We start from the raw sequence: 71,360 nt of genomic DNA, 5'->3' as shown, positions 1-71,360 counted from the left end.
TTTTTTTTCTTGTGCAGCCAGACCACTTCTTGCTGCACTCTAACCTTTGCTCAGCCTGTCCACACACTCAGCCTGCCCACACACTCAGCCCACTGAAACTGCCCCCACCTGGGTCCTGCACAATTCCTAAAACAAAATATCTAGGGGGAGAGCAGGAAGGGGAATCATGTAAATGTGGAAGAACTCGTCAGGGAGCTACCGGCCCCCGGCCTGACTTCCCCGGCTTTAGAATCGGTCTTTAGAAGTCTGAGGTCTATTTGTGTCGCTGGGTACAGGGAACGCACGGGGGCAGTAAAGGACAGGAAAATACTGCCCCTGCGACACACAGAGATGTTCGCAGAAAAAAACCCAGAGAGACAGAGACAAACGGACACAGAGCAACACACACACACGAAGACGGAGACAGGACATCGCTTTGCTGAAGGAGTTTATGGATCATTTAAGGGAAATGACCCTGGGCTCTTCCAGAGATGATCATATCCTCATGCTGCTGGAGAGGGACAGGACATGGGTGTCAACATTTCCAATCCTAAAAGACAGGGGCAAATGTGACCCTCCCGTGTGTCCACTGGGACATGAGAAAATCCTTATGCCCGTCCCTCTCTCTGCATGCACTGCTCATCTAGGCATACAGAAAGGCAGCCAGGCACTTCTGTCGTACAAGACCCACCAGCTTTTCAGCCACATGGAGCTGGGGACAAAGGCAGCATTAGAAACACACTGGGGGCACTGGGCTGGACTGAGAGGAAAGGGGAAAGCAAGGCAATGCTTAGGAAAGGGGCCTGTGGGGAGCAATAAGGTGCAGGAGCTGCTGTACTCCTGCCCAGAAGCAGTGGGGTCCTGGCTAAGAGGTATAGCTGGGACAGGGGCTGCGTCCTGGGTCGTCCAGGGAGTGCTGGGGTGACAGGGATGAGAATGCCACAGGGGCCCTGAGAAAGGGGGTTCCTGGGAAAACTCCATGAGGCAGAGGTGTTGTCTAGGGTGTCAGTAGGGGTGCAGTGTGCTGTGCTGGGGCAGACTGGGATGGCATGGAGTGTGGTGATGATGCAGGGGTACGGTCTGAAGCCACCAGACATCATGGTACCCACCAGCAGTATTTTCAGAATCTCAACATTGTCTAAATTAATCTTGAGAGAGACCAGGAGATGTCCCCAGCACCAGCCAGGGACTATAGGACCAAACTGCCCCCCAAATCCTAGAGAGGATGCCCTCCAATCCCAGAACCTCACTCACCTCCCAGAGATCATTTTCAGTTCTTTGGAGGAGTGCCTGGAAAGGAGAACAAAAGTTTGGTCTGGATTGGGCCTTGTGGGGCTGTGGGGGAACATGGTTTCAGGGAGCAGGGTGGGGGTGGAGGCAGTGGGATGGGAATTCAGGGCCTCTGTTCTGGTTTGGCCAAATTTAGAAATACATCCTCTGAGAGAAGGCAGGTCACCACCCCTCCCCCACCAGGTTCGGGAAAAAATAAATTTTCCTCAAAGGAAAGTGAAAGAGATAAAAACTATTTCTTTAACAAACACACGGGAAAAGGAAAATAATGCTAAATAATAAAATCTGTCACTGTGGAGAAAAAACCTGGGAAAGTGTTAGAGTCCTCCCTTTGGTCTCCTCGAAGCTGGGGCTTGGTCCAGGGCCAGGCCCTCTGTGCTCGGTGGAAAGTCCTCCCAATGTGCTCTGATGTTGAAGCAGTCCAGTAGAAAAGGGAGAAAATCCGAAATTCCAGGGAAGGAAAAAAGTTCAACTCTCAGTCTCTCTCCGAAGAAAAAGAAACTGAACAACTGGCCAAAAGCTGATCAGGCAGCCGCAAGCTGGGTGCTTCCTCGCTTCCCTGCCGCAGCTGAAAAAAAAGTCGCTATCTCTGTGTGACCTTGAACAAGCTGCAAACTGCTTTGAGAAAGTTTTGCTCAGTTTTTCCTTCCCCGTCTCAGGCTCAGTTTAAAGGCATAGAAGGCACAAGAATTAATTTCTGGGCGTAGGGTAGCGATACGGGATACATATCATAAAGTCACCCCAAGACAGCCTCCAAGGAGGATCAAAGACACTGAACTGGGGTGACTTGCAGAGCCCGAGAGACTGGGCTGGGGGTGTGGAAGGGGCCTTGGTAGGATGCAGGGAAGAAGGAAGGAATTCCAGTGTATGGACATGGAATTGCAAGGGAGAGGCTTGGTGGGGACACAAAAAATAGGACAGATATGGATAAAACCAGCGGGACTGGGAGAGGGTTTGGGAGCAGGGGGTGAGTCTAGGAATAGTATCAGGAGACAGCACTGCAATGGCCAGGGAGAAAGGAAAGGACTGAGGGGAAAAAGGAAAAAACTAATTGGGAAAGGCATTTGGGCAATACAACAAAGAGGAGAACCTGGGGAGGACATGTCTGGGAAGGTCAAAAGGATGGGATGGTGAGGACAGAAAGGGCAGGGTGTGGGCACACCATTGGGCTGGTGCGTCACCTTGGCCTGTGCTGGGGGGCACAGCAGGATGGAGAAGAGCAGGGCCACACTGAGCACAGCCACCTTCATCTTCCTCTCGCACTGGGCAGCGCTGGCTGAGGCTGCACCGGGCCAGGAGCACCTTTATCCCTGCCGGGACTGCTCCCTGCGCCCTCCCCAACAGCCCCCAGGCCAAAGCTCAGCTTGGCACAGCCCCCAGCCCTGGCCACAAGACTGTCCCTGGCACAGAGTCCATCCCACCTGCGGCACGGACCTAATACCTTCCCTGGCATCTCTCTAGGTTCCTGCACTGGGCAGCAGCCCCTGGAAGGGCCCAGGCACCTGTGGGGTCCGAGAGCGGTGGGCAGGGAGCCAAAGGCAGCTGGATCCCTGCTCCAACACAATCCATCCTCTAACGACCCCCCAGAGCCAGATTCCTGCATCTCCCCATGCTCCTCCCCTCCCAGAGCTTTCCCTGCAGGACAGTCCAGAGCTGACTCCACCCCCTAACATGGCATGTGGGAGAATAATGGGGTAATGGGCAATAGGATCAGTTGTGTAACTGTATCTCCAGGCAATGGGGGATGGTGATCACCTGCAGACAAAGCTGAGGCTTGGGGAATGGCTCAGTTGTAGCACTTCCCATGTCCACACCACCCCATTTCCCAGCACTGCAGGCATCAAACTGGTCCAGTCTCCAGCCCCAGAGCAGTGTCCAGAGGGGAATATGTCCTGCCCTGCCTCTCACCCTGTCACACCTGCAGCCACTCTGCCCTCATAAAGCACCTGGGTCCTGCTCTGCTCAGCTGCCCCACACACAGGGTCCAAGAGTCCCCATTCCCAACAAGGCTCCAACTCCACCACTGCCCCAGGATGGGACCTGGACACAGGTCTCCAAGGCCCTTGTCCCAGCAGAGTGTCCCTGAAAAGTCCTGGCCAGCAGAATACCAGGACAGTGGAAATCCAGGTACATGGGGACGCTCACACAGAGCTATAGGTTTGCTGAAGGGGTTTATTGATCATTCAAGAGAAATGTCCCTGGGCTCAAGGGGAAACAGGGGAGTCATTCAGAGATGATCACCTCCTGATGCCTCTGGAGTGGACTGGACATGGATGTTACCAACACTTCCAATCCTAAAACACAGAGCCCAGAACACGACCCACCAGGACCCAATGGGACAGGAGAGGGGCCTTTTCCACACCCCTCTCTCTGCAGGCACTGCTGACCTACCCAAGGAGAGCAAGAGCCAGGCGTTTCTGCTGCAAAGGACCCAACAGCTTTCCAGCCACAGGGGGCTGGGGACAAAAAGCACACGTTAGAGACATGCTGCAGGGCACTGGGCTAGACTGGAAGGAAAGAAGAAAGTTAAGAGGTCCTTGGGGAAGGGGCCTATGGGCAAAAATGGGATCCAGGAGCTGCTGTGCTCCTACCCAGAGGCAGTGGGGTCCTGGCCAAGAGGCACAGCTGGGGCTGCATCCTCGGCCATGCAGGGGGGGCTGGTGTGACAGGAGTGGGATTGCAATGGGAGTCCTGGGCAAGAGGTTCCCTGGGAAAACACCATGAGCCTCCAGCTTTTCATCCAGAGAGGGCTGAGGACAAAGGCAGCGTTAGAGACACACTGGGGGCACTGGGCTGCACTGGGAGGAAAGGGGGAAGCAAAGGGGTCCTTGGGGAAGGGGCCTGCAGAGAGCAATGGGGTGCAGGAGCTGCTGTGCTCCTGCCCAGAGGCAGTGGGGTCCTGGCCAAGAGGCACAGCTGGGGCAGGGGCCGTGGCCTGGACCATTCAGGAGGTGCTGGGGGGACAGGGATGGGAATGCAACAGGGGCCAGGGCAAGGAGTTCCCTAGGAGGATCCATGGGGCAGGAGAAGTGTCTGGGGTGTCAGCAAGGCTGCACTGGGTTGTGCTGGGACAGACTGGGGTGGCCTCGAGTGTGGCCTGGTGCTCATGTGAGGGGAGGGTCTGACACTAGCAGAACTCCTAGTACTCACCAGAGGCATCTTCAGGATCTCGGTGTTGTCTAAATCCACCTGCAGAGAAACCAGGAGACCTCACTGGTCACTGGGATGTCCCCAGTGCCAGCACAGGATGGGGGGGACTAAACTGCAACTCCCATTCCCAGAGAGGATGCCCTCCAATCCCAGCACCCCACTCACCTCCTGGAGATCATTTTCAGTTCCTTCCAGGAGTGCCTGGAAAGGAGAACACACAGTGGGTCTGGATTGGAACCAGATATGTGGCTGTGGGGGGACATGGGTGCAGGGACCAAGGTGGGGATAGAGGCATTAGCATGGGAATTCAGGGCCTCCAAGAGGATTTTGGTGTGGCAGGGGGGACCCAAAGACACTGACCTGGAGCGAACTGGGGAGGCCAACGGACTGGGCTGGGGACGTGGAAGGGGCCATGTGTAAGATGCAGGGGAGGAGAAAGGAATTCAGTGTAGGGACATGGGAGTGCAACAGAGGGGGTTGGAGTGGACAGAAGATAAGGAAAAAATGACAGGACTAGGAGAGGGTTTGGGAGTGGGGGTGAATACAGGAATGATGCCAGGAGACACTGCTGAAGTGGCCAGGGAGAAAGGCAAAGGGCTTAAGGGAAAAAGGGAAAGAAAGGAATTGGAAATGATCAGTGGGAGGGCATTCATAGACCCGGGGTAAGATCCCAGGGAGAAGATGTCTGAAGACACCAATAGGATGGACTGGGAGGTTAAAAAGGGCAGGATGTGGGGACACTGTGACATTGGGGCCTCACCTTGGCCTGTGCCAGGGGGCACAGCAGGATGGAGAAGAGCAGAGCCACACTGAGCACAGCCACCTTCATCTTCCTCTCGCACTGGGCAGTGCTGGCTGAGGCTGCACCGGGCCAGGAGCACCTTTATCCCTGCCGGGACTCCTCCCTGTGCCCTCCCTGACAGCCCTCAGGCCAAAGCTCAGCTTGGCACAGCCCCCAGCCCTGGCACAGAGTCCATCCCACCTCTGTCACAGATCCAACCCCTTCCCTGGCATCTCTCTAGGTTCCTGCACTGGGCAGCAGCCCCTGGAAGGGCCAAGACACCTGTGGGGCCAAGGGGTGTGGGCAGGGAGCCAAAGGCAGCTGGATCCCTACTCCAACACAATCCATCCTCCAACAGCCCCCAAGCGTGCTGAGCGATTGTGATCACCTGAAGACAAGGCTGAGGCTTCGGGAATTAGTCAGGTGTGGCACTTCCCACATCCACACCAGCCCAATTCTCAGCACTTCAGGCATCAAACTGATCCAGTCTCCAGCCCCAGAACAGATTCCATAGGGGATATCCCCTGCCCTGACCCTCAACCTGTCACACCTGCAGCCAGTGTGCTTTCCCAGAGCACCTGGGTTCCACTCTGCACAGCTGCTCTCCATGGGAAGTGCCAGGGATCCCACCCCAACAAGGTTCTCACACCAGCACTGTCCCCGGCTGGGACTTGGCCACAGCTTCCCAAAGGCCCTTGTCCCCACACAGTGTCTCTGCAATGCCCTGGCTCTGGGCCCAGGCCAGCGCTCATCCAGAGCAGGATGTGCCCATCTAGAGGGATGTGGGGGAGTGGGTGTTTGTCCCCAGGCAGCCACTCGAAGCTAAATGGGCAAACAGAGGCGCCCAGTCAGGAGGAGGGATGTTGGTCCCCTGCCAGCATCTCTGATACACCCTGTTTATGCAGGGCCTGAGGCACCAGGAAGACATTCAGCATTCTGGGGCATCCAAAAACTGAAAATCCACTGATGAGTGGTTCCCGAGAGCTGTCCATAGCTGTGATTCCTGTTTGACATTCCGTGGCATTAGTGAAGGGTTCTGCTTCTCTCTTTCCCAGGGACACTGCAGATCCATCCGAGATGTGTTGTGGGCCAGCTGGGAAAATAGCTGCCTTGACAGTTGGCTCTGGAACTTGCCCAAGGAGCTGCAGGACCCAGGAAGATTTTCCTGTGGAGTGCCCCAGGGATGAGAGACCAGAGTCTCCCTGTGGGGGATTCTTGACCACATGGACAAGTCCTGTGACGTCATTAGTGGGCTGATGTGTGTTTGGACAAGAATTGAGGAAGTGTCCACAGGGTCAAATTGGAGAGCAATGGCCAAGGAGAGCTCTAGGCTGCCTTGGCAATGCCAGTTGGGGGGATGGCATTGGATGGCCACTGACCACATGCCAATATCCCGGGAAGAGCAAGCTGGACATGCACAGAGGCTCCCAGTGCAGGCAGTGTGGCCTTGCAGCTTCAGGGACCCCATGGGAATGTCCCTGCCTCGCTCAGGGCTGTGTCTGAGCTATGCAGAAACTGTCCCTACAGCTGTTACCAGCATTTCAGGAATGAGCTTTGATCAACCGGTACTTCTGCGTAAACAATTTCCAACACAGTCCTCAGCACGGGAAAGACTCATACCTCATGGAGCAGTTCCAGAGGAGGCCAAGATGCTCCAAGTGTTGGAGCACATCTGTGACAGAGACAGGATGGGAGAGCCGGGACTCTTCAGCTTAGAGCAGAAAAGGCTGTGGGGACACCCCATTGTGAGCTTTCAGAACTTCAGGGCAACTCGTAGGAGACATGGGGAGAAATGCTTTAGTAGGGCCTGTCCCAACTGGAGAAGGGGAAATGGGTTTAAACCATAAGAAGTTAAGTTCATACTGGAAATAAGAAAGAAATTTTTGATGCTAAGGGTGGTGAAATGATGTCACAGTTTTCCCACAGACCCAGTGGATGCCCCATCCCTGGAAACAATTCTGGCCTGGTTGGGTGGTCTCTGACCAATATGATGGAGCGAAAAATGCCTCTGTTCCCACCCCATAGGAGTCCCTGCCCTGTAGTGTCAGCTCCTGGAGAGGTCGGTGTCTCTTGTAGGATGCAATTTCTCCAGGGAGCAGAGGGAACACTGAGCACCACAGTTGGTGGGAACATCCTCCCATGGAGACAGGAATATTCTGGATCAACAGACTCATGCTGCCCAATTTGGCCTCTTTGTAAATGGACACTAGTGTCAAAAGATGCTGAGAATCCGCAGACTCTACAGTTTCTCAGATTCCTTTTAGTTCCATGAGGCCTCACAGTATCCCAGGGTGCTCTTTGTGCCACAAGGTCCCACAGTGTCCCAGGGTCCCTTTGGTTCCATGACACCTCACAGTGTCACAATCAATCCTCAGTTCTACAAGGCCCCACAATGTCACAAGGATCCCTGGACACCACAAGGCCCTGAGGTATCACAATAGTCCCTTGGTTCCAAAAGGCCCTGCTGTGTCACAGATGCCTCTGGATTCCATGAGACCCCACAGTTTCTCAGGCTACCTTTTTTCTGGGATTCCCCACAGTGTCACAATGGATCCATAGTTCCATGAGGCCCAGCAGTGCCCTAATATCTCCTAAGTTCCATGAAGCCCCGTAGTGTCACAATGATCCCTGGTAGCCATGAGGCCCTGAGGGATCACATTGGATCCTTGGTTCCGTTAGGTCCCACAGTACCACAGTCGTCCCCCTGGTTTCATGAGTCCCAAAGGTTTCAAGAGTGCCAAAGGGCCCTCTAGATTGCACAAGACTCCCCAGCATCAACGGGTTCCTTTGGTTGCATACGTCCCCGCAGTGTCACAATGGCCCCACTGTTTCAAGAGTCCCTGCAGTGTCACAGATGAGCAGCATTGGACTGAGTGCAGCACCAGGGGAGGTTTGGCAGAAGTGATGGAACAGGAGCAGCAGCTGTAGAGCACGTGTGAGGCAGTGCAGGAGCAGTGGAAAAGTGGTGGAGAAGTGATGGAACAGTGGTGGAACAGGCCCTGCAGCCATGGAACACTGGTGGCACATTGCTGGCACAGGCCCCTCAGCCATGGAGCAGCGCCTGGGATGCTGAAGCTACGGGACACAGAGTGGCTCGGAGCTCTGTGTCCTGCAGGAGCCGGCCTCGCACACCAGAGCGATGCCTGTCAGGCTGACCCAGAGCAGGGGGCGGCAGCAGGAATTGCTGCTGGGCTGGGGAAGGTATGGATCCAGAGCATTTAATGGTGACTCAGGGGTTGGATCCTTGTCACTGCAGCCACATTTGGTGGTGCCGGGACCATTCCAGTTCATCTGAAGTCATTAAGTCAGGACAAACACAGGACAAAAGTAATCAAATTGCCTTCCTTACTGCGGGGAAACACATCTTGGTAGAGGTTTAATGATTTCTCATTTAGGAACCAAAGTGGGTCAATTATTGGCCTGTGGTTTTATTCTAAACCAGGGACAATTTCCAAATTACTGCAATTTGGTGTGAGAAATGAGGAACACACCTCAACATCAAAATACTGAACATTGAGTGAAGAGCTCTTTGTGGCTGTTATGATGAAGAAAACAATTGAAATTAATTGTCCTATTTCACTCTTTCTTCCTCTCTCTGGAATGAACCTCCAGCTCTTCCTGCAGTTCTGCTTTCCATAATCTGCTCCTCTGGAGTTGGGATGTGTCAAATGACCAGTGGGAAGAAGGAGGATAAAGGACATTAAAACTGCCAACTTTCTTGTTGTAACATCAGAAAATTCAGGATTTTGGAATTTCTGATTATCAAACTATTTAACCAAATCATAATTTTCTAACTTTTGTCAGGGCAGAAAAACCTCCTGTGGCCATATTTAGAAACTGATCCTCAAAGTTACCTCATTGCAGATGCTTTTTGGTTGGTTTTGCTATGACATGACAGGAATATCATCATAAAGAGGAGGGATGAGGGAAAGGGAGGAAACAATTCCTTTCTCTTGTCTTCCTTATGGAAAGTCTCCTCCAGAGGTTGTGCTGCATCCAGAGACTTCCTGGGCCAAGGGCTGAGAGAAGGGATTCAGCTGAGGCAGTTGAGGCATCTTCTCTGTGGTTTGTAGTCCTGCTGCCCCCCGTGCACTCCACAACCATATGGAATGGGGGATTCTCCCTGCCTCTGCCAGGTGTTCATTATCAGGCACCAGACTGCGAGCACCTCGTCTGAGCTTCCATGGTGCTTCTGGTGGTGGGGACCAGGATGGACGAGTTCAGCGCAAACCTGGGAGGCTCCAGAGGGGTCAGAGATGTGTGCAGGTGACAGTGACAGAGTGATGAGATGTGCAGATGGATACAGGGACAAGACAACACCTCTGGGGGAAACCTCTTGGAGATTTGGGGGAATCTTGTTTGGAAAACACGCACAGACACAGAGTGTAGCTTTACTGAATGGGTTTATTGATTATTCAAGGGAAATGGCCCAGGGCTGCAAGGGGATCAGGGGCATCGTCCAGGGACGATCATCTCCTCATGCTGCTGGAGTGGGACAAGACACAGTTGTCACTACCAGTTCCAATCCTAAAACACAGAGCCCAAAACATGATCCCCCTGTCCACTGAGACATGAGAGGGGCCCTGTCACCCCTAGTTCTGTCTTCAGCACCATGGCTTGAGCATGTGGAAGTGGGATTTGGAACCTCCCTGGTGAGGGCAAGCTTGGGTACTGGAACTGGAAGAAAACCCAAAAGCCCCCAAGCATTTCTGCAGAACTCCTGCTCCAGTGCTTGTGGGGCAGAGCAGAAGGGCTGCTCGGGCTTTCCATCCTGCTCAAGGTACTTCTGCTTGGCAGGAACAAACCCCACAAATCCTTTCCCTGAGCAGAAAGACAGATCTCTGTGTCCATCCCGGCGTCTGAAAGGGACAGTCAGGGCTCCTGAATGGATGGGATCAGTGGCCTGGCACAGCAGCCCCATGGCAGCATCAAGGATATGTCTCTGGTGGACACTGGTGCAGAATGTGCTCGGAAAGCCCCCATTCCAAAGGGGCAGTATCCACCCATCTTTCTGGAGGGATGGCAAGACCCCACAGATTGGCTGTCCTAGAGGCCCAGGAAGGTCTCACTGGGAAGGAGTGGCCAAATCCCCCTCTTGAGACAGGCCTGGAGGCTCTGTTCATCACTGGCAGGGACCACGTCCAGACTGGGTCTGTCAAAGACCCATCCAGGAGCCAGTGGGCTTTGGGCAGAGCTGCCTGGAGGATGGAAAAGATTAAAGAGATGTTTGGATTGCCCAGGACCGTCAGACGATTCCTCCCTTATAGGGTTTCTGTTGGGTCCAGGGACAGCAGGTGCCCAGTGGTGCCCTGACAGGGCAATAACAACAACATCATACTCCCTGTTTCCCTTCCAAGAGCTGGTCAGTGCCTGGAGAGCAAAGGATTGCTCAGAAAAACTCATTCAGCCTTTAATAGTCCCATCTGACCATGGCAAAAATCCAGTGGAGAGTGGAACATTATCTCAGGCCTTGAAAAGCATCTTGGGCCTTTGCTTCTGACTTTCATTCCTTGGGCATTTGTGAAATCTCCTCTGGGGATCTGAGGCTCATGGACTCAGCACCGAATCTCCCATGGGGCTCATTAAAGTGCAGACACCTTGAAGGACTCACGACTCTGCCAAAATAGTCTTCAAGTCTTCAGGAATTGTTTCAGAAGGGAAGTTAAAGAGGAAGATTTCAGTGACCACTAACCTAGAGAGGGACAATTTGATATTCCTTCAGTCAAATTCCAAGTGCATTCCCCAGGGCTGAGCCCACTGCTTGTCAGGAGCTGTCAGACTTGGAGCCCCAGGGATCTCTTGGGAGAGCTGAGGTGGGGCAGGGACAGGGACACTTGGAGCTGACACTTTTCTCCACAGTAGGTCAGGCTCCTGGCACAGGGGGAGCTGAGGGCAGCAGGGCAGTGCTGCCCAGAGACAGCTTTGCCCTGGAGCAGCTGCTGTGCAGAAGCAGCAGGGCTGGGGCACAGCCTACAGGGGACAAGGGCAAAGGAGACAAGGGCAGTGTTGTACAGGTCTCGGAAGTGGGAAGACACCTGAAACCTGACTGTGGCGGGAATCCCCAAATTGGCCCTTAACCTGGGAAGCGGGCAGATGCAGGGAAAGGCACCGGAGGATCCTGGAGGGCTCCTCAAGAGTGGGGACAGCCTCCACTCTCCGCTGGATTTTTGCCATGGTCAGATGGGGCTATTAAAGGATGAATTAATCTTTCTGAGCAATCCTTTGCTCTCCAGGCACTGACCAGCTCTTGGAAGGGAAACAGGGAGTATGATGTTGTTGTTACTGCCCTGTCATGGATGGGATGTGCTTCAGAGGCTCTGCTGGTTCCTGGCTCCAGGGGAACGCAATGTTTTCTGGAGCAGGGGGTCCCTGGCAGAAGCACTAGCGGGACAGGGCAGGACACCTCCCTGCTCCCAAAGAGGGCTGCTGGGTGGGAAGGCAGGGGGTGCTGCCTGGAGTGCCTAGGGCTGTCCCCAGAGCCGTGTCCCTGCAGCCCGGGGCACTATGTGGGATCAGTCACTGCTGGGCTCAGCACTCAGGCTGCCAGAGGGCCATGGGAGAAGAAGGCTGGCCAAACAAGGAGGGACCCCAGCAGGGCAGGGTCCTTCTGCCTGTCCAGGGGGTGCTGTGAGGGTCAGGACTGCTCAGAGATCCTGCTCTGGACGCCTCTGGAAGCCACTTGACATGAGCAGGATCAGGAGAGCCTTTCCTGCTTAACTCTCTTCTTTCCTCAGTCTGTGCTGGGAATTTTCACTTGTTTGCCTCAATGGAAATGGGAACAAGGCTGTCTATGTGAGGAAAGGGCTAAGGCTCCTAATCCACCACACTGTTTATGAGCAAGCAACTCAGCAAATGCCTTGCTCAGGCATCTGTCTGCAGATAGCAGCAGCCCCTTTGCAGCTGCCTCAGGGTCTGTGTCTCATCCTGTCTGTTCCTGCCCACAGCAAGCTTCTCCCCAGCAGTACCCAGCCTTTGGGAGGGACCTGCAAAGCAGAGCTGAGCACCCAGAGGGTGGGCTGGAGTGAGGTGACAGGGAAGAGAAAGAGGAACAGGAAAGCAGCCCCCAGCAAGGGCAGCTCCAGGCAGCAGCCCCAAGGAGGGAGGGAGAGAGGGGTCTGCGAGCAGAAATGCTGAGAGATCAGCAATTCACAGACCTCCCTGCCATCCTCTGCCCTGCAGAAGCCTTTCCCAGACAATTCCCCTGGTCTCGTCGCTCACCAAGCAGAGCTTCTGCCCTCAACACACTGAGTGTTCTGCCAGAGTCTCCTCATTCACACCCCAAATCCTGGGCAGGAGAAGCTGCTGAGTGACCCTCTGTGTGTGCCATCCTTCCCTCTGCACAAGCACAGAGGCATTTGGAGGTGTTTCCCCATCAGTCTCTGCTGTCTTTATTCCCATCTATCCTGTGGGCTCCAAGTACTGCTGGGCTGTGGGGCTGGCACTGAGCACAACATCCCATCTTTGGGACATTCCTCCCTTTGCCTGGGGGTCCTGCTGGGCTGCGTCTGCCTTCAGGCAGGGCACAGCTCCCCCACAGCATCTTGGTGTTATCCAGGAGCCCCAAGGAGAAGCCACCTCTGTGCCCTCTGCACAGTATTTCACTGCAAGGACAGCAGGAATGCAACCCAAATCTACCTTCAAACCACCCCTCTCTCGTGGTGGGGAACTCGAACAAAAGGAACAACACAAACCCTATGGATCTCTGCGCTTGTGGGGGAATTTGGGAGGAACAATGATGAAAAGCTTTCTTCTTTCAGGAGAAGATTTCACCTGAAATACCCCCATGCTACTGTTTTCCAGCTGCTGCAGGACAGAAGTGACTTCTGCAGAGCCCACAAATGCCCAGCTCTCCTGGCAGCCTCAGCTAGTGCAAAGCACAGCTCCAGGGAAAGGGAGCTGCACACAGGAGGGCCTGAGGGCACAGAGTCAGGGTGGGGCATTTCTACAAAGAATGAAGTAGGTTTTCCCCTGAAAAGCCCAGCCTCATGTCTCACTGTCTTTTCCACACATCCCTGTGACAAGAGGCACCAGATGTCCAACAGCAGCTCCAGCTCCCAGTTCCTCCTCCTGGTCTTTGCAGCCACACTAGACTTGCAGCTCCTGCACTTGTGGCTCTTCCTGGGCATCTCCCTGGCTGCCCTCCCAGACAACAGCCTCATCATCCCTGCTGGAGTCTGCTGCCACCACCCGCACACCCCCAGGGACTTCTTCCATCTCAACCTCTCCCTTCTTGACCTGGGCTCCATGCACACCACTCTCCCCAGATCCATGGCTAGTTCCCTCTGGGGCACTAGTGCCACCTCTTATAGGGAATGTGCTACACAGGACATTCTTCTCTTCTTTTTCCTTGAAACAAAATATTCCCTTCTCTCCATCATGTCCGATGACCTCTCTGTGTCCATCTACTAACCCCTGTGGTCACTCCGGGACTCTCCCAAGCAGCAGAGCATGTGCCCACATGGCAGCAGCTGCCGGGGCCAGTGGGTTTCTTGCTGCTCTGCTGCTCACAGCCAAGACATTTTCTGTGCCCCTCTGCCAGGACAATGCCCAGCACCAGTTCTTCTGTGAGGCTTCCCCAGGACAGTGCCAGGGGCAGCAGCTCCTTCAATGATGTAACTGGAGGCAGTGAAAACAACCGAGCCCCTGGTGAACTTCCAGGATGGCTGGTGAAAACTGGTCTAGCCAGGCCATGCCAAAATTGGGCTAAGTCCCACTGGTGCTCACCCTGTGCCTGGACACCATGGTGTTGCTACCCTTCCATCTCTGGGCAGGGCTGGCCGCTGAGCCCATCCTTGGAGCCAGGTAGACCTGGTCTCCCCAGGACACCCTATAGCAGGATAGACCTGGCAACTGAGCACTGCCCCGGAGGACGGCAGGCTTGGCTGCCGAGGAACCCTCCCAGGGCCAGGTTGACATGGCATCCTCCTTCCTTTCTGCATCCAGAGAAATCACACAACTGCATAGCGCCCCGTAGCCAGCTAGATCTGGCAGCCCCATCCAAGCAGGGAACCAAATTTCAACATCAGTAAATATTTTGAGCAAAAATAAACTTTTTTTGAAAAACAAATGTAATTTTTTGGTTGAAAAAAGAAACCTTTTGAAAAAAAAATTGTTGGAAACCTTTGTTTTCATTTTGGGCTCCCACCATCTCTGTCTCAATCACAGCCAGCATCTGCTCTTTGCTCTGCCTGCACACACACTCACCCACTCAAACTGCCACCACTGGACCCCACACAACCCACAACAATCAACCTGGATGGGGGTGGGGAGGGATTGTGTGGCAGGTGGCAGAGCCTGGACATGAAGCCACCAGAGCCCGGCCCAAGTTCCCTTGCTTGCCAGGAGAACAGAAATCCAGACAGAGACAAATATCCACAGAAACACAGGGACATGCAGAGCATACCTTTGCTGAAGGGGTTTATTGATCATTCAAGAGAAATGGTCTTGGGCTCACAGGGCATCAGGGGTCCTCCAAGGATGACCATATGTAAGAGACGGTCCGAAGATCTCTCATCTGCCTCACAACCATCGCCGAAGACAGAGACTGAACACAGGAGTCCTGGCCTGGCTGAGGTGGGATGTCTGCCAAGTGTTGCCTACAGGTGTGCCCACTGGGAACTGGTACGCATTCCTGAGGAAAATTAGTGCAGGTCACAATGGACTGCGCCATTCTTGCTGCCCAGGCGGGAAGGACTGCGCTGAAGCGGAAAGGAATGACCTGTCCTGTACACCTCTCCAGTACACCTGTCTTGTACGTCTGTCCTGTACCTGCTTCCCAAAGCAACGGACCCCATAACAACAGCTGTAGATTTCCCAACCTCTTGGCCAGTTGCCCCTCGCTTCTGAAAAGAACTATAAAGGAACCTTCTGAAATAACCAAGTCGGAGATCTCCCCATGGAAAGAAGACGAATCTATTGGCGGAAGACCACGAGGACTTCGTCTCATCCGTTGGTAGCTATTGCCCCTCTTTTTCCCCCTCTCTACTTTGTTTTTCTCTCTCTCTCTCTCTTACTCTCTTCTATTGCATTACTGTGTTGTGGGCACTTAATAAAGGTGCACTGTTTTGATTGAAACTGAAATCTCTTGTGTCCTTTTACACTCTGAGATCGATAAACGAACCATCACGACCCCCACTTGCATTAGCGGATCATGACACCATATCCTCATGCCATTGGAGAGGGACAGGACATGGGTGTCACCAACATTTCCAATCCAAAAGGCAGAGACAAGAATGTGACCCCCCTGCGCACGCTGAGATAGAACAGGGACCTTGTCCCCACACCTGTCTCTTCAGACTCTAGTCATCCCCACAGGCTGCCACCCCCAGAAAGAGCCCTGAGCCACAAGGAAGGAACAAGATCCCCCTGCCCAGGCCCTGCAGTCAGGGCTTGGCTTTTGTGCCTCATCAACCCAAGCCAGGCTGCAGGCACTGCTGGGCTGTGGGGCTGGCACTGAGCACAACATCCCATCTTTGGGACATTCCTCCCTTTGCCTGGGGGTCCTGCTGGGCTGCATCTGCCCTCAGGCAGGGCACAGCTCCCCCACAGCATCTTGGTGTTATCCAGGAGCCCCAAGGAGAAGCCACCTCTGTGCCCTCTGCGTAATATTTCACTGCAAGGACAGCAGGAATGCAACCCAAATATGCCTTAAACATGGTGGGGTGGGGAATTGCTGCGCCTGTGGGTTTCTCTCTGCTCTGCTGCTCACGGCCAAGACATTTTCCCTGCCCCTTTGCCAGGCCAATGCCCTGTACCACTTGTGCTCTGAGGCTTCTCTGGGACGGTGCCAGCACCAGTGGCTTCTTCAGTGCTGAAACTGGAGTCAGCAAAACCAGCGAGCCCCTGGGGAGCTCCCAGGGCGCCCGGGGACAACTGATTCACCCATCCCACCCTGAAATTCACCCAAGTCCTGGGTGAATGCACCCAGCAGCCAAGAATGACCCCAGAGCCAGGAAGAACCACTTGCGCTTTACTAGGACGCTGCGGTGGCTCTACCCCACCATGGCCAGGCACTACAGGTGACCATGTAGGGTCTCACACACAGGAAACCCCACAGCTCCGTAGTGTCGTGGAGCTGGGTAGACCCAGAAGCCCCATCCTGCCAGGGAACCAAATTTCAAGACCAAGAAATACTTTCAACATACTTTTGACATATTAAGGGTTTTTTTAACAATTACATTCTTTTGAGTAAATAAAGAATTTAGGGGGAAATTTTTTTGTAAGAAAACTTGGTTTAAATTTTTTTTTTTCCTTTTCAACCCAGGCCATTCCCACCACGCTCACAGTGAACTGCAGCCTTTATCACCACCTGGACATGACCCACCCACTCAAACCCTCCCCCCAGACCCTGCACAACTCCCAATACACAATTTATCTGGGGGAGAGCATGGACTCTGTCAAGGAAGCAGATCCCAGCACAGAGCAACTGCACCCGGCCTGACTTCCCCCAGCCACTGGGAGAGAGGAAATCCAGACCCACGGACACGCACGGACACAGAGCGTAGCTTTGCCAAAAGGGTTTATTGATCATTCAGGGGAATTGGCACTGCGCTCAAAGGGTTCAGGGGGTACATCCAGGGATGATCATCTCCTCACTGGAGGGGAACAGGACACCGGTGTCCCCACAACTTCTAATCCTAAAAGAAAAAACTCAGAACATGACCTCTGGTAGCCACTGGAACATGAGAGGCATGTTGTCCCCAGCCCTCCCCCTGCAGGCACTGCTCACCTAGGCATCCAGAGAGGCAGCAAGGTGCTTCTGCTGCAGAAGAGCCTCCAGCTTTTCATCCAGAGAGGGCTGAGGACAAAGGCAGCATTAGAGACACACTGGCAGCACTGGGCTGCACTGGGAGGAAAAGGGAAAGCAAAGGGGTCCTTGGGGAAGGGCCTGCGGGCAGCAATGGGGTGCAGGAACTGCTGTGCTCCTGCCCAGAGGCAGTGGGGTCCTGGCCAAGAGGCACAGCTGGGGCAGGGGCTGCGGCCTGAGCCATGCAGGGGGTGCTGGGGGGACAGGGATGGGAATGCAACAGGGGCCCTGGGCAAGGGGTTCCCTAGGAGGATCCATGGGGCAGGGGAGGTGTCTGGGATGTCAGCAGGGCTGCACTGGGTTGTGCTGGGACAGACTGGGATGGCCTGGAGTGTGGGGGCCATGCAAGGGGAGGGTCTGACACTGGCAGAAGTCCTAGTAGCCACCAGAGGTGTCTTCAGGATCTCAATGTTGTCTACATCCACCTACAGAGAAACCAGGAGACCTTGCTGGTCACTGGGGTGTCCCCAGTGTCAGTAAAGGATGGGGGGACCAAACTGCCCCCAAATTCCCAGATGGGAGTGTCCTGGGGTGATGTTATGAGGACACTTTATTCCTTAACTATCTGCTTCATGCCCAAGGATGCTGTGTCTTTAAGATGGACCCAGGGTGTTGGGCTGGAGCCACAGGACCCAGGTATGGGATGGTTCAATGGCTTGGCCCAACAGCTCTGGCTACAGTGCTCTCTGCCGTGCTCCAGACTGAGTGCACCGGGGGCGTTGCACTGCTTCTTGGTTTTTTTGTGTTCTCACTAGCTGGAGAAAAGGTTTTGTTGGTTCTTTTTTTCCCTTCCCTCCCCTTGACCTCCCTGCCTTCCTTCCCTTCTCTCTGGCCCCAGGAGCCTGTGGGGTGGCCCCAGCAGCCCCACAGGGTGGCTCTGGCTGGTCTGAACCCCAGGGAAGGCCAAGTCATTGAGTGAGGAGATGCAGAGGTCCTCCAGCTTCACTTGCTGCGAGGAGAAGGACTGGCAATGGAGAGGCAGCGGGTTTTTTCCATCTGTTCTCCAGTTTTGCCTGCTGTGGGGAGCAGGACCAGTGCCAGGGAGTCGAGAGGTTTTTTCCATCTGCCCTGCTCCAGGCTGCTGTGTGGACTCCTCTTTCCCCTTCCTGGAGGCTGGGGGGACCAGTTGCAAGCCCGTGTGTTTTTTCCCTCTCCGGGAATTTGTTGTATTTTGAGGGTTTTTTTCTGTCCTGACCTGCTTTGTTCTGTGTTAATGAACAGTTTGGGTTTTTTTCCATTTTCACCTGCTGTTGTCAATTTGTTTCATTGGCGGAGGAAAGGGGGAGGCCCTTCCCCTTTGGAGGAGGTGCACATTCTGGAGCGTTTCCTCCTAAAATTTTGTTTCCAAAAAGCCAAGACAGGGATGCCCTCCAATCCCAGCACCCCACTCACCTCTTGGAGATAATTTTCAGTTCCTTCCAGGATTGCCTGGGAAAGGAGAACAAAGGCTTGGTCTGGATTGGGTCTTGTGGGGTGGAAGGGGCACGGTGTACGGTACAGGGCAGGAGAAAGGATTTGCGGTGTAGGGACATGGGAGTGCAAGAGAGGGATTTGGTGGGGACAGAAGAACAAGGATGGGTGAAGACAAAAGTGACAGGACTGAGAGAGGGTTTGGGAGCAGGGGGTGAGTCCAGGAATGGTATTAGGAGACAGCGCTGCAGTGGCCAGGAGGAAAGGCAAAGGACTGGGAGGAGGGCCTTGGAAGGAAAGGGCTTGGGAATGGTCAGTGGGAGGGCGTTTGGGGAGGCTGGCCAGGACACAGAGGAGAGAGCCAGGAGGAAATACCTGAAGGGACACCAAAAGGGTGGGATGGGAGGCCAGAAAGGAGAGGGTGTGGGGACACCATTGGGCTGGTGCTTCACCTTGGCCTGTGCCGGGAGGCACAGCAGGATGGAGAAGAGCAGGGCCACACTGAGCACAGCCACCTTCATCTTCCTCTCGCACTGGGCAGCGCTGGCTGAGGCTGCGCCGGGCCAGGAGCACCTTTATCCCTGCCGGGACTCCTCCCTGCACCCTCCCCGACAGCCCCCAGGCCAAAGCCTGGCTTGGCACAGCCCCCAGCTCTGGCCACAAGACTGTCCCTGGCACAGAGTCCATCCAGCCTGTGCCACACATCCCACCTTGCCCGGCATCCCTCCAGCTTTCTGCATGGGGCAGCTGCCCCTGGAAGGGCTCCAGAATCTCTGGGGGCCCAGGGGATTGGCAGGGAGTCAAAGGCAGCTGGGGACCCTTTGGGGACACCCCACACTCCAACACAATCCATCCTCCTGCAGCCCCCACAGCCAGATCCCCCATCTCCCGCTGCCCCTTCCCTCCCAGAGCTTTCCCTGTGAGACATCCCAGAGCTGAGCCCAGGCTCAAACCCAACATGTGGGAGAACAACGGGGCCATGGGCAATGCAATCAGCCCCATAACTGGGATCTGCAGTCACTGGAGACAATGGGGAGCACTGGGGAGCACTGGGGGATGGTGATCAGCTGCACCCAAGGCTGAGACTTAGGGAATTACTCAGGTGTGGCAGTTCCTAAATCTATATCACCCCATTTTCCTGCATTGCACACCTCAAACCGGTCCCATCTCCACCCCTGGGGCAGAGTCCAGAGGGGAATGTCCCCTGCCCTGACCCTCACCCTGTCACACCTGCAGCCACTGGGCCCTCCTGGAGCACCTGGGTCCCGCTCTGCACAGCTGACCCACACAGCCCCATCCCCAACAACACCACGACTGCAGCATTGTCCCTGCCTGGGACATGCCCACAGCTCCCCAAAGGCCCTTGTCCCCACACAGTGTCTCTGCAATGCCCTGGCCCTGGGCCCAGGCCAGCGCTGGCCCTGAGCAGGATGTGCCCATCCCCAGGCAGCCACTGGAGTTAACTGGGCAAACAGAGGCACCCTGTGAGGAGGAACGATGTGGGTCCCCTGCCTGCATCTCTGAGAAACCCTTTTTACCCAGGGCATAAGGCATCAGGAAGACACTCAGCAATCTTGTTCTTCCTGGGACTGCCTGATAAGGGGCAATGTGGGCATGGGGGAGGTTCAGGCAGCCTTCAGGCCTGGGCTCCCTGCAGACCTGGCAGTGGGGAGAGTCTGCAGAGACAGGCAGAGATAGGGACACAGGCAGGCAGGAGCTGCTCCAGGAGCACCCTACACCCTTGATGCTCCCTTGCTGCCCTCAGCAAAGGCTGGAGCCCCAATATGGGGACAGTGTCCAAAGCCTTCTGGACTCCAGGCTCACAAAATCCACTCCCCTCATCCATTCAGAGTGTTGTCTGATGGTGCAAGAAATTCCTGTTGGCCAAGCATGATTCCCTTTAGTCAATCTATGCTGACCACTCCTGGTCACCTCCCTGGCATCCTTGTGCTGAGACAGCCTCCAGGATGAGCCGTTCCACACCGAGTGCAGAGGAGGCTGCCTGGCCTGCACTTCCCTGGCTCCCTGCTGCCCTTTGGGAAGAGTGGGATGACACTCGCTTCCTTCCAGCCCTTAGGCCCCGCTCCTGGCTGCCACAGCCTGGCAAAGATTGTCATGAGAGGCCTGGGTGTGGTGTCCCTCAGCTTCCTCAGTGCTCCTGAATGCCTCTGTCAGGGCCCTCGGACTTCAGGATGCCAAGTTTGCCCAGGGGATCTCTGACTGATTTCCCCACAGACCATGGGAATGTCTTTGTTTCACCATTCTTTCTCCCTGCTCTCCTGGGTCAGAGATCCCTGAGGCTGGACTTATCCTTCAAAAAGGGCAACTCCACCACTCCCCTTCCTGTCCTGCTTTTCTGAAACCCCTGGAGCCATTCCCAAGAGCACTGCAACCATGGAGCCATCCCTCCATCTCTTGGAGACATCCAAGTCTCACAACCGCACATCTCTCAGTCTCTGGGTTTTCTTCCCATCCCTTGTGATCTGGGACCCAGGCCCTTCAGCAAGGCATTGGAGAGTGTCTGTATCCCAGGAGGGATGCAAGAGGACACCCCCTTGACCTGTCTTGTGGCCATTTCCTGGGCTGCTTTCCTTTCCTGAATTATCCCCATGGGAGCCTTGTCTTGCTGTCTGGGTGCTCTCTGGAACTCTGCCCTTCCCCTGCCATCCCCAGTTTCAAGCCCTCCTTCCCAGGCTGGACAAGACACAGGTGTCCCATTTGTTGAGAGGGATCTGGTCTCTCCCAACCAGCCCCCGAGCTTCCAACAGGCTCCCACGGTTCCTCTGCAAACTCCTCCTCTGTCTGAGATGTGCCACATTCCTTCCAGCTGTGCTTCCCAGACCCATCCACTTCCAAAACCATCGAGTAGCCCCTGGGACAGGAAAATCCTGCTCTGGTTTAGTGCTCTGCCTACAAGGGTGTGAGGAGAAGTCTTTTGAGGAGACCCAAGCTGCAAATCAAAGGGTGAGTGTGAAAACCTGGTTTGGGTTCTCAAGACCATGGGAAGTTTTCCTGAGCCACGGGGAATTCCAGGTGTCCCTGGTTGTGTTCCCAGGTAGATCCAGATGCCTGTCCCGGCTTCCAAGAAGGAAAAATGCATGGAGAAGTGGTTCCCAAGAGCTGTCCATGGCTGTGGTTTTTGTTTGACTTTCTGGGGCATTAGTGAAGGTTTCTGCTTCTCTCTTTCCACAGGGACCCTGTGGATCCATCAGAGATCTGTTTTGGGCCAGCCGGGAAAACATTTCAGGTGACTGCCTTGCCTGTTTTCTGTGGAACTTGCCCAAGGAAGCCGCAGTCACTGGGAAGCCCAAGACTGCTGAATGTCTTCCTGGTGCCTCAGGCCCTGGGTAAACAGGGTTTATCAGAGATGCTGGAAGGGGACCAACATCCCTCCTCCTGACTGGGCACCTCTGTTTCCTGAATTAGCTCAGAGTGGCTGCCTGAGGACAAGTCCCTGCTTACCCATATCCCTTGGGATGGGCACATCCTGCTCAGGGCCAGCGCTGGCCTGGGCCCAGGGCCAGGGCATTGCAGAGACACTGTGTGGGGACAAGGGCCTTGGGCATGTCTCAGGTGGGGACAGTGCTGGAGTCGTGGTGTTGTTAGGGATGGGGTCCCTGGGCCCCCTGTGTGGGTCAGCTGTGCAGAGCTGGACTCAGGTGCTCTGGGTGCCCAGTGGCTTCCAGTGACCAATCACCCTTTCTGTCAATAAATTCTTTCTAATGTCCAGTCTAAACCTTCCCATGGTGCAGCTTATGACTGTGTCCTCTTGTCCTGTCTCTGGTCGCTGGGAGAGGAGACCGAGCCCCACCTGGCTGCCCCCTCCTGTCAGGGAGTTGTAGAGAGTGAGAAGGTCCCCCCTGAGCCTCCTCTTCTCCAGGATAAACAACCCCAGCTCCCTCAGCTGCTGCTCACGGGACTTGCATTCCACCAGTGTTCCACTGTTGCTCCGTGGCTGCTGCTGCTGCTGCTGTTCCAGCGCAGCTGCAAAACCTCCCCTGGTGCTGCTCCCACTCCAGTGCTGCTCGTCTGTGACACTGCGGGGCCTCCTGGAACCAAGGATCCATTGTGATCCCTCAGGGCCTCATCGATCCCAGGGACCATTGTAGTACTCTGAGGCTTCGTGGAACTGAGGGACACCGTGACACTGTGGCATCTCATGGAATCCAGAGGCCCCTCTGACACTGCGGGGCCTTTTGGAACAAGGGAGACACTTTGATCCCTCAGGGCCTTGTGGTGTCCAGAGATCATTGTGAAACTGTGTGGCCTCCTGCAAATAAAGATCATTGGGACACGGCAGGGCCTCATGGAACCAAGGGGACCCTTTGACAACGTGAGACCTCAGGGCAGAAAGGGGACGCTGTGACAATGTGGGGCCTCGTGGAACCAAGGACCATTGTGACACCATGAGGGCTCATGGAACCAAAGGCACTCTGTGACACCGGGGGACCATGTGGCCCAAAGGAGAAACCTGTGACACTGTGGGGCCTCAAGGAACCAAAGGTAACTCTGAGACACTGTGGGAGCTCCTGGTTCTCAGTCTCTTCTGACACTTGTGTCCATCTACAAAGAGGCCAAACAATGCAGCCTGAGCCACTTGATCCAGAATATTCCTGTCTCCATGGGAGGATGCTCCTGCTCCCAGTGGTGCTGTGTGTTCCCTCTGCTCCCTGGGGAAATTGCATCCTACAAGAGACACCAACCACACCGGTGGCAGCTGACACTACAGGGCAGGGCCTCCTGTGGGGTGGGAACACAGACATCTTTCACTCCATCATGTTGCTCAGAGCCCCACTGAACCTGGTCTTCGATATTTCCAGTGATGGGACATCCACCATCTCTCTGGAAAACCGGTGCCGGTGTTTCACCACCCTCAGCATTGAAATTTTTTGCCTTATCTCTGCTCTGAACCCACTCTCTTTTAGTTGAAAACCATCTACCATTGTCCTATTTGCATAGGCCCTACGAAAACATTTATCCACACATTTCCTTGGAGGTGCCTTGAAGTCCTACAAGGTCAAAATGGGGTGTCCCCATAGCCTTTTCTTCTCCACGCTTAACTGCCCTGACTCTTCCATCCTGTCTCTGTCACAGATGTGCTCCAGCTCTCAGAGCATCTTGGTGGCCTCCTCTGGAACTGCTGCATGAAGTCTGAGCCTTTCCTGTGCTGAGGACCCTGTTGTAAATTGTTTCCACAGAGGAAATGTTGAGAGGGAAACACGCCCTCCCTGAAAGGCTGGCACAAGTGTAGGGACAGTTTCTTCACCGCAGGGACATTCCTATGGGGTTTCCTAGCAATGGGGGGCCAACCTGCCTGCACTGGGAGCTTTTGTGTGTGTCCAGCTCATCCTCCCCGGGCTCTTGGCACATGGTCAGTGGCTGTCCAATGCCATCCCCCTGACTGGCACTGATCTCCAAGGCAGCCTGGAGCCCTCCTCAGCCAATGTTCCACAATTAGGACCCTTCAGGCATTTCCTCAATTCCTTTCCAAAACCACATCAGCACACCAGTGACATCACAGCACTTGTCCATCTGCTCAAGAATCCCCCATGGGAACATTCTGCTCTCTCATCCATGGGCCATAAAGCAGCAACCTTCCCGAGGAAAATCTTCCCCCATGGGCACTGCAGCTCCTTGGGCAAGTTCCAGAGCAAACAGTCAAGGCCTGAAATGTTTTCCCACCTGGCCCACAACACACCTCTCCTAGATCTGCAGCATGCCTGTGGAAAGAGAGAAGCAGAACCCTTCATTACTGCCCTGGAATTTCAAACAGGAATCACAGACATGGACAGCTCTCGGGAACCACTCCTCAGTGGATTTTCTTTCCTGGAAATCCAAGATGTCTGAATGTCTTCCTGGTGCCTTGGGCCCTGGGCAAACAGGGCTTATCAGAGATGCAGGCAGGGGACCAACATCCCTCCTCCTCACAGGTGTCACGATCCGCTAATGCAAGTGGGGGTCGTGATGGTTCGTTTATCAATCTCAGAGTGTAAAAGGACACAAGAGATTTCAGTTTCAATCAAAACAGTGCACCTTTATTAAGTGCCCACAACACAGTAATGCAATAGAAGAGAGTAAGAGAGAGAGAGAGAGAGAAATACAAAGTAGAGAGGGGGGAAAAGAGGGGCAATAGCTACCAACGGATGAGACGAAGTCCTCGTGGTCTTCCGCCAATAGATTCGTCTTCTTTCCGTGGGGAGATCTCCGACTTGGTTATTTCAGAAAGTCCCTTTATAGTTCTTTTCAGAAGCGAGGGGCAACTGGCCAAGAGGTTGGGAAATCTACAGCCATTGTTACGGGGTCCGTTGCTTTGGGAAGCAGGTACAGGACAGACGTACAAGACAGGTGTACAGGAGAGGTGTACAGGACAGGTCATTCAGCGCAGTCCTTTCCGCCTGGGCAGCAAGAACGGCACAGTCCATTGCGACCTGCACTAATTTTCCTCAGGAATGCGTACCAGTTCCCAGTGGGCACACCTGTAGGCAACACTTGGCAGACAGTCCCACCTCAGCCAGGCCAGGACTCCTGTGTTCAGTCTCTGTCTTCAGCGATGATCGTGAGGCAGATGAGGGATCTTCGGACCGTCTCTTACAATAGGGCACCTCTGTTTGCCCAAATAGCCCTCAGTGGCTGCCTGGGAACAGGTCAGGCTTCCCCACATCCCTCGGAATGGGCACATCCTGCTCAGGGCCAGTGCTGGCCCCAGCCCAGGGCATTGCAGAGGCACTGAGTGGGGACAAGGGCCTTTGGGGACCTTCAGCCAATTGCAGCCAGGGACAGTGCTGGAGTGAGAACCTTGTTGGGAATGGGGTCCCTGGCATCCTGCATGTGGAGCAGCTGTTCAGAGAGGAACCCAGGTGCTTTGGGTGGGCATGGTGGCTGTGGGGGGGATAGGGTGAGGGTCAGGGCAGGGGACATTCCCCTCTGGATTCTACTCTGAGGCTGGAGACCTGTGAGGAAAGGAAATGGAGTGGTCTGCTTACGTGAACAAGCACACCTGAGGCATTTCCCAAGCCTCAGCCTTGTCTGCAGGTCATCAACATTGCCCTGTGCTCCCCAGTGTCTCCAGTGACTGCAGATCCCAATCACTTGCCTGCCTTTGACTCAAAGTCCTCCCACATTCCTGTTTTCCCTGATTCCGGGGTCCTGTGTCTCCAGGAAGAGGGGCCAGTGCCCACCCCTGTTTTCTCAAAGTGCCTGAGTGGGAACAGTGGCAATTCTACTTGTACCCAAAAGGTTTTGGGATGGGGTCAGCTCTGGGCTATCCCACAGGGAAAGCTCTGGGAGGGAAGGGGCAGCAGGAGACGGGAGTATCTGGATCTGGGGGCTGCTGGAGGACGGACTGTGTTGGAGTGGGGGTTGTCCCCACTGGGGATCCATCTGCTTTCAGGTCTGCCATGCACAGACCACCCTGAATCAGGCAGTTCCAGAAAGCCCAAGATGTCTGAATGTCTTCCTGGTGCCTCAATCCCTGCGTAAACAGGGCTTATCAGAGATGCTGGCAGGAGACCAACATCCCTCCTCCTGACTAGGCACCTCTATTTGCCCAAATAGCCCTCAGCAGCCACCTGGGGACAGGTTGGGCTTCCCCACATCCTTTGAGATGGGCACATCCTGCTCAGGGCCAGTGCTGGCCTGGGCCCAGGGCCAGGGCATTGCAGAGACACTGTGTGGGGACAAGGGCCTTTGGGGAGCTGTGGGCATGTCCCAGGCAGGGACAGTGCTGCAGTCGTGGTGTTGTTGGGGATGGGGTCCTGGGATCACCCATGTGGGACAGCTGTGCAGAGCGGGACCCAGGTGCTCCAGGAGGGCCCAGTGGCTGCAGGTGTGACAGGGTGAGGGTCAGGGCAGGGGACATTCCCCTCTGGACTCTGCCCTAGGGGTGGAGATGGGACCGGTTTGAGGTGTGCAATGCAGGAAAATGGGGTGATATAGATTTAGGAACTGCCACACCTGAGTAATTCCCTAAGTCTCAGCCTTGGGTGCAGCTGATCACCATCCCCCAGTGCTCCCCAGTGCTCCCCATTGTCTCCAGTGACTGCAGATCCCAGTTATGGGGCTGATTGCATTGCCCATGGCCCCGTTGTTCTCCCACATGTTGGGTTTGAGGTTGGGGCTAGCTCTGGGATGTCCCACAGGGAAAGCTCTGGGAGGGAAGGGGCAGCGGGAGATGGATTGTGTTGGAGTGTGGGGTGTCCCCAAAGGGTCCCCAGCTGCCTTTGACTCCCTGCCAATCCCCTGGGCACCCCCAGGTGCCTGGGCCCTTCCAGGGGCAGCTACCCCATGCAGAAATCTGGAGGGATGCCAGGCAAGGGGGCTGGATGCGTGCCGCAGGCTGGATGGACTCTGTGCCAGGGACAGTCTTGTGGCCAGGGCTGGGGGCTGTGCCAAGCTGGGCTTTGGCCTGAGGGCTGTGCCAAGCTGAGCTTTGGTCTGGTGGCTGTCGGGGAGGGCACAGGGAGGAGTCCCAGTAGGGATAAAGGTGCTCCTGGCCTGGTACAGCCGCAGCCAGCGCTGCCCAGTGTGACAGGAAGATAAAGGATACTGCGCTCAGCGTGGCTCTGCTCTTCTCCATCCTGCTGTGCCCCTGGCAGATGCTAAGGATGAGCACTCAAGGGGCGTGTGTCTTGGTTTGAAAGACAGGTGTCTGCTAAGGAAGGCAGGAGCCTCCCTTGGAATGGAAGATGCAACCCCCCCTTCCCTCCAAATTATTAAAATTTTTAAATCAAGGGGCTTTCAGGCCAAGATATGGGAAATAGGAATAACAGTTCTTTACTAATCTATATATATGTGTGTGTGTGTATATATATATATATATTACTGTATCCCGCAGCCGTAGGGAGGATGAGAGAAATCCAACAGGCAGGAATTGTGCAGCAAGATTGATTTATTTAATTATTTTACAAAGTCTTTTATAGACTTTTTTCTTCATAGTCTAATTGGACAAAGCATCAGCCACCCCTTGGGGTGATTGGCTAAAATCCTAAAACATCCATTGTCAAAGTATTTTTCTACTGTACTATAAACAAAGCTCGGCAAAGTCGCAGGTGTTCATAGTTTATATACTTTGAATGTCTTCTGTGAGAGAGAAAAGTACCCCATGGACTTAGAAAGTAGCAAGAAAAATTCTTGCTAGCAGCATTTTTGTATCCACATATATATATATATATAAAAAACAAGGCAGGGAAAAAGCTGATTTAAACTGACAGAGTCAGATACGATGTGACCCTGTTAGTCAGGGTAGCAGTAGCATGAGGCACAGGGTAGGTCTCCAGCCATCCTGTGGTGGCTTCTACCATTGGAGCACATAGTGCTTACCTTGGTGGGTTTGAGGCAGTGTGATGTAATCAATCTGCCAGGCCTCCCCATACTTGTATTTGGACCACTGCCCACCATACCACAGGGGCTTCACCCGCTTGGCCTGCTTGATCGCAGCGCATGTCTCACAATCATGGATCACCTGGGAGATACTGTCCATGGTTAGATCCACCCCTCGATCTTGTGCCCACTTATAGGTGGCATCTCTGCCTTGATGGCCTGAGGCATCATGGGCCCATCAAGCTAAGAACAACTTGCCTTTATGTTGCCAATCTAAGTCTATATCTGAGACACCTCTATTTTCGCAGCCTGATCTACCTGTTTGTTTTTACGATGTTCCTCATTAGCCCGGCTCTTGGGGACGTAAGCATCTACATGATGGACCTTCACGGATAGGTTCTCTACCTGAGTGGCAGTGCCTTTCCAACTCATCAGCAGCCCAGACTGGTTTTCCTCTGCGCTGCCAGTTTGCCTTCTTCCACCTTTCCAGCCAACCCCACAGAGCATTGGCCACCATCCATGAATCAGTGTAGAGGTAGAGCTTTAGCCACTTCTCTCTTTCAGCTATGTCCAGAGCTAAAAGGATGGCTTTCAGTTCAGCAAGCTGGCTCGATCCACCTTCTCCTTCAGTAGCCTGTGCAACTTGTTGTGGATTTCCATTTCCGGCTAGCGCCTACAATTCGGCAGGAACCATCAGTGAAGAGGGCGTGTTGTCTTTCACTCTCTAGTAGCTCGTTATATGGTGGGCCTTCTTCGGCATGCATCACCTGCTCCTCTTCTTCTTCAGAAGATAACCCAGAAGTCCCATTTTCCAGCCAGTTTGTAATTATTTCCAAGATCCCAGGGCGACTTGGGTTTCCAATTCGGGCACACTGCGTGATGAGGGCGATCCATTTGCTCCAAGTAGCGTTGGTGGTGTGATGCGTGGAAGGAACCTTTCCTTTCAATATCCACCCCAGCACCAGTAGTCAGGGTGCCAGGAGGAGTTGTGCCTCTGTGCCGATTACTTCCGAGGCAGCTTGGACTCCTTCATAAGGTGCCAAGATTTATTTCTCTATTGGAGTGTAGTTGGCTTCAGACCCTCTGTAACTTCAGCTCCAGAATCCCAGTGGTCGGCCCTGAGTCTCCCCAGGCACCTTCTGCCAGAGGCTCCAGGACAGACCCTTGTTCCCGGCTGCAGAGTAGAGCATGTTCTTCACTTCTGGTCCTGTCCTGACTGGGCCAAGGGCTACCGCATGAGCAATTTCCTGCTTGATCTGGGCAAAGGCTTATTGCTGTTCAGGGCCCCAGTGGAAATGGTTCTTCTTGCGGGTAACCAGGTAGAGAGGGCTCACAATCTGGCTGTACTCAGGAATGTGCATTCTCCAGAAACCTATGGGACCTAGGAAAGCTTGTGTTTCTTTCTTGTTGGTCGGTGGAGACATCACAGTGATCTTTTTGATGACCTCAGTGGGAATCTGATGCCATCCATCTCGCCACTTTACTCCCAGGAATTGGATCTCTTGGGCAGGTCCCTTGACTTTGCTCTTCTTGATGGCAAAGCTGGCTTCCAGGAGAATCTGGATGATTTTCTCTCCTTTCCCAAATACCTCTGATGCTGTGTTCCCCCACACAATGATGTCATCAATGTACTGCACATGTTCTTGAGCCTCACCCTTTTCCAGTGCAGCCTAGATCAGTCCATGGCAGATGGTGGGACTGTGCTTCCACCCCTGGGGCAGTCAGTTCCAGGTGTACTGCACACCCCTCCAGGTGAAGGCAAACTTGGGCCTGCACTCTGCTGCCAGAGGAATGGAGAAAAATGCATTGGCAATGTCAATAGTGGAGTACCACTTCGCTGCTTTGGACTCCAGCTCATACTGGAGTTCCAACACGTCCGGCACGGCAGCGCTCAATGGTGGAGTCACTTCATTCAAGGCACGATAGTCCACAGTCAATCTCCATTCCCCGTCAGACTTGCACACAGGCCAGATGGGGCTGTTGAAGGGTGAGTGGGTTTTGCTGACCACCCCTTGGCTCTCTAGCTCACGGATCATCTTGTGGATGGGGATCACAGCATCTCGATTTGTCTGATACTGCCGGCGGTGCACTGTCAAGGTGGCGATTGGCACTGGTTGCTCTTCTACCTTAAGGAGTCAAACTGCAGAAGGATTCTCTGATAGTCCAGGCAGGGTGTTCAATTGCCTAATGCCCTCTGCCTCCACAGCAGCAATCCCAAATGCCCACCTGAGTCCTTTTGGGTCTTTGTAATAGCCGTTCCAGAGGAAGTCTAAGCCCGAAATGCACGGGGCCTCTGGGCCAGTCACAATTGGATGTCTCTGCCACTCCTTCCCAGTCAGGCTCACCTCGGCTTCCAACAGGGTCAACTGCTGTGATCCCCCGGTCACCCAAGCGATGGATACAGGTTCTGCCCCCACATGTCTCGATGGCATTAAAGTACACTGTGCCCCAGTATCAACCAATGTATCATATTTTTGTGGCTCTGATGTGCCAGGCCATTGTATCCACACTGTCCAAAAAACCCATTTCTCCCGTGCCTCTTCCTGGCTAGAGGCAGGGCCCCCCTAGCCCTGGTTATTATTCCCTCCCTGGGAATACATGGTAGAGGTGCCTTCAAGGGGATTTGACGTATCATCTTCCCTCCTGTAATAACTGGCAGCTTGGTCACAGGAGGCTGAGGTTACTTTCACTTTAGCAGAACCCCTGTGGTTAGTGTCTTCCCCTTTCAGTTCACACACCCGTGCTGCCAGGACAGAAGTGGGTTTCCTATCCCACTTTCTCATGTCTTCCCCGTGGTCACACAGAAAATACTACAGATCAGTTTGTGGGGTGTACCCTCTCTCTCTCTGGCTGGGGGACGACGGGCTCTGACTTGGGGGCCTGTGACTCACACTGGTGCCACAGTGATCTTCCTCATCTCCTCCCTCATCTCCTTCTTCTCCTCTTTGAGGTCCTGGACCACAGCAGAGACATGAGCTTTCAGCGGGCCATTGACCATACTGTCATAATTCCTGAGCTTGTTGGCGACAGAGCCCATTGTTTCTTGTTTATTGTCAGCATCAATCGTTGCAATGAAGGTGGTGTATTGCGATGGCCCTAGCTTTGCCAGGTTCTACATCATCTGTCCTGTGCACCTGACCTTGTCAGGGTCATTATCATGCTGTCCATCCTTCCCAAAGAGTACCTCTAATACTGCCACCTCTCTTAGCTGCTGGATCCCTTCCTCAAGTGTCTTCCACTGCATTCTATGATGGTACTCCTGCATTCTTTCTTTGTGAATGAACTTTTCTCTCACACTCATTAAGAGCCGCTCCCAGAGAGAAAGGGGCCCTGGCTCCCTCACAAATGGTCCACACCCGGGTCCTGGATCAAGGAACCCAAATACCTTGCCTCACCACTATCCAGTTGCACGCCTGTACCCATAAGGTCCCAAACCCAAAGCAGCCAGGTTGTATAAGGCGCATGCCCCCTTCACACACTGTCTTTTCGCATACCATGGAGACTGTCGTACGACAGGCACTCAGTGATGATTTCTGGCTCTGGCTCTCCTGCTGGTTGTGAGGGCCCTGGTTGCCCATCATCATTAACTGGTCGTACTGATTTGGTCTTATACTTCCTCCTTTGCACAGGGGCGACTGCTGCTGGCTGTGATTGCCTTTGCGGTTCAGCTGGAACCTGGACGATTGTAACATCCGTGGGTTCCACTGCTGCACCATCAGACTCACCCTCTTTGGGGCAGGGAGAGGGTTTTTCACTAGCTGGGGAGGTGTACTCCCTCAGCACCTGGCATATCTCCTGGCTCATCTGGCCCATCTCCTGGCACACTCCTTGCGCACCTGGCCCATCTCCTGGTGCATCTCCTGCATCCCCTTCATCAGTACCCCCACCCAGTTCAGGTGGTCCATTTCTGGCTATTGGGCAGTATCAGGCCATGGGACAGGATCTCTAGTCTCTGGAGTCGGATCTCTACTCTCTGGGGCCATGTCAGGTTCTGGGGCAGCATCCCTAGACTCTGGGGCAGGTGTCTGAGTAGTTATACAAGTCAATTTCACCCTATTCCTGAGTGTTAAATAGAGTAGAACTATCAACAACACCAGACAGAGTAAAGCTATCAACAACACTTGGCTAGTAGCTAGGGGAAATCTAAACCCTTCGAAAACTAGTGGAGTAGGCCCAAAGAACTGCTGGAAGGGTTGGGAGAAAACTTCCCTCGGGGTTATTTCCTCACAGAAGGTACCATTGTTAACGCAACCCCAAAACCATACCTTTAGTGTGTGATAGCTTTTTATCCATGTGCCCACATTCAAGAGGAAATTAAAAACCCATTAATTCCTCACCTTATCAACCCATAGCACCAACTGGATAGCAGACACAGTAGCCTTAGTCAGAGGATCCATGTTTAGATAAGGAGACACAAAGGGGAGAGATATAGCGATGAACACGTGACACCCGAACCAGGGTAAGCTAGCCCATATGGTGCCGTCTAAAAAGGTTCCGATACCCAGCACACAGAATTAAGTTACCCAGGAACTGTTATTCCTTTTCCTTAATGCCCTCAGGCCGCACGTTGGGCACCAAGATCTGTCTTGGTTTGAAAGACAGGTGTCTGCTAAGGAAAGCAGGAGCCTCCCTTGGAATGGAAGATGCAACCCCTCTTCCCTCCAAATTATTAAAATTTTTAAATCAAGGGGCTTTCAGGCCAAGATATGGGAAATAGGAATAACAGTTCTTTACTTATATATATATGAAACAAGTCAGGGATAAAACTGATTTAAACTGACAGAATCAGATATAACCTGACCCTGTTAGTCAGGGTAGCAGTAGCAATCTGATAAGGTGGTGTCTGCAGTCCTCCTGAAGTGAACAGATGTGGTTCTGTTGAAGCAGTGATCCTGTGTAGAAAGATCTGGTCTTCCTCAGAAAGTCCAGTGGTAGGTATGTAGCTCTTGTCCTGTGGGAATCCAGTGGAAAAGGCTGCCTGTGGTCTTCAAAATTGCAGTTTATATCCAGGATGGGATGCTTGGTTTCTCCCTCTGGCTGGAGCATCTCACAATGGAATGATGAGTCACGAGATAAGGCACGGATGGGCCATTAGCAGGACATAGTCTTGAGGGAGGAGGCAGGGAGCACTGCCCCACCTGGTTTTAACAGCTCATGAAGATGGTGATAAAATACATGCTTGTGGGCAGATCTTACATTGTAACCTAGGACAATGTATCACATTTGTGAAGCTGTGGCACAGCAGTTTGCGCAGCGCTTGCCCATGCAGGACAAGCAGGCAGGGTTGCAGCCACAGTTTTTGTAGTCAGTTGTGTTCGGGTAGTGGTGTTTTTTTTCTCGTTATTTTAGCAATGGTTTTCAGTCAAAAGCTACTGTCAGTAAAAGTATAATAATACAAACAGAGCCCCCAGAGGGGGACATAGCTGTCCAAGCCACTGTCTGCAGGGAATGTCTGAGCCTGGTGGCAGTACCAGAGGGTAGTGCAAAAGATTGTTGCATGTGGTGTGAACAGGTGAATGATCTCCTCTTCCTGATGGCAGAGCTTAAGGAGGAAGTAGAAAGATTTAGAAGTATTAGGGAGAGTGAAAGGGAACTAGACTGGTAGAGTTACATCCTTCCATCTGTTAGAGAAGTCAGCCAGGACTCAGAGGAGTTCCACACCTCTGACCATCAAACAGAAGGAAGAGACCTTATAGATGAGGGGGAATGGAAAAAAGTCCCTGTTTCGGGAGGTAAAAAAATTTCCTCCCAATCCCCCTCATCCTCCCAGTTGCTGCTTCAGAATAGGTACAAGGCCCTGGATCCAGAGGGTCAGGCAGATGGCACAGAAGAAAATAATCTGCTGGGAGACTCTCCCAACTACAATTTGTTTTTGACATGGATCACAAATTCTAGCATGAAAAAGAAAAGAAGGGTAGTGCTAGCAGGTGACTCCCTTCTGAGGGGAACAGAAGACCCTGTATGTTGACCAGACCGGTCACACAGGGAAGTCTGCTGCCTCCCTGGGGCCCAGATTCAAGATATCACTGGGAGATGCCCTGAGCTGATTCAGTCCTCTGATTATTACCCACTGCTGCTTGTCCACGCTGGCAATGATGAGGCTGGCAAGAAGGGCACCAGGGCAATAAAAAAGGACTTCAAGGCTCTGGGTAGATTGGTTGATGGGGCAGGAGCTCAGGTGGTGTTCTGTTTGGTTCCTTTAGTAGCAGAGATGAATGATGAAAGGAACAGGAGAACTCGCAACATGAATAAATGGCTTAAGGGCTGGTGCCATCAGCGGAATTTTGGGTTCTGTGATCACAAGGCAACTTTTATGGCACCAGGCCTGCTTGAGTCAGATGGGCTCTGTCTGTGTGATAAGGGCAAAAGGATTCTAGGACATGAATTGGTGGGGCTGATCGAGAGGGTTTGAAGGGGGAAGGGGATGCAACCAGGGTCTTGAGAGATGAGACCAAGAGAGGTAAGCCAGAGTCAGGAGTAAAATCAGCAGCCCTGCTGAGGTGCATGTACACTAATGCATGCAGCGTGGGTAACAAACAAGAAGAGCTAGAAGCCATGGTACAGCAGCAAAACTGTGATGTAGTCACATACAGAAACATGGTCAGATGACTCACAGGACTGGAACAATGCAGTGGATGGCTATAATCTCTTCAGAAGAGACAGGAGAGGGAGAAGAGGGGGAGGGGTGGCTCTTTATATTAGGGAGGATCTTGACACCATGGAACTTGAGATTGATGACAATATATTTGAGTGCCTGTGGGTAAGAATCAGGGGAAGGCCAACAAGGCCGACATCCTGGTGGGAATCTCTTACCACCCAACCAGGATGAAAAGGTGGACAAACTATTCTATAAGCAATTGGAAAATGTTTCAAGATCACCAGCCCTTGTTCTTGTAGGAGACTGCTGGATATCTGCTGGGAAGTCAACACAGTGGAGAAGAAGCAGTCTAGGAGGTTCTTAGAGTGTATGGAGGACAGCTTTTTGTCTCAGCTGGTGAGTGAGCCTACTGGGGTAAGGCTCTCTTAGACCTGCTGTTTAAGAAGAGAGAAGAGTTGGTGGGAGATGTGGTGGTTGGAGGCCACCCATTTGGGATACAATGATAATGAAATAATAGAATTCTCAATAATTGGTGAAAAAAGGAGGGGCACCAACAAAACTTCCACGCTGAACTTCTGGAGGGCAGACTTTGGCCTTTTCAAGAAGCTGATTTGCAAAGTTCCTTGGGAAACAACCCTTAAAAATAAAGGGGTCCAGGAAGGATGGATGTACTGCAAGAAAGTAATCTTGAAGGCACAGGAGCAGGCTGTCCCTATGTGCTGAAAGACGAGCCATCAGGGAAGACTACCAGCCTAGATGAGCAATGAACTTCTGAAGGAACTAAGGGAGAAAAAGAGAATGTATCACCTTTGGAAAAGAGGGGCAGATAACAGGAAATGTTTAAGGATGTAGCTAGGTCATGTAGGAAAAAAATTAGGGAGGCTTTCTTTGCCTCAATTTTCATCATTAAGACAGGTTGTCCTCAGGACAACTGGCCTGAGCTGATGGATGGGGTCAGGGAGCAATTCAGGAAGAAGCAGTTAGAGACCTGCTGAGCTACATAGATACTGGCAAGTCTATGGGACTGGATGGGGTCCATCCTAGGCTGATGAGGAAAGTGGCAGATGACCTTGCAGAGCTGCTATCCATCATTTACCATCAGTCCTGGCTCACCGGGGAGGTCCCAGATGACTGGAGGCACCAATGTGACCCCATCCACAAGAAGGGCTGGAAGGAGGATCAAGGAAACTCCGGGCCTTTCAGCCTGACATCAGTGCCTGGTAAGATTATGGAACAGATCATCTTGAGTGCCATCACGTGGCATCTACAGGATGGCCAAGATCCAGCCAGCATGGATTTAGGAGGGGCAGGTGCTGCCTGACCAACCTGATCTCCTTCTATGATCAGGTGACCCACCTGGTGGGCACGAGGAAGGCTGTGGACATTGTCTACCTGGACTTTGGCAAAGCTTTTGACAGCATCTCCCACAACATCCTCCTGGAAAAGCTGGCATCCCATGGCTTGGACATGTTCATTCTTTGTTGGGTCAAGAACTGGCTAGACGGCCAGATCCAGAGAGTAGTGATGAATGGTGCTGCATCCAGATGGCAGCCATTCACCAGTGGTAACTCCCAAGGATCTGTGTTGGGCCCTGTCCTGGTTAATATCTTCATTGATGACCTGGATGAGGGGATTGAGTCCTCCATCAGTAAATTTGCAGACAAGACAAAGCTGGGAGTGAGTGTTGATTTTTTGGAGGGCAGGAGGGCTCTGCAGAGGGACCTGGACAGGCTGGATAGATGGGCTGAATCTAATAATATGAGATTTAACAAGTCCAAGTGCCAGGTCCTACACTTTGGCCATAACAACCCCCTGAAGTGCTACAGGCTGGGGACAGTATTACTGCAGGCCTGGGCCCTAGGGTATATCACCGTGTCCTGCAGCCATAGGGATGAGGAGGAGAGAAGGTCCAGCAGGCAGGAATTGTGCAGCAAGACTGATTTATTTAATTATTTTACAAACTCTTTTATAGACATTTTTCTTCATAGTCTAATTGGACAAGGATCAGCCATCCCTTGGGGGTGATTGGCTAAAATCCTAAAACATCCATTGTGGAAATATTTTTCGACTATACCATAAACAAGACTTTTCAAGGTTGCAGGTCGTTTGGTTGTTTACATAACTCTGCTACCTCTTCTTTGTGAGAGAAAAGTCTCTCACGGACTTAGAAAATACCAAGAAAATCCTCACTAGCAGCATTTTTGTATCCACAGGACAGAATGGCTGGATAGGGGCCAGGCAGAAAGGGACCTGGGGATGCTGGTTGACAGCTGATTGAACACGAGCCAGGAGTGTGCCCAGGTGGCCAAGAAGGCCTGGATCAGGAATAGTGTGGCCAGCAGGACCAGGGAAGTGATTCTTCCCCCATACTTGGCACTGGTGAGGCTGCACTTCAAGTGCTGTGTCCAGTTCTGGACCCCTCAGTTTAGGAAGGATGTTGAGATGCTTGAATGTGTGCAGAGAAGGGCAACAAGGCTGATGAAGGGTCTGGAACACAAGCCCTATGAAGAGTGGCTGAGGGAGCTAGGGCTGTTTGGCCTGGAGAAAAGGAGGCTCAGGGGGGACCTTATAAAGCTCTAGAGTTACCTGAAGGGTGGTTGTAGCCAGGCGGGGGTTGGTCTCTTCACCCCGGTGACCAGCAACAGGACGAGAGGACATAGCCTCAAGCTGCACCAGAGGATGTTAAGCCTCTGTGTAAATTCACAGAAAGAGTGGTTTGACATTGGAATGGGCTGCGCAGGGAGGTGGTTGAGTCACCCTGGAGGTGTTTAAACAAAGACTTGATGAGGCACTCAGTGCTATGGTTTAGCTGAGAAGGTAGTGGTTGGTCAAAGGTTGGACTCGAGGATCTCGGAGGTCTTTCCCAACCTAGTTTATTCTGAGATTCTGTAATTCTGTAATTCACTTTATCTGCATGTATCTGTTTTGCCACATTCAACTCCTGTGGGACTGAGTTACTGAAACCAGTGACAGTGTGAGGCTGGGCTTGGATGCAGCCGCCCCAGGCTCCTGTCTGTGAGAAGGAGCTGAGAAAGCCAGGGGTCCCTCTGTGCCCCTCGTGACTCAGTGGCCGTGCTGCTCTAGGAGCCTTTGTCTGAAGCTGCCACTGCAGCAGCGACAGAGATCCCCAAGGAGCTTTTGTCACTGCTGGTGACATCAGAGCTCTTGAGCAGCCCTGAAAGCAGACGGCATAGCACTGGTGTGGAAAAGGGGAATCCGACTGTTTAAAAAAACCCAAAGCTTTTGTGGAGGCCTGAGGTGGGTGTTAATACAATGTGATTTCTGCCCACTGATCTGAATGTCCAAGTGCAGAAATTCAGTGAAACATGGGTAAATGGCAGGAGTAACTATGACTCTCTTAAGACAAGGGCATAGCTACAAACTCAGCATTGCTACGGAGGTCACACCTCCTCGTGGTCCCGCTGGATACCCTGCGAAGGGTAACGAAGCCAACTCCTGCTCCAGCGAGATATCATTGGATTCACCAGTCAACGATATCCAGATAAACAGTGAAACAAATTCAAGGTAGGAGCTGTGGAGCTCTTTTACCCAAATTGTGGCCCACGGGTTCATGCTGGGCAAAGATTGGCAAATGACTGGGGGGTCCACTGCTGATCTAATCCTTCCTCTCCTGAATTCATGACTAGCAAAATCCAGATCTGTAAAATAGGGCTGTTGAGATGCTTATTCCAGGTATTGACCAGCACCCAGACCAGCTCTTTGGACTGGGTTCACCTGGAGCCTAAAAATGTAGGGATATAACCCTTGTCTAATAATTTGGTACACCTGTTGTCTATAAATTTACCATCTGCCCCCACAATTTGGTGGAAAATGAAATTGATCTGGTAACATTGGAGTTTTATAACTCAGGAATGTTTGGCACTAATGAGAGTGTTGATTTTACCACATGGTGGGAGGGTTTGACCAGGCTGCCAGAGGTGTATGAACATCTTACACCTCAGCCGAGCACATGGGAGGGAGCAGCTGCCTCCTGTAGACCCATGGAGTGTTTAACAGTGAGAGCAGCAACAAGAATGTGAGGGACAGCACACCAGGAACATCCCCTCTTGGGCCAGGAAACAGTGCCAATTCAACACCAGAGGACATCCCAACGGTGATGAATCCTGACAAAAATCCACCCTGTCCATGCTGTGGGACCCAGATGGACTTGTATATTTTGGACTTGATTGAACACCTGAAGAGAGTGCATGGGAAAAGGAGGATTTGTTTTCAGTGTGCTAAATGTGGTTAGCAAAACACTAACTGCCACTGTATTGCTTGTCACTATCCCAAATGCAGGGGAGCATCAGAAGTGGCTCCAGCTGGGGAGTGGTTATGTGAGGTATGTAGATGTGATTTCAAAACCAAGATTTGATGCCTTTTCCTGGTCTTAAAATCAAGAATCAAACATGGTTAGAAGGGAAAAAGGGATTTTACCTCTGTATGAGTCAAGGTTCTAAAAGGTTAAAATTTTAGCTAAGAATTAGAAGAAATTTATATTAATTAAGATCTAAAGTAGAAAAACAAAAGATAAGTTAACAATTAGTGGATGCCTAAGCTAGAGCTAAGTGATGCATTATTTGCCATTATATTTTTGTTTTAAGTTTTGTTTCTAAAAAGAAACAGAATAAGTGAACTGTCATCAAAACAAATTGAAACTAATTGAAACCAATAGAACTAACAACAGCACCTGGGTTTCATAGTAATTAATCAAAAGTAGGAGATCTTAGGCTGCGCCAAGAGGTTGTGAAGGCCTGCCAAAGCAAGAAGGTAAAAAGGTCACTGTGAGGAAGACACTCCTGACTTCATCTTTCAGGACCACTGACCCAATTCGAGACCACCAACCCAATTCAAGAGAGATACTGCGCATGCGTGAAAGACTAATGATCTCATTTTAATACAAAACAGAGGATGGGAGGTGCTGGGGTCATACATATGTAGAAGATATAAAACTTTGAGTAATACATAGAGAATGGAAAACCTTGTATTTTGCTGGCGTGTCTTTAGAAGGCTAGTCTCATGCCACCCACCGGTGCCTGAATAAACATACCACTTTCTAACTTTAATTAGTTAGAGGGTCTTTTGTCCGTGGATATCGGGATTTAACGAATCATGTATTTATTTTAAGGACCCTTAGCTGCACCATGTCCAGGTGGAATGCGCCAAAATGCACACGGCAATGCACACACACAATTTATCAGGTATAACATTATAGGTCTTACTAATTAGCATATCTATCAAAGATTCCCCAATGACGGGCTTGAATGAGCCCCCCTCCCCAGGGGACCTTCCCTCTGGATGGTTCCATCTTAGTTTACAAAATGAGTTCTGGAGAGGACCTTGGTATCTGGGGATTCTGATCCCTAACTATGAATATTCTAAGATGTTTGGTCTCCTAGCTTGACAAATAAGTCTAAGAATGTAGGCTAAAAAATCCACTAAGAATACAAAAGTTATAAAAAGGTATATAAAAGGGGTATAGAGGAAAAGGCAAAAAATCATCATGGCATCATACTGGCCTGGGACAACACAAAAGATTGGCACACCCCCTGGTTAGGCATCAGGAAAGAATTGCTGCTTCTTGCCCCGAGGAAAATTCTGCCCAAGGAGCCCACAAGAGATGTTGGACTAAGGAAGAGGAACAAGTGCTGCTAAAACTGTAGGTACAGTTCAGGGGCAGCAAAAGTATCAATAAACTTATTGTAGAACACATTCCATCCAAAACAGCCAAACAAATCAGTGATAAAAGGAGATTGCTGCCCAGGGACCAGCTGTGGGTGTGGGAAAGGAACCTGAGATGAGTCATCAATCAGGTGAGGGTGAGGAACAGCTGGGATACATCGAGCTTCAAGGCAGGGGCAACTGCAGGCTTGTTATCAGAGGACTTTCAGGGAGTGGCCATCAGCATGGAAACTTAACACGATCCATGGGCATTCAGGAAATTGGCTGACAGACAGGACATCACAAAAATAGTGAATGAGTCAGCACAGGACTGCTACGATGCCTGGACATGATGAGCCAGGTAAGAAAAATTACCTGAGATAACAACAAAACGGGGACACAGGAAAGTAACTTGAGAAGACCTTCCCAGAAATGAATGAAAAAGAGAGCCATCAAGAAAGGTAAATATCTATGGTTCCAGCATTTTTTCCACTTAGACGGGGGAAAATCATTAAGATTAAGACAAGAGCTTATTTATGAACTGGACATCGCTGCAGAGGTTGTAGCTTCTCGTGGTCCTGCTGGATACCCTGCAAAGTGTAATGAAGCCGACCTCTGCACCAGTGAAATACCATTGGATTCACCAGCCAACGATATAATTCAAACAGTGAAACAAATTGAAGGTAAGACCTGTGTAGCTTTTTACCCTAAACGTAGCCTACCAGTTTGTGCTGGGCTAGATTGGCAAGGGGTTGAGGGGTCCACTGCTCATTTAATCCTCCCTCTAACTTAATCTTGTCTAAAATTTTCTAGATCCATGAAATGGGGCTGTCGATATATTTACTCCAAGTATCAACAGTCACTGGACTGTCCTTTGGGCTTTATTGACCTGGTGTCCAAAAAGGTGGGCGTAGACCCCTGACCAATAAATTGGTAGACCTGATTTCCAAAAATTTGCAATCTGCCCCCTAACAATTTGGTGGAAAATTGTAGAGAGAGATAAGATGGAATTGAGCTACAGGCTGTGGGATGTGCCTGTAGAATGCTGTGGCAGCACAGAGAAGCTTGTCTCCGCCTGACCTTGGAGGAAAGAAATGCCACATGGCTGATGCGCTATGGAGAGGAGCCTGCCCGAGCCTGCCAGACAAGTAGGCAATGTGTGATCACCCCCATATAGGACATTAAGTGTTGTAACCACTTGACTCTGCCTAGCAGGCTGCAGCTCCCTGTGAGCACAGCGGGGATTACCTAGGGCCATGTGACTAGTCACATCCCCAAGTACATTTCGGACAGCCCCTCAATCTGGCTCCGGCACCTAGCAGTGTGACAACGCAGTGGTGATAAAGGAAGTAGAGAAGGGTCTCCCATGAGAGCGGTAAGATGGCTTTATTCACATCTTGTCCCGTCACCCTCGGAGGCAGAGAGAGAGACCTCGTGGTCTGGGTGCCGGGTGGTTTTGTCAGGGGCCCAAGGGCAGTCCCTGGGCACGGTTGGGGTACAGGAGCCAATAGGGAGAAACCAGGGGAGTAGCCAAGGCTAGGGCAGGGAACATGGCATCACAGAATCAGGGGATTAACAGGCTACCATAATTAAGAAAGTGTGTTGATGATGTGGCAATGTGTGATAGGTCACTTAGTGAAAAATACCATATCAGGAAATACTGTGTCTTAAAAAAGTGTAGAAAACCACCTTGTTTCTTGCAATAAACATCTCAGTATCCCTGCATTGCTCGTTACAAAAAATGAAACAGAACTGGTGAGACTGAAATTTTATAATTTGGTTTTTTTCGTTTGATGAATGAAAATACTCATTTTACTGTGTGGTGGGAGGGTTTTTCCAGGCTGCGGTAGTGTCTTAGGTTACAGTGTAACATGTAACCAAAAGGATGTATTGTATCACCATCTTCACAAGCTGTTAAAACTAGGCGGGGATATGTTCTTTATCTCTTCCATCACATGTCCCTGATAACTCCCTCCAGATCATATGTTCTGTTAATGGGCCATCAAGGCCACACTGCATGACTCATAAAATTACATCAGCCCATTGGGAGATCCTCCGCCCAGGGGGAGGAGCCAAGCATTCCTACCTGGATATAATCTGAGGTTTGGAACATCACAGCCAGCCTTTCCTAGTGGATTCCCAGAGGACAGGAGCTACATAACCACCACTGGACCTTCAGAGAAAGACCAGACCCTTCTACAGGATCACCGCTTCAACAGAACCACATCCATCACTTCAGGAGCACTGCAGCCACCATTGAATTGGACTGCTCCCACCACCCTGACAGGGTATCAGGTTGTGTCCTGACTCTGTCAGTGTTTCTGCACTATTGCATTTATTTTAATTTTCCTATTCAATTGCAGTTCTGACTTGGAGTCTCTCACTGGTTTGCTTTCAAACTAGTACATGGGGGTATATGAAGATCTCTCACCTAAACACAACATGGGAAGGAACAGCTGTCTCCTGGAGATCAGAGAGAACAGCGGCAGAAGAAACGATGAGGAATCAAAGGACGGCACAGCAAGAACGTCCCCACGTGGACCGGCAAACAGCATGGATTCGGCCCCGGAGGACATCCTGACGGTGATGATTCCCGACAAAAATCCATCCTGTCCATGCTGTGGGACCCGGGCGGACCGTGTGTTGGACTTGATTGAACACCTGAAGAGAGCCCACATGAAAAGAAAGATCTGTATTCGGTGTGCTGGCTGCGGTAAGGAGAGTCTGAACCATCACAGTATCGCTTGTCACTATCCCAAATGCAGGGGAGCCACAAAAACGGCTCCAGCAGGGGAGTGGATCTGTGAGGTATGTGGAAGGGATTTTTTGACAAAGATCGGCCTGGGACAACACGAAAGACATGCTCATCCTGTTATCAGGAGCCAGAAGAGGATTGCTGCATCCCGCCCCAAGGGCATCTCTGCCCGAGGAGCCCACAAACGAGTGTGGACAAAAGAGGAGGAACAGCTTCTGATTCAACTGGAGGTACAGTTTGGGGGAGACAAACACATCAACAAATTAATTGCAGCCCACATTCCTTCAAAAACACCTAAGCAAATAAGTGACAAAAGGAGGCTGTTACACAAGGGACCAGCTGTGGGCAGGGGAAAAGAGCCAGAGATGACTCATCAATCAGAAGATGATGAGGAGCCGCTGGGGAACATGGACCCCAGCAGCAGCAATTAATACTGGAGAGTGTGACATGCAGCCTCATTCACAGTCATCGTTTGTAGATGCCACACACAAAACTTTTACATTTAAAGATGTTAAGATCCCAGTATTTCGTTTTAGAGGAATCTCCTTCTGTTCCACGGCCATGACATAAATTCTAACAAATGACACAAACACATCAAATGTTATCCTTAGGATCTCTAAGCAGGAGGGACTTGACTTCTCTACACTGATGGGAAAGGTATCACAGTAGTTTGTAGAAGCAGAGAATTATGGAATCATGGAATGCTTTGGCTTGGGAGGGACCTTAAAGCCCATGCAGTGCCACCCCCTTCCATGGGCAAGGAAACCTTCCGCTAGCCCAGGTTGCTCCAAGCCCCATCCAGCCTGGCCTTGGACACTTCCAGGGATCCAGGGGCATCCACAGCTTCTCTGGGCACCCTGTGCCAGGGCCTCACCACCCTCACAGGGAGCAATTCCTTCCTAATAGCCCATCTAAACCCTCCTAAATTGCAATAGTCACCATCATTTCCTCTTGGAATTTCCCAGTTTAAATTGGAGCTATGTGAGCCTTTCAGCCCCTTTTGAAACTGGAGTCCAACAGCTCATCTCTGGAGTTTTTTCCTTTGCCTCCTGAACCATGTGACTTCTCCTTTGTTTATAATGCTCTTCAATATAAAGGGGCAAATGATGGAATTCTTAACTATGCTGAAAGGGAAACCAATTTCCCAACGAGTCCGGAGTTTTCACATCACACTTATCCTAAACTTAGTGCTGCACACGTCACATGTGCAACAGCCTCTGCATTTTTCGGTGGGCCCTCTCTCCTGATTTTAGAAGGGAATTCTCTGGTGAGGGTGAAATTATCAGAGTTGAGAGAAACAAAGAAAATCATGCTCTTGGATTAGTTTGGAACATTTTCCACAATTCTTTACAACTTGTAATCGTTTATAAATAAATTTTACCCTGCAGTGATATGCCTTCTACAATTTAACAGCTGTGCATGATGTGAAAACACACTTTTTTTAAGCTCTAGCACATCCACTGATTTCACTCTCCAGCCTGAGGAGAGTGTGGGCAGTGGGAGGAGTGGTTTCATTTGTCTTTGTTTCTTAACCTGCACGCCTGTTTTAACTGAGCAGAAATGACTTTTCCTCAGTGGAGTCTGCCTGCCTGGGATGTGGGGGAGCGAGGTGGGGCTGGGCTGGCAGTGGGTGGGCACAGCCTGAGCTCCTGGGGTGTCAGGCTCCCTGTGGTAGCAAGACACTCTCTTAGAACCTATAAATCCATTTAATCTAGCCTGGAATGACTAAGCAGCACCCCTTTGGGGTTAAGACGTGGCTGGGAATTTATGCCAGTGCCGCTGTGACACTCCTTATTTTTCCTTCTAATGCAAGCCCAGGGAGTCCAGCCTGTGAAAACCACTCTGTAACAGAAACAACCACGTTCTGCCAGTGTCCTGCAGCAAGGTGGGAATGGGAACAGGAATCTGCCCACTGTGCTTTGCCTCAAGCACCTGTAACTACACCTGTGCCCATAAAAGCAGCAGGCAGTCAGGTGAAATATTCCTATGCATGTAAAGACTGACTCCCTTAGCCAGTGCCACTGTTAAGTCAAGCTTACAGTACCAGTTCCTATAACTTCAGAGCTGGCCCTAAGGGCATCCTGACCACAGTCACATCTAAACCCAGCTTCAGCCCAGACTTCACAGCAATTCACAGCATTTCAGCAGTTCGTACCTTTTATGTGATGAACCCGTGGTGGTATTCTTAGGTAAAAGGTACCACAAGGAAAAGGCACACTTGAAAGGCTTTTCAGTGTTTTGCTGATAATCACTTGGCAAAGGAAACCATTTGAATGAAACTAAAGCCTAAGAGACACTGAAATACTCCAGCCCTTCATGGGTATTTGGTCTCCAAGACTGGAGCAAGGCTGGTCCAAGATCAAACTCTCTGAAATGCGCCTGTTGTGGACCTTGAGTCCTCATCACCGGCTGGTGATTTACACATAGGCTCACTCAGGCCCAGAGGTGAAGGCACTGGCACTAGACAAGTGTCCCTTCTTAACACCATGCCTTCCCTGGGGCTTGTGTGGGGAAGCCTGTGCTAAGGGGTGCCTTGGAACAGGACTTCTCCTGTTTACAACACCTGTAAATCACCAGCAATGCCATGGGCTGCATGGGCATAAACAGGAGAAGGATGTCTCCTAAAGTGTGCCCTGGAAGTGTCTGCAGGGGATCTCTTATGAAAAGCTGATGAGATAGAGAGAGATAGAAATCTCTAAGATAACTAAAGGGTTTCCGGATAACTTTAAAAATCAGGCGTGACAATGAGCCTGGAAGTCTCCTGGAAGCTTATTTACTCAGTGCTTCATAGGTAGCTGTTGTGATTTACTGTGAGGAAATCACGCAGTGCTTGACATCCCATTTTATTTGCAGCTGAATTTATAACCACAAGCGGCCCAGAACAGCTTTGGTCCTCATTCATGGAGCAGGATGACTTTGGTCACTTCCAGTTTCTACAGCATCTTTGCCAAAGCCGAGCCAGTTGTGCTTTCGTCTTTGCTGGGGTTCATTTGAATTTCCACACGTATTTTATGGCAGATTTTCACTGACAATTCTGACAATTATTCTTGCTGGAAGGAGACTAAGGAATACGTCCCTAGATTCCCTGCTGGGTGTTCATATAGAATCACTCCAGAGGAACAACAGGCACCATGCAAGGTGCTTTTACTCCAAGAAAAGCTGTCCAAGCTACTTGATGGCTGATCCCTCATTACAACTGACGATAAACTGTGGAAATAACTTAAATGATGGTGCTGTCCCTTGCACTAGAAGTACATATGAGGTGTATATTTTGCTCTTGCTGCAGTGGGCTTGTGACTTCTGAGAGTCCAGGAGCAGTAGTTTGTCCTGAAGAAATAAACAGGGCCTAGCAGTATTTCCCTGGGGATTTGTGCCATGAAATGAGGAATTTGATGTCTGTGTAGCCACAGAAATACAGAAACTCACACTATGCTGCAGTGCAGGAGGACACAAGTGGGGCCTGGAAGCTGAGCCTTTCACTGGTGGCATGCAGCCAAGCCAAGGAGCACCCAAGCAGCAGTTCCAGGTGGCCAAAAGCTGCTCCTGGCCAAGAGTGATACCACATTTTAACTGGTGTGGGGAAAGGACTTTTTTTTAGTTGGGGACTATTCCATATGTCTCCCCAAAAACCATCCAGCCTTTCTCTGTTTTTCAGCAGGCACCTCACCTTTGCAGGCCTAGTTTCCCCCTTTATAAAGAGCATGCATTGAGAAGGTTGACTTGCTTGGCTACATTTCCTGTGGCTCCACTTCAGGCTCAGAAATTCTTCAGCTGAATGTATCTGCTTGCTCTTGGAGCTGAAATGCCCATTTTGCTGCCTGTAGTCTTTGTAAAAACCCCCTCTGACACAAAAGCCAGTCCTTGGCAGGAGTGGGCCTGGCCAGGTGGCCTTGTTTGTCACCCTCCTGTCAGGGCTGCAGCTGCATCAGAAACCAAATGATTCTGCTCTTAAACCACAGAGTAACAGGTATTGAATGGCCAGGCCATAGAACTGGAGCTTACAGGGTGAACCTACGGTAAATGTCAGCTGGGCCAGGAGTTCTGAACAGCAATTTGTGCTATCCAACCCTTGGCAAGTGAACATATGGAGATTGATCAGAGATGCAGGGATTGCTTTCATGGCAGTGTTTAGAGGGTGAACAAATCAGGCCACTTTTAAACTTGAAACCCAAATTGTGCTAAATCCATTCATTAGCAGAGAACTTGATAGCAATGGTTAGATCCCAGGCCAAGAGGGCCAATGACATCCTAGCCTGGATCAAAAGGAGTGCGGCCAGCAGGGCCAGGGAAGTGATCACCCCCGTGTGCTGGGCACTGCTGAGGTCCCTTGAATTCCGTGCCCAGTTCTGGGTCTCTGGCGGCCAGAGAGGCCTGGAGGGGCTGGAGCCCGTCCAGGGAAGGGAGCGGAGCTGCGGAAGGGTCTGGGGCCCCAGGAGCAGCTGAGGGAGCTGGAGGGGCTCAGCCTGGATTTCTCCAGGAGGTTTAGGGGGCACCTTCTGGCTCTCCACAACTCCCTGACCGGAGGGGGCAGCCAGCTGGGGGTCGGGCTCTGCTCCCGGCGAACAAGGCACAGGATGAGAGGAAAGGGCCTCAAGCTGTTACAGGGGAGGCTCAGGTTGGAGATCAGGATGGATTTCTTGCTGGAAAGGTTGGTCAGGCATTGGCAGGGGCTGCCCAGGGAGCTTTCAGAGTCCCCATCCCTGGAGGTGTGCAAGGAAGGCCTGGACGTGGCACTCAGGGCACTGGGCTGGGTGACACGGTGGGGGTCGGGCACAGCTTGGACTCGATAATCTCAGAGATCTTCTCCAACCTTAGGGATTCTGCGACTCTGTGAGTCCATGATTTAACACTGTCCCTACACATGCAGAGCTGTTGATCTTTAACTCTGATGTTCTACAGCATCTGTGTAGAACATCTGGCTATAAAATACCACACACACCTGGTCAGCAGGGATGGCCGTGGTCTGTGGAAATCAGTGCTGAGGGGTTTATGCTGCTTTCCCCTTCCCCGCAGGGGGTTTTTATCTCCTCTCTGTGCTGCTGTTCTTGGGCTTTGGATTGGAGAGTGATCTTTGTTGAGCAGCATGTCCTGCCTACTCACACTTTGGGTGTCACACTGCTCAGACACTCCAAGGCCCTTGCACCTTGTGCCAGGTGGTGCCATGCCAGTGTCCCCAAAGCCTCGGACGCTGTGTTCATGATGCTTATCGAAAAGGCTTCTATTTCAATGGAATGGAAGCTACTCTTAATTCCATCTGGATTATGCACTTATCCTTTCTGAATGTTTCAGGCTGCTGCTTTTGGCACAGCTATGGCATCTTCTGGTTTGTTTCTTTGAGCTTTGCACGGCCATTGCTGCTGGGACATTGCTAGAATCGAGTCAGTTGGAAAGAGGTATATTGCCACTGCTGTTCCAAGGCCAGTTCTGACCTCAGGTGAGCCTGCTGTGCTCAAATAGAGGTAGGCAGGACCTCCGGGCAGACCTTAGTCCCAGAAAGAACCCAAACATCACATGTATCTAAAAGACTCTACTGGGGAAAGATCCAAGGGGTATTGCTCTATCGATCTCATTCTCCTTTTAAACAGAAGTAGATTTTCTTCATGAAATGCAGCTCATTCGTCCCTCATTGCCATCTTGTTTTCCCACAAGTTGGCTGCTGGTACATGCAGCCAGCGGAAGGTGACTTTCCAGAAAGATGAATACTGGGTTTTCAGGCCTTCCAGGAGCCCTTTCTGTATTAGTTCCCAAGGTTTCCAGTTTCCATGGAACTTACTTTGATTGTCAGTTTCTGGATACTTGCTGTAAAGCAGAACCCTTGCACGTGATGGTTGCATTGCAGTGTTGATCCCTTAAAAGTCTCTGTGCAATAAAGCAACCTGGTAGTAACTTCCTCCCTCTCACAGCTTCAAAATGAAGTAAATTCCAGCCACATTTCCACTTTCAAGGACGCAGAACATAAGAGGACAAGTGGCAAAATTCTAAATGTGCTGCTTAATTGAAGTGTGGTATTTCTGTGAGCAAGCCTGGGATTTGGTGAGGCCTGGCAGGTGTTTTATGGGCTCTGGTGTTCCCAGAGGTTCAGAGGAGCGCTGCCTGGACCAGGTTTTAACCATGTTATAAGCAGGTACTGAGAAGATGGTGCACTGGGATGCTGGAATCAATCCATTCCAGCTTTACATCATCTGTTTAAGGGATTTTACACCGTCAGCTGGTGCTGCTGAAGCTCTGCCTGTGTGTTGGGGTTTTAGTTTAGTCCTAGTTTTTTTTCCTGTTCAAGGAATTTTTTCCCATACGCATGTTGCTAGGGGACAAATGGCTGTACTTAAGAAAGACAAAAGAGCTACCTACAGGGGGGTGGGGTGGGCCTGGCTACTCCTTTGTTTCACCTGGGTGTGGGGTCAGTTTGCTCTCGGCGTACTCGGGGAGAGGAGCCTGGTTCTTTTCGGCCGTTTTTTTCTTTCTGTGGAGAAAGATCCCAGGACCCCCGGCCCACCTTCCCCGCCCCGCTGGAGGCTGGGCTGTGGCCGCTCTGCCCCACTGCTGATTCAAGCCTTCGCTGCACTGTAGCTGTGCTCATCCTGCCTGCCTAGACCTCCGGGGGGTTCCCCGCTTGGATACATCGCGTCTACCACCCGGGATTTGTGCTCATCCCTGCCGTTCTAGCCTGCTGCTCCAGCCTGCCGTTCCAGAAGCTCCAGCCGGACACCGAGGCCAGCCATCTGGGGTTTGTGAAGCCTTTGTTCCATCCCTTCCCAGGATCCCAGGCCACCCGTGCCGCGTGCTCCCCGAGCTCGCTCCGGAGCGCCCCCTGCAGCCACAGGGGAACCATCGCACCTGCCCTGCTCACCGGGAGCCGCCAGCGCCCCTGCCGGCTGCGAGCGGAACTGCACCCGAGGGGAAAGGGCCTGACAGCCGAGAAGGCTGGGACTGGGTTTGTGATTGTTCGCTGTTACTGCCATAGTTGTTGTTGTTTTGTTTGACTGGTTATATATATATATATAGTAAAGAACTGTTATTCCTATTTCCCACATCTTTGCCTAAAGATGGCCCTTGATTTCAAAATTATAATAACTCGGAGGGAAAGGGGTTACATCTGCCACTTCAAGGGAGGCTTCTGCCTTCCTTAGCAGACACCAAGACACTGTGTCACTCCCGCTTTTTTGTTTTGAAGGATTCCTTGCACTCTTTAGCCCTTGTGACGTTCATTTTTCCATCTGGCTGACACAGCCTGCCCAGCCAGATGGAGCCAGGTGGGATTAGAGCTTCACCCTGTGCACACTGCAGCACCCACGGGCTCAGGAAAGCGCAAGAGGAAAGCACAGCTCAGGTGACACAAACTGGCCTGGGGTTCTTCCCTGAGAAAAGTGAAATGGGCCTCACAAAAGCCTCATTTCTCAGGAGCACAGATGAAAGCAGCAGAATGGTTTCTGCCTGAACTTTCACTAATACGGTGCCCGGGAAAAGAAACCTGGTGGCTGGCAGGGAACTCCCGGAGAAGGGCATTGTCTGTGGAATTGAGAATGTAGGAACCCAGAGTGCCAAGAATATTTCTCTGCCTGTTTTTAAGGGTTCTTACCCCCCTGAACAACACTGTTTTAGCTTCAAACCTTGGAAAAATTTACCAACAGTCAGACAACAACTAGAAAATACTGTGGTGTAAATTAGGTGATAGACTAGTATGTAAGATTATCACAGGGTGAAAAATTTAGAGGTTTTAGGCTTCTCTTTGTAGTAAATCGATAAGAGTAAAAAATATCAAAATGGAGGGTTGTTGTTGTTCTCTAGACCTTCTTCTCCTTCTTCTACTACTCCATATTCTGCAGTAAAAGTAGTTTGGAATGATTGGATAGAAAATTCCGCAGTTCCTAGTTGTGTTTCTGAATAACTGGTAGGAAAGTGAAAATAATGTACGTTTTCAGTAACTATTGGTTAAAATATCTTTAAAAGGCCGTGTAACTCTTGATAATTCGACTCACTCCTACTTTTCTTCCTTTTATGCTGTACCTGGGTCACGCAAGTAGCTCTGTTCGTCTGATAAGACTTAATAAACAACTATCTGGAAGCATTGAAACAAAAGAAAAGTCTCAGTTTATCTCTCAAACTCCTTGCAGGGACTTTCAGCAAATTCTCTCCCATCAGGAGAGACTTGATTTATGGCACAGAAAGTGTCAGAGAATTTCCCAGAGATGCCAGGAGAATGTGTTGCAAGACAGAGGCCTGAGGAATGGCTATCCCTAAATATGTAACTGTACTTAAAGCTTTAAAAACGACTTTACAAAACTGTATTCTACATTTTCTCTGGATATAATCCAGTTGTAGCCTACAGGATCCATTTGATCACTTATTATTTATTTCAATAGATGGCTTTTTTAGGCTGTGAATTGCATATATAAATCACTTCTTTTGGTCTTGGAGAAACCATACAGACCTCTTTTTCTTTCTTATTTAGTGTCTGTCACGATGCTACAGAAATACTCTGAAAAGGCTGAGAACTGTTTGTGGCACTGAAAGACGATCTGTGCAGCACAGAAGGGATGGTGCTCGGCCTGGAAGCAGCAGTCCTGGTGTCCTATCCAGATGCTTAATCCCCAAGGAGTCTTGGAAGGGTCCTGAGGCAGGAATTTGTGACCCTGATGGTTTTCATGTACCCCCACTCTGCCCATGGGCCCAGGAGTCCCCTTTCAGCCAGCCCAGGGCCATGCTCTTGCTGCTCCTTGTCTTCCCTACGCTGCTCCTGGACGGGCCTTTTGCATGAGCTGAGACACAGGACTAGGTTGTCTTCCTCCCCACTGTCATTCCTGGAGCACATGCCCAGGGCCAGCATTTACTGTCTCTGCCTAAGAAGTGTACGTGGGGATTTTTGCTATGAAATCTGGATGTCCTTCACTCCACTTTTCTTTTCTCAACAGGAAGAAAGGGAATCTCCCCGCCTCTTATACCAGTGCCATTTCTTACAAAGGATTCTCACCAACTCTTTCCCCATTTCATGTTTCTGTTTCTTTCCCTCCCTGTTCACCTGAGTTGATCAGTTTCAGTATACAAGGACCAAATAGACAGAGAGTAAACAAAGTGCAAAACAAAGAAGAAGGATTGAGAATGGAGAGATAGATCAACAATTTAAGAATAAATCTCTGCAGGTTTTCCATGTATTTTCCACAAACAGGCTGCTTTTGCAGCCTACAATCACTGCAAGTGTTCAGGAGGGACAGGAGTAGAAAGCCAAAAACTTATCCTAAATCTCTCCCACTCCTCTGTCCCATGTGATGGACAGAGGGAGGGAGGGAGGGAGAGAGGAAAGGAAAGGAAGGCAGAAAGGAAGGAAGGGAAGGAAGGAAGGGAAGGAAGGCAGGAAGGCAGGAAGGCAGGAAGGAAGGAAGGAAGGAAGGAAGGAAGGAAGGAAGGGCAAGGGCAATTGTAGCGACGTGCCCTAGCTGTCAACAGTATCAGGTACCATCTTTGGGCACGGGTAAACCCCCACGGCCTCAGCAGCTGCCAATTTTGGCAGATGGATGTCACCCATGTTCCCCAGTTTGGGAGACTGAAATATGTCCACATGTCAGTAGACACTTTCTCTGGAGCCATCTTTGCATCTGCCCTGCGGGAGAAAAGGCAACAGACGTGATAAAACACTTTCTCCTTGCCTTTTCCACCCTGGGAGTGCCCAAAGAAGTGAAAATGGACAATGGTCCTGCCTATGTTTCTAATAAATTGCAAGATTTCTTTAGTCAGTGGGGCACCCAGCACACCACAGGCATACCCCACTCCCCCACAGGACAGTCTATTGTTGAAAGGATCCACCAAACTCTCCAGAGGGTCCTTGACCAACAATGCGGAGGTGCAGAGGTTAATTCTCCCATTGTGAGACTCTGCAAAGCTCTCTTTACCATCAATTTCTTAAACAACTCCTTCTCAGAACCCACCCCCTCCCCCTGTATTCTGACACTTTACCAATTCCACACAGGCCAAATTAAAGGAACAGCCGCCAGTGCTGGTCAAGGATCCAGAGAGCTGTCAAATTCAGGGACCCTTTCCCCACCTGGGGGAGGGGATACGCTTGTGTTTCCACACCAGCAGGTTTGAAATGGGTGCTGGGAAAGAATATCAAGCCCTACCTTGGACCACCGACAACAGCCCCCAAAGACACAAGAAAAAACGCAGATAACCCTGACGCTGAAGCAGACAAAGACGTGACTAGTGCCGCCTGGAGGCGACGTTGACGCCAAGTGACAAGCCACGTGAACATCTAATTTGGGCCCCCTCCAGACTGTTTCAGTTTAAAATCCCCCTGAACCCCCCTGACCTTCCCTCATGGTTTCCCCGCCCAAATAATGCCTTACCCTTCCTATACCCTGTACCTACCTTCTTTTTTGAAGAGGGGGGATGGAAAAAAGAAATTGATAAAGGGAGAATGAACATTTCCCATTTCAGGTATTCTCGAGTGATTCGACCTTTCAATAATCTTGCCATGATCCTTAACAACTTTGTTTGAGACCCTTACAGAGACATCGGCCCCAACTTTCCCATGGAAGCCGGCACCTGTCACCCTGCTGTCTCCTAGATGTCCCTAACGTGAGCAAGTACCCAGAGACGCTGCTGTGGCTGCGGATGCTGTGGCTGAGAAGAGCATGGAAATAGCAGCCTCGGTAGCCCAGAAAGGTCCACCATATCCAGCACTGTCAAAGGAACTCGGGACTTGTTGGGACACTGGGAACTCAGGGGAGGAGTTGCCTCCCTCCTGAGGCTTTGTGGGTGTTTCTGGTTGTTCTGCCATCCATTCATTGTTTTCAATACTGCCACAGCCCTGGACCCTCAGTGCTAAAGTCAAAATCCACTTTCCCCACTCATAGAAAGGGGAAGAACGGTTCCCACCTTAGTTAGTTGCAAGTAATTGGGGGAGGCCTCCTTTTAAAGTAAATAAGGGGGAGATGTTGCAGAGGCTCAGTGCACTTTACACCCCCCTAAAAGTTGCCCTCAAAGTGGTCACTCCTAACAACACTGTGCTTGAAAGCTCTCCCTTTGTCTAGATTCTGCTGGTCACTGGCCCTCTCCCCCCTCCTATCCCTTTTCCCATTGGCCCCTGCCCTGTCATTCAACCTTGCCTCTGCCCCCTAGCCCTCAGACTATTGGTATTGGATGCTCCGCCCACCTTTGAGAGTTTTCGGGATCAAACTGGTAGGGGCTTTTGGTTTTGTGTTCTTTTTGCCTCTGCCACCCTTTGGGTGTGTTGCCACTAAAGGCCTCGGAATTGCATGCAGAGAACCGCTCTCGCCTCTCTGTCTCCGGTTCGTGCACAGACTGTGAGTGTGAGTGGCTGTTCGCGACCACCTGCGAAGGTGAGATGGTGTGCACGTGTAGGTGCTGGGAGAGTGCCGCCTAAGCGTGTCCACGAGGGACCCAGCAGGAACAAACGTGGCACCGATCCACCGAAGCGCGCACTCTGTAGAGAACTACCCAAGTGCTGTGTGAGTTCTGGCCCACAGCATTGGCAACGGTGATCAGTTGAGCCCAGGAAGAAGGGAGAGGTGTGGTAAAGATATTTTAAGGTTTGGTTTTATTTTTCATTATCCCACTCTGTTTTGACTGGTAGCAAATTAAATATGTTTCCCCAAGATGTGCCTGAGCAATCTCTCTGTTCTTGTCTCAACCCACAAGTCTTTGGTCCTTATTTTCTCTCTCTGTCCAGCCAAGGTCAAGCGGCCACAAGCAGTGAGCATTGCTGCCTGCATTCCCCACCAAAGTGATGCACAGACACTCAAGATGCTCAAGATGCCATTTATTGGCATCTCTGCACAGGGTGAAGCTCCCCGAGGGATTGGACTCTCTCAGAAAGGGAGGGCATTCAGTGTCCATGTGGCAACAGGAGTCTCCAGTTCCAGGCTTCTTGCCACGGCCTCTTCACCTTTGGATCTGACTCCCAGAGTGAGCTTTTGATGTTGAAGATAGGTGCGGACACAACTTCCAATGCTGACAAAGCAGTGTCTTCTCCATGTCCTGTGTGCTCAGGAATGTGGCAGCTGCTCCCAAGGGAGCCAAGGATGGGTGGCGACTCCTCCTAAACCATAATGAAGGTACAGAGGCCCTTTAGAGGTACCACACCTTTAGAGGTACCACACCCATCTGACTAGGGTCAGATCTTCCACTCCACTGCAAATTGTGTCAGCAGAAGAGCTCCTCAAGCTGCAGCTATAACCCTTCTGGAAGGTTCTCACAGAAACCACACCTATAGTTCTTTGCCTACCTGTCCTGCAGTTCGGTCTGCACTTTGTGTGTGTCCAGCCTTTGATTGCTTCAGGCTACACAGAGTGCCTGAGCTGGGCTGGGGACAAAGGGTGGTGCTGGCCTGGCTGTGCTGTGCTGTGACCCCTGTGACATCCCAGGAGACGTGTCACAATGGGGGCAGCTCTAAAAGGCCCCAGCAGGTAACACTTGCCCTGTTTTGCGTTTATTAGTATAGGAAGTAGATAAAAGCAGAAAACATCCAAATGGAGGATTGTTATTGTTCTCCAGAGATTCTTCTTCTTCTCCATCTACTCCATATTCTGCGGCAGAAGTGGTCTGGGATGATTTGATAGGGAATTCCTCAGTTCCTGCCAGCATGACTAGATGATTTATTAGACAGTGGTAGAGAAGTGAAAAGACCTTGCATTTTAAGTTTTCATTGGGTAATTTACCTTTAAACAGGCTGCGAAATCTTGATAATTCGGCTTTTGCTGCATTCTCTGCTTCATGCTACGTCTGGGTCACGTCAGTGGCTTGTACTTTCCTGATAAGACTTAATAAACAACTATCTGAAGACTGAGAAAGCCAAAGGTCCTGTTTGTCTCTGACTCCTGGCAAAGGCTCTAAAAAAGTCTCCCCCACGAGGGCAGACACAATTAAGGCGAGGACTGCGTCAACATGGAAACGCTTCCTGGCAGCCCAAAACTCTTCTGCCCACTGACAAGCCATTTGCTGCCACTGGATCACGGGAACGACAGAGCAAAAGCATCACCTTTCTCTCTTCTGGGAGGAGCTGGTTTCACAGCGCAAGCTCCTGACACGGTGCAGATGGTCCCTGAAGGGAGCTTGTAGCCAGCTGCAACCTCCCTTCTATTAGCCCGGGGAACAAAGCATATTTGGACCAGAGGAAATGAGCTCAAGTTGTGCCACGGGAGCTTTAGATTGGATCTCCAGGAACGATTCCCTCAATAAAGAGCACCTCAAGCTTGGGAACAGGCTGCCTAGCAGAAATGGCGGCGTCAGCACCCTCAGCAAGGTTTAAAAGTCACGTGCATGTGGCATTTGGGGAGCTGGCTGATCAGTGGAGTAGGCAGTGTTAAGTTTGCGGTTGGACTGTGTGATCTTCAGGGTCTTTTTCAACCTCGACCACTCAGAGCTTCAAGTGTAGCTCAAGCAGTGTGGAGTCAAGGGTGCCTTCCAGCATGGATATCTAGGAGATTGCCAGTGGGGAGCAGCTGATAAGAAAGACCAAAGGAAGAGCAAGGGGAGTTCTTCCAAGAAGATTCACTCCAAAGCAGCCTTAACCAGTGCACCAGGGCCACTCTAAGCGCCTGAGCTGGGCTGGGGACAAAGGGTGGTGCTGGCCTGGCTGTGCTGTGCTGTGACCCCTGTGACATGCCGGGCGACGTGTCACAATGGGGGCAGCTCTAAAAGGCCCCAGCAGGTAACGCTGGCCCTGTATTGCTTGGGCAAGCGGTGAGTGCACACGTGGCGGGGAGGCTGGGCTGGGGACGAGGGCTGGGCTGGAAACGCTGCACCCGAGGCTGGCTTCTCCCCCCACATGCAGGGACAGCCCCTCATGGGAGAGCCTTGGGCAGGGCACGGTACCGCTGCTGCTGCTGGGGCAGCGGGACAGGCCTTGCTGCCTGCCAGCTGTCTGGGGCCCTGTCCTTCCCGGCCCCAGATGCCTGTGATTGCCGTCCCTGCTGCCCCCAGTGGCAGCTGCCTCCCTCCCCGCCCCACTCAAGGCCTTCTCTCCATCCTCCTGCAGACCATGGGTCACTGGCTATTCTGGCTCTTGCTCTTGCAAAGCCTTATCCCGTACCCGCAGCCCGCGGGAGATGCTTTGGATGAGGCCAGGCGTCTGAGCATGGAGGTGCATGCGATGCACCAGGAAGTGGAGAGGATTCTTCTGGAGCGGGAGGTGGAGCAGCTTATGCTGACGCAGAGTGGAGGGGCCTGGGGAGACCTGCCGTGGTCTGCCTTGCAGCACTGGAAGGTCTGGGAATTTGCTGGGCTCCTGCTCCTTCTCTTGGCCCTAGAGTTTATCTGGAGGAAAAGGAGCCTGAGGAGAGAGGAGCGTGAAGAAGAAAACGATGGTGCCAATGAAGAGGAAGTCAGAAATGTGGCCGCAAACCAAGAAGAAGATGTTGGAAATGAAGAAGAAGAAGAAGCCAATGATGCCAACCGGGAGGAAGTCAACAATGATGATGGCAATGTACAGGAAGTTGGCAATGTTGCTGCAAATGAAGAAGACAATGTTGGAAATGAAGTTGCCCGTGAGGCTGCAAATGCAGAAAACAACAATGATGCTGCCAATGGAGTCCAAGAAGAAGAGCACGAGGGCGAAGATAACATAGGAAGGATTGCAATGGAGCGCATCCAGTGGCCTGTACAGGACCTGCAGGAAGGCTGTGAGTGGACAACTGACCTGATGGACAATTTTGCCATTTACTTTGGCCACGTCTTGTGCAACAGTTTCTACCCGGTGCTGCAACGAGCCATCGGGGTGGGCAGTGCCTTCGAAGGTTGGAGTCCCCGTGAGCAGGATGTTGTGTACCGTGTGCTGGTACCCATGAATCCTCCCCGAGGCCACTCCTTCCAGCTGGAGCTGGACACTGCAGGGCAGAGGCGCGGGAGGAACTTCCGCGTCCGCGTGCAGCTGGAGTGCACCTGCAGCAGGGAGCAGCAGGGTGAGAACATGCTGTGCTTCCTGCACCAGCCCCAGGAGGAGCTGAGGAGCAATCAGGATGCCAGCCTCCTACACATCCTATGCACTGGCTCCTACCTCGACGTGCAGAAAACTGCCCGCTGGTTCTACCAACTGGTGAGAGCAATCTGGCCGGCTTTGCCTCAGTCCCACAATTGGCATTTAGTGCTGCTGCCCTCCAGACGCTCCTGCCAATTCCAGGTGAGCAACGGCGCAGCAAGCTTCCGCATTGAGGTGCTGTTTGGGGTGCGGCAAGGCGACTCAGACATCTTTGTGAGCAGCCAGCCTAGGGAGGCCTGCACGCCAAGCACAACATGGCCGGAGAGCTACGCCGTGGCAGAGATGAAGTTCTTCAAGTGCATCGCCAGGCGGGCCCCCCCGACAGCTTGCACCTCAAATGCCTGCAGTTCTTCAGCTGTCTGCAGCTGGGCTCAGGCTTTTCCACCTACACCATCAAGACCATTGTCATGCACCTCCTGTCCATCATCCCCGTGTCACGGTGGCACAGGAGAGATTTTGTCAGGCGACTGGTGGATATCAGCGAGGGCCTGCGCTTCTGCGTGCAAGTGAGATGCCTCAACCACTTCATCGTGGGCAACCGGAGCCTTCCTGGGGAGATCAGGGTTCCCCCAGAGGTGCAAATGGCCGAGACGTGCAATCTCTTCCACCACCTGGTGATGGATCCCGTTGCCCACTCCCAGGCGATGAGTGAGTACGTGGATCTGCGAAAGCGGTTCACACGAACCCTGAACGATGAGCACTGAAAGAGCTTCTCCACCTTAGAGCTGTGCTTGTGGGGCCGGCAGCTGGCCGCAGAGAAGCCCCTCATTGTACAGGGGAAAAGCGGGAACAATGTGGGACACAGAGAGGGAAGGGAAAACGCTGTGCAGCAGACCTCTGCCACCAGCAGCAGCGGTGTCATCTCAACAGTCTCCTCAGCACTGCATGCACTGATGACCAGGTTGGCTACACAGATCGGGGACCACGCAAGAGGAAATACTCTGATTCCCTTTTGTGTTCTCTGGGCTCTGTGGGCAGAATCTGCTCCCTGGGCTGCAGCTGACACAGACCTGAGCGTGCAGAATGTGGAGAGGGCACTGCTCAAGAGGCAGTGGGAATTGCTGCCACACCTTTCCTCTAGAGCAAAAGTACATTCGGGGAGTCAAAGCTGATGGAGCTGAAGAGGCTGTGGCCAGGGGCCTTGTGAGAGAGACTCCCATTAGCACCAGGCCTGTGGCTGCCCCCACCTCTTTCTTAGACTCCACTTTCCCTCTGAGAGCTTCACCTTGTGCAAAGATGCGGATCTGCGAATCCCAGATTAGTTAACGTTTGGAAGGAGCACCGGTGGGATCATCTTGGCCAGGGCTGCTCCAGCAGGGTCTTCCCGCTGCGCCTTGCAAAGGGTTGCCTTCAGATGGTTCTTGACTATCTGCGCTCAGGGAGACTCCACAACCTCTGGGCAATGTGCTGCAGTGCTCGCTCACTGCGCTGAATGCCAGATGTGCTGCAGAGCTACTTGAAGTCAGCAAAGAATTGAAGGGGCTGCTTGAGAAAAACATCACCTGGGCCTCTCAGCTCTCTTGCCCCTGGCTGCAGCAAGGCCTAAGCACAGAATGACATCTGCAGTGAAGCAGAGGCCTCTCGGCCCCATGTTGTTTCCCTGAGGCCCAGAAGAGCACCTGCACCTCTCTAGCGCCATCGGCCTCACTGCCCTTCACTGCGCAGAACAAGCTGTCGTACAAATCTGGTCCTTCAAGGAGAAGAGGATGCGTGCAAAGACTCTGGCCCAGGTCCCACAGCCTCTCCTGCCGCCTCAGCAGGTGCAGGGCCACAGCAGGGTTGATTCTACCTCCTCATATCATTTCCATCTCCAAAACAAGTCACCCAGATCTGCACTAAGCCCTACTTGCATATGACCTTTGCCACTCCTGAGGACACGCACAAACAGAGCGCCTGCCTTACGTGCACGGCCAAAGCCACCAAAGCCCAGCTGTAACATGCAATTGTTCCCGGCCTTTGGCAAGGGCCAAAACTAAGAGGAGGAAAGAAACGGGAATGTGGGACAGAAAAAGGAAACAGAAACAGGGAACAAAAGACCAAGAGGAACAATCAGCGCCGCTTGCCTGCCATCAGCCAATGGACGGTGTTTCTCCTTTGTTGGAGTGAGAGCTCCCCTGGACTCAGGCCCAGAGGGAAGCCAAAGCACAAGGGTTGAATTAAAACCTCTGGACAAGCTGTGATGCAAGAAGCCACAGCAAAGTGAAATAGAAAGATAGATTTTTTAACTTTTAGTAGAAATATATGCTAAGTGCCTTAAGAATTAAAAAGCTGTAGCCGAGACCTTAAACACAGTTCTTACTGCAGCAGGGTTACCTTTTCACAGAATTCTTTCCTTTCGACAAAATATAGATAGAATTATACTGTTCACATTTTTTAGATGGAGTGTTCACATAAACAATAAGAACTGATAGAAACTGTATACGCAAATCTGTGTAATACCTATGTAACACTTGTGTAAGACTTATGATTGTAAGAATTAGACAAGAATAGGTTAAGAAAAGAAAAACCAGAATCATGTGTTAATCTTATCGGTCAATTAACAAATATAATCCACACTTCTGCAAGAAAAAATATATACGGAGCATATAGAGAAGAAGTGGGTTTTGCCTGCTGTTGCTGCTGCTGCTTGGCTTTATCATGTAACCCCCTTTGAACTCGGCCTTCAAGAAAGCTATGAGACTATGAAATAAAGAGCAAAACAGCAGCCTCCTCTGCTCTTTTAGCCTGGTCCGAGAAGGAAGGGTACCCCTTTAAAAGCTCCACACTCCTTGTCCCCAGAAGGGACACCTTTGGGTCCGACTGTGTCGGAGCTGGCCTGAAACTGTGTCTATATAAGAATCTAGATTTTTATTTCATAGATGTATATTGTCTATATGTAGTGTATACTCTAAAGTTTATTAATGATCATATATAATAGTAAAGTATAATAAAACAAAGCAATATACTAATCTAAGTAATAGAAAAGAGATCAAATACATCATTATTCTATGATAAAATAGAATGAAAATGATAAAATGATAATCTAGACAAAATATGCTAAAAAATAATTAGAAAGGGTTGAGTAGGTCATCAGTTTTAAATAATAACAATAGAACACATATTTAGTGTCACTATCTGTTGTGACATATATTAATGCTCTTAGTGCATTTATGTCTGGAAAGATTTTAAGAAAATAGATCTATTTATTACATCTCTATGATAGATTACCTAGATGATATTATTTTTATGCACAAGTCAAGCCTTGTATAGTGTCGCTATCTGCTGGGACATCTACTCATGCTCTACAGTTAGTGCATTTAGGAGTGGAAGGCCAGAAGCTGCTTTGTCCTTGCTTCAAGAAACGACAATATTCCAGAATCTGGAGCGTGCAAGACTTGATTGATCTCAGCCAGACCCAGAGCATTGGTAAATCTCAGGCGCTGGCAAGCTGGGCTCGTGAACAGTGTCCTTGAACTCAGCCCAATTTACCGTGCTGAAGTGGTTCTAAGCAGAAATGAAGGCCAGCTGCCCCAAGTGATCTGTGATCACAGAATCACAGAAGGCCTTGGCTTGGAAGGCTCCTTGAAAATCGTCTTGTTGCAAGCCTGCTGCCAAGGGCAGGGACACCTCCCACTAGGCCAGGTTGCTCTAAGCCCTGTCCAAGCTGGCCTGGAACACTGCCAGCCATGGGGCAGCCACAGCTTCTGTGGGCAGCATGGGCCAAGGCCTCGCCAGCCTCCGAGGCCAGAATTTCTTGCACATCTCCAGCCTAAGCCCACCCTCTGTCAGTGGCAAGCCACTGCCCCTGGGGCTGTGCCTCCAGGCCCTTGGGAACAGCCCCTCTGCAGGTCTCAGCTGGGCCTCGTGCAGGGACTGAAAGGCCGCAGGAAGGTGCCCCCCGAGAAGCCCTTGGAGAGCACTGGTGTAAGGGATTGGTTACGTGAAAAGGGACATATAGATTCAGGATATGCAGATTCTTTGCAGCTTACTGATCTGAGAAGCTGGCTACGTGAGAACGGGCACATAGACCCTTGCAGCTAGCTGAGCAAGGTCTCATAAGACAATGCACCACACATCCTGTGTAACAACTGAAGTTACAGAATATTACATGTATCTTGCTCAATAACTGAACCACCATTGAGTCTTACTGCTGAACTATGGGTTTATTTGCAGAGCCAGCAAGGTTAGGTTTTGGCAGTATAACAATAGACATCTGTGGTTAGAAGGCCAGGGAAAAAAGCAGAACTGCTGACCACAAAAGGGGGACTAAGGAGGGGTTTAGGATCAGCTTAGTCGGCGTGAACCACTTAGAATGCGCCTTTACGAATATGCATAAAGCCTATTATTGTTAGTATATAAGGAGTTCTGGTACAATCAATAAATGGGATTCCTGCTGATCACTCATATTGAGCGTCTGGGTTTCCCCTCTATCGCGACACACTGGGGCCACGAGTGCCACCATCAGGGCAGCAGGCAGGGCCTGGCGTGGCCGGTGGGGCCAAAGGGCACAGGGCACAGGGAGCTGAGGCCCTGCCAGCCGGAGCTGGCAGCTCCGGTGGGCGGCCGGCAGAGAGCCGTGGGAGATGCGTGCAGCAGCAAGAACACAGGGCTTCTTGATGGGTCAGAAAGCAGAGAAGAGCTTGAGAATGGTCCCCAAAGGATTAGGGCCTCTCCCTGTGCAGAAAAAAATTCACAACACCCAAGGTTTAGTCTGGAAAAGACACACAGGAGTCCTGTCATCTTATTGGAATAAAGGCAGAGGCCACGGGACATTTCTCATGGCGTGTCTCCAATTGATGTGGGGCACAGCCTCCTTTTTGATCCTAATTTCCAGGTGCATCACCCTCTTCCTTCCCCCATTGCCTGAGGTACTCGGAAGGTACAGACTTCCCAAAGCGATGTCTCTATGGCTCCCTCTAATATGCACCCTCTGGTTTCTTTAGATACACATATAGAACCAAACACTATTCTTAACTCTCTTAAGCCTTTGTTCTTCTTCTCTAAGTTCAGGAATTTCACACGGCCTTGGCTGAGCAACAGTGCGTGCCAATCAGTAACATTTTCTAGAAGGGAGAACTTCTTTTGTGCCTTCCCTATCTGTGAGTCCCTGGCCCTATCGACAAGCAGATTCACGCAGTCTGTGTGTCAAGACAAGTTTCTCTTATTCCTTTCATCCCACTCCAAAAAGGTAGCGAGATCAAGCGCTCAACTGAAGTGCTTCCTCGCCACTTCATGCAGCACGGACAACAAAGTGCAGCAGCTGGGAATGGTTGCAGGTTGGGAAAAGCGGGACATGGTTGCCATGCCAGAGCCATGGTGGGATGAGTCCCACACTGGAGCGCTGTAGCCGATGGCTAGAAAAGCCTTCAGAAGGGACAGGCAAGGAAGGAGAGCTGCTGGGGTCGGTGTCTGTGTAAGGGAGGGTTCCAACTGTCTCGAGCTTCATGCTGGTGCTGATGGGGTTGAGTATTCATGGGCGAAGGCCAACAAGGCAGATTTCGTGGAGGGGCTCTGGTATAAAGCAGACAGGCAGCGTGAAGAGGCAGGCAAGATATTCCCTGAGTAGCCGGGAGAAATGTCAGCATCACTCGCCCTTGCTCTCTTTGGAGAGTTCAGTGGAGCAGCTCTAAGTTTCCTGGAGTCTTGGGATGAGTTTTGGGCCCCTCCAATCAAGCAAGATCTTGAGAGGCTGGAGTGTGTGCAGAGAAGGGAAGGGAAGGGAAGGGAAGGGAAGGGAAGGGAAGGGAAGGGAAGGGAAGGGAAGGGAAGGGAAGGGAAGGGAAGGGAAGGGAGCTGGCCAAGAGGCTGGAGAAGAAGTCTGATGAGCAGGGGCTGCGGGAGCTGCAGGGGATGACACTGGAGAAGAGCAGGATCAGAGAGGAACCTTCTCACTTCCTGCAACTCCCAGACAGGAGGGTGGAGCTAATGCAGGTCAGGCTCTGTTCGCAGGGAACAAGGGACAGGACAAGAGGAAATGGCCTCAAGTTGTGCCAGGAGTGCTTTAGATTGGGTATTAGGGCAAAGGGTCTCCTCTGAAAGGGTTGTCAAGCACTGGCACAGGCTGCCCATGGAATTGGGGCGATTGCCATGCCTGCAGGCACTTAAGGAATGTGTGGATGTGGCACCTGGGGACATGGCGGACAAGGCAGGCTTGTCAGTGTCTCAGGTTTGTGTCCTCCGCTTTGATGGCAGGACAAAGGTGGGGCAGGACACAGCCCAGATGCTGGCAGCTGTGAGCTGACTGCAGCCGTACAGATGAGCCTTCCACATTGGCTAGCAGCGGTGCTGGCAGCTGAGCCATTGGCGCCACGCCCCGTTCCCCTGCTGCAGAAGCCTTTTAGGCTCAAGCTGGGGCGGGCCAGGGGGGTCGGCGACTCTCCCAGCTCTTGAGCACAAGGTGAGAAAAGAGAAAGGGTGTTACCCATCAAGCCCTTGAAATGAGCCACGGTAACAGAGGAAAGAGAGGGCCAAAGGCATCATTTGGAGAGCGATCTAGGCAGCAGCCAGAGCGCACCACTCAAATGCACGTGGGCAACTTGGCAAATGCCACAGGTTTTCCTGGGGGGGCAAAAGCTCCAAACAAAACACAAGCCAAACCCCAAAGCATAGCATGAGTCTTTGAGTTTGCTGCCATTTAGGAGAGAAGCTGCTGTGCAGTGCTGCTGGCCTCTTCTCTGCACACTCATTGTCCTTGCTCGTCTCGGGGGTCTACAAAGGCAGAGGAAGGCTTCTTTCTGCTCTTGCCTGGGCAGAGAGCAAAGAGCCTTGGGCTGCCCAGTTGCTGTCAGCAAGGAGAGCTGCTGAAAGTCGCACCAAGGCACGCAGCCTTCCCCTGCAAGGCTCCAGAGATACAAGGGCAGAAAGCTGCAGCCCAAGCTGTATTGCATTAGCACCTTGCTGAGCTTGTGTGTCGTCTGGCATCCTTCAGGGCGGGCAGTGGAAATGGGAGCTGCTTCCTTAGGGAATTCAGGCTTTGCCCAAAGTGGGGCCTTGCTGAAGGCAAAGGCCAAGGAAGGGCTGGCTCTCCCTTGTGCTGCTGGTGCCATGGAAGGCCCCAGAGCAAGAGGGCATTTCTTGGCTGCAGGGATCCCGTCTTCACAGCCTGGCCTTGCAGCTTAGCAAAGTCCACACAGACATCCTGGCACGTTCCAGCACTGATTGCACTCCAAACCCTGACATTTTCTTCAAGGAAAATTCCCATTTTTCCCTCTGCTTGGAAGGGCACGGATTGCCTTGGTTGATGGATTTGGCAGAAAGCTTCTCCCCACATGGTGTGGGAAGCCAGAATACAGAGAATACTTCTCTGCCTCTTTTGAAGGATTCTACCCCCCTGGACAACATTGTCTTTGACCTTCGGCCATGGAGAAAATTGCCTAGCCTCTGGGAAGAATTAGAATCTACAATGGTGTGAATTAGGTGACAGAATACTATGTAAGATTGTCATAGGGTGAAAAATTTAGAGGTTTTGCGTTTATTAGTATAGGAAGTAGATAAAAGCAGAAAACATCCAAATGGAGGATTGTTATTGTTCTCCAGACATTCTTCTTCTCCTCCATCTACTCCATATTCTGCGGCAGAAGTGGTCTGGGATGATTTGATAGGGAATTCCTCAGTTCCTGATGATTTATTAGACAGTGGTAGAGAAGTGAAAAGACCTTGCATTTTAAGTTTTCATTGGGTAATTTACCTTTAAACAGGCTGTGAAATCTTGATAATTCGGCTTTTGCTGCATTCTCTGCTTCATGCTACGTCTGGGTCACGTCAGTGGCTTGTACTTTCCTGATAAGACTTAATAAACAACTATCTGAAGACTGAGAAAGCCAAAGGTCCTGTTTGTCTCTGACTCCTGGCAAAGGCTCTAAAAAAGTCTCCCCCACGAGGGCAGACACAATTAAGGCGAGGACTGCGTCAACATGGAAACGCTTCCTGGCAGCCCAAAACTCTTCTGCCCACCGACAAGCCATTTGCTGCCACTGGATCACGGGAACGACAGAGCAAAAGCATCACCTTTCTCTCTTCTGGGAGGAGCTGGTTTCACAGCGCAAGCTCCTGACACGGTGCAGATGGTCCCTGAAGGGAGCTTGTAGCCAGCTGCAACCTCCCTTCTATTAGCCCGGGGAACAAAGCATATTTGGACCAGAGGAAATGAGCTCAAGTTGTGCCACGGGAGCTTTAGATTGGATCTCCAGGAACGATTCCCTCAATAAAGAGCACCTCAAGCTTGGGAACAGGCTGCCTAGCAGAAATGGCGGCGTCAGCACCCTCAGCAAGGTTTAAAAGTCACGTGCATGTGGCATTTGGGGAGCTGGCTGATCAGTGGAGTAGGCAGTGTTAAGTTTGCGGTTGGACTGTGTGATCTTCAGGGTCTTTTTCAACCTCGACCACTCAGAGCTTCAAGTGTAGCTCAAGCAGTGTGGAGTCAAGGGTGCCTTCCAGCATGGATATCTAGGAGATTGCCAGTGGGGAGCAGCTGATAAGAAAGACCAAAGGAAGAGCAAGGGGAGTTCTTCCAAGAAGATTCACTCCAAAGCAGCCTTAACCAGTGCACCAGGGCCACTCTAAGCGCCTGAGCTGGGCTGGGGACAAAGGGTGGTGCTGGCCTGGCTGTGCTGTGCTGTGACCCCTGTGACATGCCGGGCGACGTGTCACAATGGGGGCAGCTCTAAAAGGCCCCAGCAGGTAACGCTGGCCCTGTATTGCTTGGGCAAGCGGTGAGTGCACACGTGGCGGGGAGGCTGGGCTGGGGACGAGGGCTGGGCTGGAAACGCTGCACCCGAGGCTGGCTTCTCCCCCCACATGCAGGGACAGCCCCTCATGGGAGAGCCTTGGGCAGGGCACGGTACCGCTGCTGCTGCTGGGGCAGCGGGACAGGCCTTGCTGCCTGCCAGCTGTCTGGGGCCCTGTCCTTCCCGGCCCCAGATGCCTGTGATTGCCGTCCCTGCTGCCCCCAGTGGCAGCTGCCTCCCTCCCCGCCCCACTCAAGGCCTTCTCTCCATCCTCCTGCAGACCATGGGTCACTGGCTATTCTGGCTCTTGCTCTTGCAAAGCCTTATCCCGTACCCGCAGCCCGCGGGAGATGCTTTGGATGAGGCCAGGCGTCTGAGCATGGAGGTGCATGCGATGCACCAGGAAGTGGAGAGGATTCTTCTGGAGCGGGAGGTGGAGCAGCTTATGCTGACGCAGAGTGGAGGGGCCTGGGGAGACCTGCCGTGGTCTGCCTTGCAGCACTGGAAGGTCTGGGAATTTGCTGGGCTCCTGCTCCTTCTCTTGGCCCTAGAGTTTATCTGGAGGAAAAGGAGCCTGAGGAGAGAGGAGCGTGAAGAAGAAAACGATGGTGCCAATGAAGAGGAAGTCAGAAATGTGGCCGCAAACCAAGAAGAAGATGTTGGAAATGAAGAAGAAGAAGAAGCCAATGATGCCAACCGGGAGGAAGTCAACAATGATGATGGCAATGTACAGGAAGTTGGCAATGTTGCTGCAAATGAAGAAGACAATGTTGGAAATGAAGTTGCCCGTGAGGCTGCAAATGCAGAAAACAACAATGATGCTGCCAATGGAGTCCAAGAAGAAGAGCACGAGGGCGAAGATAACATAGGAAGGATTGCAATGGAGCGCATCCAGTGGCCTGTACAGGACCTGCAGGAAGGCTGTGAGTGGACAACTGACCTGATGGACAATTTTGCCATTTACTTTGGCCACGTCTTGTGCAACAGTTTCTACCCGGTGCTGCAACGAGCCATCGGGGTGGGCAGTGCCTTCGAAGGTTGGAGTCCCCGTGAGCAGGATGTTGTGTACCGTGTGCTGGTACCCATGAATCCTCCCCGAGGCCACTCCTTCCAGCTGGAGCTGGACACTGCAGGGCAGAGGCGCGGGAGGAACTTCCGCGTCCGCGTGCAGCTGGAGTGCACCTGCAGCAGGGAGCAGCAGGGTGAGAACATGCTGTGCTTCCTGCACCAGCCCCAGGAGGAGCTGAGGAGCAATCAGGATGCCAGCCTCCTACACATCCTGTGCACTGGCTCCTACCTCGACGTGCAGAAAACTGCCCGCTGGTTCTACCAACTGGTGAGAGCAATCTGGCCGGCTTTGCCTCAGTCCCACAATTGGCATTTAGTGCTGCTGCCCTCCAGACGCTCCTGCCAATTCCAGGTGAGCAACGGCGCAGCAAGCTTCCGCATTGAGGTGCTGTTTGGGGTGCGGCAAGGCGACTCAGACATCTTTGTGAGCAGCCAGCCTAGGGAGGCCTGCACGCCAAGCACAACATGGCCGGAGAGCTACGCCGTGGCAGAGATGAAGTTCTTCAAGTGCATCGCCAGGCGGGCCCCCCCGACAGCTTGCACCTCAAATGCCTGCAGTTCTTCAGCTGTCTGCAGCTGGGCTCAGGCTTTTCCACCTACACCATCAAGACCATTGTCATGCACCTCCTGTCCATCATCCCCGTGTCACGGTGGCACAGGAGAGATTTTGTCAGGCGACTGGTGGATATCAGCGAGGGCCTGCGCTTCTGCGTGCAAGTGAGATGCCTCAACCACTTCATCGTGGGCAACCGGAGCCTTCCTGGGGAGATCAGGGTTCCCCCAGAGGTGCAAATGGCCGAGACGTGCAATCTCTTCCACCACCTGGTGATGGATCCCGTTGCCCACTCCCAGGCGATGAGTGAGTACGTGGATCTGCGAAAGCGGTTCACACGAACCCTGAACGATGAGCACTGAAAGAGCTTCTCCACCTTAGAGCTGTGCTTGTGGGGCCGGCAGCTGGCCGCAGAGAAGCCCCTCATTGTACAGGGGAAAAGCGGGAACAATGTGGGACACAGAGAGGGAAGGGAAAACGCTGTGCAGCAGACCTCTGCCACCAGCAGCAGCGGTGTCATCTCAACAGTCTCCTCAGCACTGCATGCACTGATGACCAGGTTGGCTACACAGATCGGGGACCACGCAAGAGGAAATACTCTGATTCCCTTTTGTGTTCTCTGGGCTCTGTGGGCAGAATCTGCTCCCTGGGCTGCAGCTGACACAGACCTGAGCGTGCAGAATGTGGAGAGGGCACTGCTCAAGAGGCAGTGGGAATTGCTGCCACACCTTTCCTCTAGAGCAAAAGTACATTCGGGGAGTCAAAGCTGATGGAGCTGAAGAGGCTGTGGCCAGGGGCCTTGTGAGAGAGACTCCCATTAGCACCAGGCCTGTGGCTGCCCCCACCTCTTTCTTAGACTCCACTTTCCCTCTGAGAGCTTCACCTTGTGCAAAGATGCGGATCTGCGAATCCCAGATTAGTTAACGTTTGGAAGGAGCACCGGTGGGATCATCTTGGCCAGGGCTGCTCCAGCAGGGTCTTCCCGCTGCGCCTTGCAAAGGGTTGCCTTCAGATGGTTCTTGACTATCTGCGCTCAGGGAGACTCCACAACCTCTGGGCAATGTGCTGCAGTGCTCGCTCACTGCGCTGAATGCCAGATGTGCTGCAGAGCTACTTGAAGTCAGCAAAGAATTGAAGGGGCTGCTTGAGAAAAACATCACCTGGGCCTCTCAGCTCTCTTGCCCCTGGCTGCAGCAAGGCCTAAGCACAGAATGACATCTGCAGTGAAGCAGAGGCCTCTCGGCCCCATGTTGTTTCCCTGAGGCCCAGAAGAGCACCTGCACCTCTCTAGCGCCATCGGCCTCACTGCCCTTCACTGCGCAGAACAAGCTGTCGTACAAATCTGGTCCTTCAAGGAGAAGAGGATGCGTGCAAAGACTCTGGCCCAGGTCCCACAGCCTCTCCTGCCGCCTCAGCAGGTGCAGGGCCACAGCAGGGTTGATTCTACCTCCTCATATCATTTCCATCTCCAAAACAAGTCACCCAGATCTGCACTAAGCCCTACTTGCATATGACCTTTGCCACTCCTGAGGACACGCACAAACAGAGCGCCTGCCTTACGTGCACGGCCAAAGCCACCAAAGCCCAGCTGTAACATGCAATTGTTCCCGGCCTTTGGCAAGGGCCAAAACTAAGAGGAGGAAAGAAACGGGAATGTGGGACAGAAAAAGGAAACAGAAACAGGGAACAAAAGACCAAGAGGAACAATCAGCGCCGCTTGCCTGCCATCAGCCAATGGACGGTGTTTCTCCTTTGTTGGAGTGAGAGCTCCCCTGGACTCAGGCCCAGAGGGAAGCCAAAGCACAAGGGTTGAATTAAAACCTCTGGACAAGCTGTGATGCAAGAAGCCACAGCAAAGTGAAATAGAAAGATAGATTTTTTAACTTTTAGTAGAAATATATGCTAAGTGCCTTAAGAATTAAAAAGCTGTAGCCGAGACCTTAAACACAGTTCTTACTGCAGCAGGGTTACCTTTTCACAGAATTCTTTCCTTTCGACAAAATATAGATAGAATTATACTGTTCACATTTTTTAGATGGAGTGTTCACATAAACAATAAGAACTGATAGAAACTGTATACGCAAATCTGTGTAATACCTATGTAACACTTGTGTAAGACTTATGATTGTAAGAATTAGACAAGAATAGGTTAAGAAAAGAAAAACCAGAATCATGTGTTAATCTTATCGGTCAATTAACAAATATAATCCACACTTCTGCAAGAAAAAATATATACGGAGCATATAGAGAAGAAGTGGGTTTTGCCTGCTGTTGCTGCTGCTGCTTGGCTTTATCATGTAACCCCCTTTGAACTCGGCCTTCAAGAAAGCTATGAGACTATGAAATAAAGAGCAAAACAGCAGCCTCCTCTGCTCTTTTAGCCTGGTCCGAGAAGGAAGGGTACCCCTTTAAAAGCTCCACACTCCTTGTCCCCAGAAGGGACACCTTTGGGTCCGACTGTGTCGGAGCTGGCCTGAAACTGTGTCTATATAAGAATCTAGATTTTTATTTCATAGATGTATATTGTCTATATGTAGTGTATACTCTAAAGTTTATTAATGATCATATATAATAGTAAAGTATAATAAAACAAAGCAATATACTAATCTAAGTAATAGAAAAGAGATCAAATACATCATTATTCTATGATAAAATAGAATGAAAATGATAAAATGATAATCTAGACAAAATATGCTAAAAAATAATTAGAAAGGGTTGAGTAGGTCATCAGTTTTAAATAATAACAATAGAACACATATTTAGTGTCACTATCTGTTGTGACATATATTAATGCTCTTAGTGCATTTATGTCTGGAAAGATTTTAAGAAAATAGATCTATTTATTACATCTCTATGATAGATTACCTAGATGATATTATTTTTATGCACAAGTCAAGCCTTGTATAGTGTCGCTATCTGCTGGGACATCTACTCATGCTCTACAGTTAGTGCATTTAGGAGTGGAAGGCCAGAAGCTGCTTTGTCCTTGCTTCAAGAAACGACAATATTCCAGAATCTGGAGCGTGCAAGACTTGATTGATCTCAGCCAGACCCAGAGCATTGGTAAATCTCAGGCGCTGGCAAGCTGGGCTCGTGAACAGTGTCCTTGAACTCAGCCCAATTTACCGTGCTGAAGTGGTTCTAAGCAGAAATGAAGGCCAGCTGCCCCAAGTGATCTGTGATCACAGAATCACAGAAGGCCTTGGCTTGGAAGGCTCCTTGAAAATCGTCTTGTTGCAAGCCTGCTGCCAAGGGCAGGGACACCTCCCACTAGGCCAGGTTGCTCTAAGCCCTGTC

The 71,360-nt window shown here is 51.5% G+C and overlaps 2 pseudogenes; both read left to right on the top strand.

The window, feature by feature from the left end:
* The first annotated feature begins 57,338 nt into the window (after positions 1 to 57,338).
* On the top strand, positions 57,339 to 58,953 carry LOC125320971 (annotated as a pseudogene).
* An 8,369-nt stretch (positions 58,954 to 67,322) lies between these two features.
* LOC125320970 overlaps positions 67,323 to 71,360 on the top strand; it is a 20,019-nt pseudogene continuing 15,981 nt past the window's right edge.

Source organism: Corvus hawaiiensis, unplaced genomic scaffold (genome assembly GCF_020740725.1).
Source record: "Corvus hawaiiensis isolate bCorHaw1 unplaced genomic scaffold, bCorHaw1.pri.cur scaffold_32_ctg1, whole genome shotgun sequence".
In the NCBI taxonomy this organism is placed as follows: Eukaryota; Metazoa; Chordata; class Aves; order Passeriformes; family Corvidae; genus Corvus; species Corvus hawaiiensis.
The sequence above is the reverse complement of the archived record's forward strand: the minus strand, read 5'-3'. Positions and strand labels throughout refer to the sequence as shown.